A 72,089-nucleotide genomic window follows, 5' to 3' on the forward strand; every position below is an offset into this window, starting at 1 on the left:
TCTCTCTATTCTTTAATCTCTCTTATTTTTCATCCCTCCCCAGATATGGCTCATGGACAGGTTGAAAGTAGTGGACTCTTGCCCTGCATATTCAGCACGAGGCTATTTCTTTCGCCAACAGCTAATTGATTTCTCGAACGAGGAGTGGTGGCACCATTGGATGTGCAACAGGTCTACCATTGACATTGCTTGGCGTTGCCCCTGGTTTGATCTACCCGAGATAAGCTACAACATGTCTCGACAACCTGGCATTCAGTTGATTGGCTTGACACACTATGTCTTCTATTTCCCATTCCGGTTCAGGCGTCAGTTCGGGTACGACCAGACTTGTCCAGAAGAGGGGGTAGAGTACCCGGCTCCATGTCCAATCCGAGGTTCACAACTAGCTCGATATCCCACTACATGGAGGACAAGGGAACTTCTGGCTCCCGTTCCCACTTTCAGTTGCACTCTTTTTAGCGAATGTATAGCTTGGCTTGAAGATGAGGCACAAACCAGGCCTACCTTAGCATCTGAAGCTTCCACAAGCTCTGGGAGGGGACGCAGGAACACCTGACTCACCGATGCCCTAAGTTTATTGCTTTGATCTGTACTTTCAAGTTTTCTTTTTGAATGTAATAAAAGCAACTTTGATCTAAATCAAGAGTTAGAGAATTTTGTATTGAAATCAATGAAATTGAAGTTGTGGGCACTGAAAATTTTTCCTTTTGGTCTAAAAATGGTCTAAGTTGCAAAAAGATTAATTTGAACAAAATCAACTTTTATTAAAACTTTCTAAAATCATTTTCGATAAGGATCATAACTGGATACACTCGGAGTCTATCCTCGAGATGTACAACCCTGAATCCCGCAAATGAAAAGTTGCCCCTTGTCTGAATAGCACTGCACTGTACTGTAACCAGCTCTCATAGTGAAGATCACAACCGAACTCTTGGATACAGAGAAGACAAAGATGACCAGAACAATCTCATGAACACAGTTGATTTGGAAGTGTTTATAGCTGGACTTCAGAATGAAGTTGCCTACGTATCCTGAAGATGGGAATCAAGCCTTACATAGTTCAGTTCTGGTTCACTCGTGTATTAACACTCTCCTTTTGCGCTCTAACTTTTGCCAAGACCACCATTTCTGGGTTTTCAACCTTGCGAGCTCAGTTTTTCTTATTTCAAATTTTTTGTGCTCTAACTTTTGCCTAGGTTGCCCTTTCGGGTTTTCGGCCTAGCGAGCCACTCAAGGGTAATATTTTTTCAACTTGTCCATGTTGATTGGTTAGGAGAATTCAAGGCCATCTAGGTCCATAAGAATGATAGCTCCACCCGACCAAATTGACTTGATGATGTAAAGACCAGTCTAATTAGGTCTGAACTTGCCCCTAGGGTCATGGATGGGAGCTCGGTTGTCTTTGAAAACTAAATCCCCTTCTTTCAAATTCCTGGACTTAACTTTCTTGTTGAAAGCCCTAACAATCCTGTGTTGAGATCCTTGGACATAGTACAGTGCTTTCAGCCTTCTCTCGTCGAATAGCATTAGTTCCTCGAACCTGCTCTGCTGCTAATCTACTTCTGCTATCTGGCACTCAGTCATAACCCGTAGCGACGGAACCTCAACTTCAATCGGCAGAATAGCTTCCATCCCATAAACTAGAGAATGCGGAGTTGCCCCAGTAGATGTTCGAATTAATGTCCTGTAGCCCCAGAGAGCAAATGGAAACTTGTATGGCCAGTCCCTGTAGGTTTACACCATCTTCTGTAGAATGTGCTTGATGTTCTTGTTGGTGGCCTCAACAGCTCCATTAGTTTGTGGCCGATATGTAGATGACTTGTGAAAAGCCACGTTGTATTTCTCTAACAAGTCGATCACTTATTTCTTGAAGTGGAAACTATTGTCTGAAATGATCTCATTTGGGACACCCCATGACGACAAATGATGTTATTCCCGATGAACTTGGCTATGTGCGACACTTTCAACAGTGCATAGGATTGGGCCTCGACCCACTTTGTAAAGTAGTCTATTGCTACCAGGATATACTCATGTCCATTCGAGCCCTTCGGCGTAACTGCCCTAATAACATCAATTCCCCAAACTGATAATGGCCATGGTGAAGCTATGTTGTACCGCATTGACGGCAGGATGTTCATGCGATTTGCATGAATTTGGCATTTGTGGCATCACCGAACAAAACCAATACAATCCTCCTCCGTGCTTGACCAGTAATAACCCTGCTTGAGAATCTTCCGAGCTAGCATTACTTCGCTCGTGTGTGCTCCACACTCTCTCCCATGGATGGCCTCCATTAGGCGCTTCGACTCTTCTGCATCAACACACAGCTTGTGCATTCCTAGATAACCCCTTTTATACAATTTACCCCCACAAATGATAAACTGAGCAATCATTCGTCGTATCGCCCTTTTATCTTTAGCATTTGCCCCTAGTGGATAAGCCTCCTTTTCCAAGAAGTTCCGGATATCATGATACTAGGGGTTTTGATCTTGTACTTCTTCTATTGCGGCGATCAACTTGTAGGCCGGCACATACCTCTGTTCAATAATGATCAGACACATCCGAACTCCTAAAGGGATGTCTATCATGGAAGATAGAGTTGATAAAGCGTCAGCGAACCTGTTGTTCTCTCTTAACAAATGCGTGAAGGTTAGCTTCTTAAACCTGCGAATCAGAACGTCTAGGGTTTGGTGACAGATTTTCATCATTTCTTCCTTAACCTTCCAGTCTCCTTTTGCTTGAGACACAACCAGGTTCGAGTTCCCAATGACGTCTAACCGTTTTGCCTCTAGTTCCAGGGCAGCTTCCATTCCAGCGATACATGCCTCATATTCTGCTTCGTTGTTAGATACTTTGAATCGGAGTTTGAAAACTAAGGGTATGTGGGAATTGTTAGGTGCTATCAGCAACACCCCTATCCCATAACCATACTGATTAGACGCTTCGTCAAAATACATGGTCCAGATCTCTTCTTTGAATTGCAGAATAGCCTCATCTGGAAACAAATACTCTGCTACTTCGTCTCCTTCTACTGGGTGATCGACTAGGAACTCCGCTACTGCTCTCCCCTTCACAGACTTGCGAGTCATATACTTCAAATCAAATTCGGAGAGAAGAAGTAGCCAACAAGCTAACCTACCCATAAGCGCTAGTTTCTCAAAGAGATATTTGATGGGATCTAATCTTGAAACCAGAATTACAGAGTGAGCTAACAGGTAGTGCCTCAACTTCCTGGTAGCCCATACCAAAGCCAAGCAAGCCTTCTCCAGCAGAGTGTAACGGGTCTCATATTCCAGCATCTTCTTACTCAGGTAATAGATGGCTTTCTCCACTCTATCCTCAGATTCCTGCGTAAGCATACAGCCCATAGTCGTGTCGGTTACTAATAGGTACAAAATCAACGGCTTCCCCAGCTCTGGCGATGATAACACGGGCGAGTTCTAAAGGTACTGTTTGATCTGCTCAAAAGCAACCTGGCACCGGTCATCCTATTGGAATTTTTTTCCTTTCTTCAGGAGACCAAATAGTGATTCACAAGTCAAGGTTAATTTTGCAATAAACCGTCTTACAAATTGCACTTTACCCAGAAAGCCTCGCACCTCCTTTTCAGTCCTTGGTGGTGGCATTTCTAGGATGGCCTTGATTTTGGAAGGATCGACCTTAATGCCCCTCTGTGTGATCAAGAAACCCAACATTTTCCCTGCTGTGACACCAAAAGTGCATTTCTATGGGTTCAGCCTCAACCGATATTCCCTGATCCATTGGAAAAATTTCTTCAAGGCAGTGTAGTGGCCCTCTCTTTCCTTGGACTTGACAATCATGTCGTCCACATACACCTCAACCTCTTTGTGGATTATATCATACAAGATCGTGGTAGCAGCCTGTTGATAAGTAGCCCCAGCATTTTTCAAACTGAATGGCATCACCCTGTAGCAGTAGGTTCCCCACGGCGTGGTGAAGGCAGTCTTCTCCCTATCCTCGGGTGCCATCAAAATCTGGTTATACCCCGAAAACCCTTCCATAAAAGAGAACAACGCATGGCATGCGGTGAAGGCCACCAATTCATCGATGTGCGGTAGAGGAAAGTCATCCTTCGGACTACCTTTGTTCAAATCTCTGAAATCCACGCACACTCGAATTCTGCCATCTTTCTTCAACACCGGAACAATATTGGCCAACCAAGTAGGATACTCAGATACTAGCAAAAGCTCTGCGTCTATCTGCTTGGTGTCCTCTTCCTTGATTTTCAAAGCCCAATCCGGGCGTATTTTCTGAAGCTTCTACTTGACGAGTCGAGCCTCAAGGTCAAGAGGGATCTGGCGCTATACAATCTCAGGATCAATTCCAAGCATGTCTTCGTAGGACCACACGAAAACATCTTTGAAATCTTTTAATAAAGCAACTAAGCGCTCGCATTCCTCCGAAAACAACGTGGACCCGATCTGGACCAGACACGGATACTTCTCAGTACCAACATTAATTATAACGATTTCATCAACAAGGGGTTTTACAAACCTCTCATCCTCTCGATCAATCAAATGTTTCAAAACTAGAGGAATTCCTTCCTCATCGTTTTTATCAAAATTTTGAAAGTCATGATCAATGTAATATACAAGTGGCGCAGAAAAGTACTCCAAAACAGCAGTGGTACCATTCTCATTCAAAGCTTCCAGCTTGTCCAATTCCTCGGTTACAACCGACTCAAAAGAAAAGGAAAAAAATAACCTGGACAAAACAACAACATCTGGGTTATCAACCCCAGGAATACTGGACTCCAACTCAGTCACAGACTTTGTGGAATCAGAACTACTTGATTGAGAACCTGATTCAGAACTACTGGACAAAAAGCCCTCCTCGAACTGCCAAACGAGGGAGGGTGCGATAGATGCATCTAGAATACCACCGGAATGGTCCACAGCCGATTGATATCTGATCATGGAAACGATAAAGTCATCCCCCAAGCTCTCCGGTTTGATCTGAGGATTCGAAAGGAGACAAGCCTACGCTGCTCCTATTTCACATTCATTGCCCTTGGACTCATCCTCTGTACTCTGTTCAGCCTCAGCTGGTAATTCAGTCTGTTTCTCTTAGCTTCATCATCTTGCAGCTATAAGTCAAAAAAAATCTCAAAGTCGGGTAACTGCTGCTTCTCAGAATTCAACTATGGCTTAGGAAAGTCGCAAAATGGGAAATCTTCCTTCTCCCGGACAAAGCGGCCATTCAAGGTTCCTTGAATGGGTCTATGCACCAGCTCATAGTGCTTCCCACTTTTCTTCGCTTTGGCTCTTCCTACCATTTCCTTCCCTTTTCTCACCCAGTCCTCTTTGGTAGGCGTGTAACCTAGACCAAAGGTATAAAGGTTATGTGGCACTTTGGCCAATGCAGTAATGCCCTTCTAGCCGCTCCTTCCTAATCTCATCTTGGGTAGGTGTTGTAGCTTGTTCATGAGCTAAACTGATTGAGCATTAACGTACAACCCATCATCAATAGCCAAGATATCTTGCACTACCCAGGCCTCAGCCAAGGTGAACCCAGACAAGAAGACATCCTCATCGCCGTGTACAATTTCCAATGTCGGTGTAGTGACCTCCGGGGGGGATGTATAGAAGAATTCCCAAAAACAATAGCTATCCCCTTTCCATGGGGGTACTTCAACATCTGATGCAGAGAGGAAGAGACAACTTTCACTTGGTGCAGCTACGGTTGTCCAAGGAGTAAGTTAAAAGTGGCTGGAACATCCAGGACATGGAACTTAATATCCTGTTGTGCCGGGCCAACCTGCATTCTGATCCGAACTGTCCCCATCACCTCTCGACTTGTGTTGTCATAAGCCCGGATCACCTAGGTCGTTGGTACAAAGTCTGTTGGCTTCAGGCCAATAGCATAGGCCGTGTGCGATGGACACACATTAATTGTAGACCCAGTGTCAACCAGTACAAACGGCACCCACTTCTCTTTACATTCAATGGAGATGTATAGCTGTTATGCACAGAGCCCTTGGGCGGCAATTCCTTATCTGTGAAGGTCAAAGTCGACGGAGCACCTCCTGGGAAAACCAATCCCACTAATTGCTCGGGAGTTGTCTCGATAGAGAGCTTAGCCTTCTCCATTACTGATAGGACGACTTGCATGTGTACCCGTGAAGCCATGTGCAACCCCCAGATGGATATGTCCGCTTGAATCTTCTTTAGCTACTTCAGTACAGCTTCTTCTTCTAGCAGTTTCTCCTTCTGTTTTTCTGTCTCGTTATCCTTTCCAGATGCTTCTGGTTGGTCTAGGTGTGGGGGCTTGAAATACCATCCACTCTGAGTCATGTGATCGAGTTCCTCGAAATACCATGTATCATCTGGCAGATTTTGTCCCCAATCTTCATCCGTGTGGGCAAGATGTAAATCATCATCTTCTCACCACATTCCTCCGACAACAGATAAGCAACTGTCCGGTTCCATTGTAAGCACTCCTACATCCACAACACAGTCAGTCCCCGCAGGGCCTTTGGCCTTTCTAGCCTTCTGATCATTCTCATCACTTTCGTGGGCGAACCACTTCAGTGCAACCTCTTGCTCTGTATCGACTGTACTAACACCACTCAATTCCTGAGCAAAATTCTTAGTGCCGGTGCTCTCCGGCAACTTTCCCTTATCGTTGACCGTTCCGGCCATTGCAGCAATTCCTGTTTCCAACTGTTCCTGCTTTGGTTGAGCCCTCTCATCAACATCCGGTTCATCACTAAGCCACCAGTATTATCCGTTGATCCATTCATGTCAAACCAGTCGATCTGTAAACTCCCCAGATCTTGTTCATCGAAGAACTGCAGGTTACTGATGTCTTCCTCGAGATCGGCTAAGTCATCCAGTCCCTGGCTTGGTCCGTCCTCTCGAACTACATTAACCTCCATTCCCATCGACAATTCCAGCTCTAGTTTGGCCTGATTAGTTGGCACAATGTAGCGGCAAGGGTTGTATTCCTCTTCAGATGAGTCCACGGAGCCCTCAGGTTCTGAACTGACATTCCCATTCTCCACCAAGGTTACCCTGCATTCCTCTTCCACAGTTACCACCACAGTTTTGGGTCAGGATATGGACGTGCTCATCATGCACAAGTCTGTGTCTCTGGGATGAACAACGCCAGCTTAGGTAAATGGGAGGAGGTGATGTATATACTGGGGTCGTACGGGACGGCCAGTGTTTGGATAAGGTTTATTTACCGGGGTGGAGGGGCTTGGTTACGGGGTGGGAGAGGATTTGTAGTGACGTTAGGCTTTTGAGGAGGCGCTATCACTTTATTGTCAATGAGCTCTTAAATCTCATGACGCAAACTAAAGCATAAATCGGTGTCATGACCATGTTGTTGGTAGAAGGCGTAGTATTTGGCCGGATTGTGTGTAGGAGGGAGGGGATTAGGCAATGGGCGCGGTTCTAGTGGCTTCAGATGCCCTTTTTTGATCCAGACCCTCAAGGCCGCAGATAGAGACATGTAGAGTGGAGTGAAAACCCTCTGGCCTCAGGGTTGGTGCTTCACAGTTTGTGAGGTTAGGTCAGATGTACCGGCAAAGGGGTTGGCAGTTTTCGGTGTGGTGGTGACCATACCAACATCAGAAGGCCTTGCAGCTGCATTACTACTCGTAGCCGCATTGGAACTGCGTGTAAAAGCCCTCTTGGACTGCTCTTTCTTGTGGTCTATCAGACCCTACTTTATTGCATCCTCTATCTGCACCCCTATCTCATGAAGGTCAGCAAATGTAGGCAGAGGTAAGACTATTATCTTCTGTAGCAGCCTCGGTTGCAGATTACGGACGACCAAGGACGAAAACCATGTTGGCAGAGTTGAATTAAGTTTGCTTTAGTTAGATTACCAGAGAAACCAAGGACGAAAAGCTTGGCCAACTTTAATTGAATCCAACTTCAACAAAAATTGAAGTAGCCTGCTTAATGAGAACATAAGTGATACTTAGGTTCACATTAGGGGACAGGGGAGCAGGAATGATAAATAAGCTTAAGAGCTTAGCACTTGTTGAAATTTTTTAGAAAAATTTACAAGTTAGAATAGGCTTGACACTTGTTGAAATTTTAGAACAATTTACAAGTTAAAGTTAGCTAAGGTAATAAGGATAGGGGTATCTGTGGACCCGTCTTTTTTCGCACCCCCACCTTTCGAAAAGGGTTTGAAATAAGGCCTCACAGTTTGGACTCTACCTGCGGTTCTGAATCTAGTCTCACAAAGTGCAAGGTGATTGGTGGGGTTGCTAGGTCGTATGCCAATTCCTCGAAATCTTGTCATTTGCAACTTTGAGTTCTGCCAGCAGGAGCGTTTGGGGGAGCTCGACATCGGTGTCGACGCTGAGATGGTGGAATAAGTTAAGGGGCAAAAGTAGAGGGTAGCTCCATTGGATCAGAATATGAGGCCTGGTCAAGCCGGAGTGATAAAGTAGTTGGCAGACTCGAAGCAGATGGGGAAGTTTTGCTGCGTCTGAGGACGTCAGGGAGTGTAGACTTATAAGTGGGAACGTAGTTGAGTAAAAGTGGAGCTTTTCGCTTCTCAATTGACAAACCCAGCAGCCTTTTTAGATCTTTGCTGGAAAAGAAGGTCTAGTGAAAGTCCTTTGCTGGCTGAGGAAGAACTGCAAAAAGTAAGAAGAAAACATTAGCACAGATAACATAAATATAGCCACAAGTCTTGCGTGGAATTACAAGGTGACTAAGTCCTTACCCTCATCTTCCCTAAAAATTGCTCAGCGTAGTGGGAAAAGATGAAGATCGTCATCTGGTGCAAACTCCCAGTTTCCCGAGACGATCAAATAGTTATCTCCAACACCTTTCTTTGAATCTGGGAGATCGGCTATTAGTTTAAAGGCGGTGGATCTGGGCTTGAGGTAATATATGTGGCCTTTGTCAAATTTAAGGCAACACATGGTGTAATAGAACTGGATGTCGGCTAATGTGATCCTGGCTTCTTCTTGGCGCGACAATTCTATTATGCCATTAATGACTCTATATGAATTGATGGCCAGTTGCATAGGGTTGAGATTGCAGTAGTGAAAGGCCTCCCTAAACAGGATGTCAAGAGGGAATTGGAGTCCACACTCTATGAATGCAACTACAGGAAAGGGCATGGAATCCCCTACAAGCATGATAGAATCCTCCTCCCTAGCCAATTTGATCTAGATGTTAGCTGGGATGGAGAACTCTTGCCTGAGGTACTCTAGCTTGGCCGAGGTGTCGACCCTCCACCTAAACATACACATTATGTCAGCTAGATGAGATTAGTACTGGATTTCAAGTAAAGAAAATTGAGGTAAGCTTGAAGACCTCGACTAAACCCTAAAGAGCACTAAGATGATGATTTTTGAAGATCTAAGGGAAATTCATTTCAGTTTTCCTAAAAAACAGAGTTCTAGAGCAAAATCCCAAACCTAGAACTACAGAAACAAGAAAACAGGAGCAAGAATCTGAAAAAAGAAAACAAAAAATGAACAAAGTTCAGAACCAAGAAGGAATTCAATAATCACACAGATATGACAAGAACAGTGCCAGACATTCAAATAGAGTCAATACAATGTGCCAATGATGTGATTAGTAATATGAATGCCAATCCAAGAACTTACAAAAGTACAAAACACTAAGTGAGTATGTGGAAGGCAGTGTGCAAAAGTCACAACAAACAAACATGATTGGCATTCTAGTAATGAACTTCAAAGCACAACACAGATTTAGGAAACGAGGAATGATTTATGAAAATAGAGGCTGAGTATAGCTATGAGTACAGATGCAAAATGGCAATGAGTAGAATGTAAATAGGTGACAAATTCAAAATAAATCAAAAGAATAGTGAAATACTAAACTTAAAAAGGAAAGAAATTGTGAACTTACCAAGTGGAATGAACGTCGATATGAAGATCGCCGGGGTCAGACGACAAGAATGATCGAAAGCAGATGATGAAAAGTGCACCGAAGGTGGTGAATACGGTAGTTGCAGAGCTCGAAGGAACGACAATGAAAGTTTTGAAGAAAAATGTTAGAGAGAGAAAATCTAAGGTGAGGCAAATTGAATTCATAAAAGTGAAAAGACGGGAAGAGAGATAGGAGTTTTTGTCAAAAATACGAAAAGGCGACAAAACATAATGAGATGCCTTAGACGACGTGCTTTTCAAGTGGCGTGTGCAGAAACGACGCAACCTGATAGCGCGTGTCAGGTACAAACTAATGAGAAAGGGACACATGGAGGAAACGGTTGAAAAGATCGTGCATGACAGCTCATGCGCAGTTAAAGCTCTTGAAATTCTTAAAAGAATGTGGCAAACACGTCGGCTAAAGGAGCGATCTCGGTTGAGATGCTTAAAGAACTGGGTTCTTAGTTCTTTATCCTTGATAAAGGTGGACAGTTAAGTCCTGGGTACATGAAGTCGACAAGTAATGATCTCGATCGTGGAGAAGGAATGAAATTTTAGCCAACATACTACATGGACAAACGATGTAGGTTCCATCACCTCAGGTTGCCGAGGTAATAGAACCTATGGGGGCAGTTGTGGGAGAGTATTTTGTGAATGACAACACGTGGCTAAGGTGACACCGGAGTGTCAGCTAAGGTGTCGCGTAGCCTGGTCACACTGCTGAGGTGATCTCGGCTAAGTCGGGTTATCTGCAGAGATATCAGAATCTGAGATAAACAGATAAGGAATAAGAGTCCTAGCACAGGAGAAGGTCTCAGTCTGGATAGAGATAAGGCTCAAGAAGACTTTATCTCTATTTAGATGAGTGTCCAAGATGAGCATGAAGCCTGAGTCCTATGGAGCGAGGCTTCTAGGGGAACCAGGTCACTGCTGGTTATAAAAGCAGGGCACCCTCGTGGGTCTAAAGTAAGTTCTTTCTTGTGAGATTAAGCACAATTTGTTATTTTTGAGAGATGTTTGATTACTGACTTGATCGTCGGAGTGCTCCCGGGTGGATGAACCACCGCCGGATTCTTATCTTTCTGTGACAAGTTGTTCGAGGTTAATCTATTCTGTCAGTACTCTCCAGCTAAGTTCCTCGTTTGGTTGTGTGGTCGAAAATCAACACCCACACCTATAAACAATATGTTTTTTAACATTTTTCAAAGAGTTCACCTTCCTTCCATTTATTTCCACTTTGTCCTTACTTTAGTTTACAGAAAAGTGCAATATTTTTATTGAAATGGAAGCCTCGAAACATCGTAGAAATATTTGGAAAAACGTTTTGAAAAGAGGGTTTTAAGGTCTAAAATAGTTTAGCCAAAAATGTGTGAAGGTTAGGATTAAAGCTCAAATTTCATCTCTCTTTTGAGGATTCTGTGATAAACACATTCTGATTGTCATCATCGGGTAATAAACAGAAACCGCCCAAGTCTTAAGGCCGATCAAAATAGGGTGTCTACACCTTCAAATATCGAACACCTTCAAACATCATAATATGATTTTTTTTTATATATATATAATTTTACTGCTGTGGCTTGTTCAATATTTGTTTTCTCCATTACCTTCTCGTGAACAGTGAGTGAGAAATTTTGTGAGATTCAAATCAAGAAAAATCATGAAAATATATAAAGAAAATAAATATTTTTGCAATTGATCTACTTTAAATGAGTGGTGATGATTCAAAGCGATCTTGCTAGTAAACTGATAGCCCTTGGATTGTTTTTTCATTTGGGTTTTGTGTATTAACAATAGACTTTGTTTCGAAGGACTCGAAACAACAGCCAGTCACAATTCACTGCAACACCTTCACAAATAATAATCGACTCTACTCCGAAGAGTTTGGAACAACTCTATTTCGCAATCTAAAATAGATTCTACAATCAGTATTACCCACCATAAAGCGCTAAAACTTGTTTCTGAACATACATGCATAGTTTTCATAAGGTTAGACAAGATGAATGACAATGATCACACATCTAGGAAGATCATAGCAAAAGAATTACAAAATGGAGAAGATCAATATGGAATGAAAAATAGCAATATAACAAATTCCCAAAGTATAACTACAAAGAGGATCAAACTAGAGAATAAATGAATTTTATAGAAATATTATAATTTTCAATTTCCTTTACTTATTTTATTTCAAATAATAATGATATTGCAATATTGGTTGGATGTTTTATTTCTTCACCTTTGATAATAATGATATTACTATGTTAATTGGATGCTTTATTTCTTCATCTTTTAATTACCAAGTGATTTCTACATACATACATATAACAAAAGTAAAACAATCTGGTGAATTATATATTTTAATAGTGATAAGTCTAATAATGTGATATGAACTATAATTATTTTATGTGATTGGTTTTGATCTACTTTTAAAATTTTAATACTTAAACACTAATATAAAAATATAGGATACTATGTAAAATGTTTATGCTAATTTTTATTCTTTTATCATACATTTAATATCTACCCATGCAGTCTGACCAATACAATTATTATAAAAAGGTAAAACACAAAAAACTAAAAATTATTATAAAACTAATAACTAAAAAAAATAATAAGAAGAAAATTTATTGTGTGCAATGCACGTGCTACTCTACTAGTTATGTCAAAAATATGAAGTTAATTATATTTTTTTTCAAATCTTAAGAGAGTTGAGTATAATTTACCCTTTTTTTATTGGTTTATTTTTAACCAATAAGTTAACATTTTAGCTACCCCCCTCCCCCCAAAAAAAAATTGTATCATAAATTACAAGTAATTTTTATCTATTATGTACTTTTTTTAAGATAACAATAATAACAATGCATTATAACAAAATGCATTACATAATTCATTCAAAGGGTGAGATTCTCTTCTTTTAATGTGTCTGTTGCACTTTAAATTGATCCATATCACTAATTTATTTTTGAAGAGGAAAAATATAGTATATATATCCAATCTATTTACAAGGGAGATGATAAAGGGGAGTCGCTAAAAGCTATTATACAATTCACAATGATTGACAAATGTTACAATTATGAACTAATAAAGTATAACTATTCAACCTCATTAGAGGGGGATTTTAACCCCCAATCTCTTGTATAAGTGTTGGCATCTCAGGAAAGTGAGCTTAAGTCTTTCGGTAGGATTTGATTGATTTTTTGAATTCGTGGTTTGGTTTTGGATTAGAAATTTAAAAATCCGTAGGCCACCTCACAATTCCGAATTGAACCTCACAGTTCCGGATTGAAACCGATCTGGACCATATACATTTAGTCTATATTTATACCATATACCCTCCCACATAATATCATTTCTTGTTTCATATAAAATCTAAACACTAACCCTAATTCACCTCACACCCCACTCATCTCACTCACTCACTGTTGCCTCTTACACTCTCTTCTCTCTCTCTCTCTCTCGGTACTCTTTCTCTCTCTTTTCTCTTTCTCAAATACTCTTCGATCATCTATCTCCGATCATCCATCTTAGATCTTCAACCTCACACATCGCTCACTCACTCATTGCCTCTCATACTCTTATCTCTCTGTTTTTGTACTCTCTATCTCTCTCCTCTTTCTCAGACATTCTCAGATCTTCCATCTCCGATCATCATCCATCTTAGATCTCCAATCTCACACGCCACTCACTCACTAACTCTCACACTCTCATCTCTCTCTCTCTCTCTCTCTCTCTCTCTCAATACTCTCTCTTTTTTTTCTCAGACACTCTCAGATCCTCTATCTCAGATCATCATCCATCTCAGATCGGTAGTTGTAGCTCTCTCTCTCTCTCTCTATTTTTCTCTCACTCGGTGAGCTCCTTCTTATATTATATTTTGTTTTTGTGGGAATCATGTTCTGTTTGCTGATTTTTCCAGCCCTGGATTTGTCACATTTGATGAATAAATCTTTTTAGCTCTCTCTCTCTCTCTCTCTCTCTCTCAGCTGATCTGTAAAAAATCTTTGTTGATTGTTGATCATTGTGTGTGTATCTTAGATTATTGTTTATCTCTGTTGATCATTATTCATCTCGGATTATTTTTCTATTTTTATATGGATGTGTGTATAGTTCTGTCTTTAAAAATCTTTGTTGATATGGGTGTCTGTGTAGATCTGTAAAAAAATCTCTGTTGATTGTTGATCATTGTGTGTGTATCTCAGATTATTGTTCATTTTTGTTGATCATTGTTTATCTCAGATTTTTTTTTTTTGTTTTTATATGAGTGTGTGTATAGATCTGTTTTTATCTTTCGATTTTTTTTTTTAATCTATTTTTAAGTAAGAGATATATGTATCATTGTCAATCAATCTATTTGTAAGTAAAAAAATTATCAATCTATCTGTAAGTAATCAATCTGCCATACTTGTATCATTGTTAATCAATCTATCTGTAAGTAAAAAAAAATCTATATGGGACACATCTGTTTTGTTATTTAATTATGGGAATCCGTGGTCCTAATCCGATTCAATCCGTGTTTAAACGGATTGGTTCGGATTGGTTTCACGATTTAAACGGATTGGATTGGTTCTAATTTTTCAGGAACTGTAGATAACGGATTGATCCTGATTTTACCCCAATCCAGACCATGCTCACCCCTATAAATAAATTCTTAAAATGAGAGAAAAAAACCCCAATAAATATGCTGAGACTAATTAGGAACGACAATGGTTTGATTTTTTTTGAGTTTTGTATGTGATTTTTTAATTTAAAACTCAACTAGTTAAGTAATATAATTTTTGTACTTTATCTTAATTTTAACAGTTTTAACTTAACCATCTCTATACTTGGTCATAATTTATCAAAAATTTAATTTTTTTTATGAGAATCGAATTGAACAAAATGCAATTGGATAAAAAATTTGCCAATACTCAAGTGACTTTTTTGTGGTCTTGGAGTATTACTCTACACCATTTATTATTTGACACTTGACAATTTGTTCCCCAATAATCCAACAAAAAAAAAAAATACTAGATATCACTATTTTAACCAATCAATATCAAGTTAGAGCACCACATCACATTACCCTAGAAACAAAAAAATAATTTCACCCAATATCTATATCTATACTATTATATTAAGTATATTAAGTGATGCCCTTTTTTAGTGTCACGAACCTTTTGTCATATGGCATTTAGATAATAAATAAATAAATAAAATACTCTACAATAATTTCCCACTCAACCACATTCTCTAAATAACTACTTTACAATAATTTCTTCTCTTCTCCAATAACTTACTTTTATCATTTTTCTTTTTTATTGTTTTCTTTATTCCTCTCTTTCTACAACAGTTTTCTCTTTTAAAGAAAATACAAAACCGTTTGATTTAATTATGGCAAAGCAAGTACAAATCAATAGAAAACTATTTTTTGTTTCTTTTTTGATGGTAAGTGATCTGAGAGTTTTCAATTTTTATATTATCAACTATTGAAATTTTTGTTTATTTGTTCTGTTTTATTTTTATTTTTATTTTTTTGTTTTTGGTATAAATTTTGTTTATTAGTTTTTTCTTCCTCTCCTTTTACAATGATTCTGTTACATACAAGAGTTGGCCATTTGGTGAGTCATGCAGAATTTACATTCATAGAATTTGTATTCCTATTTTTTTTCCAAGTTATTTTACATAAATTTATACAATTTTTTTTTTTATATTTATTTTCCAAAAGTTGTCTTACAACTTATATACATAATTTATTTATTTTTCTAGATTATTTTACAACTTTGTGTTGACTTTTCAAGTGGTTACCTATCAATATTTATCTTCTTTTTTTTTCTTTGATTGAGTAAAAGAAATAGGTGTTCTGGATTTTCATAGTAGTATAGATAATATATATATATATATATATATAATTTTATTATCCACCAATAGTTCGTATAAGAAACTGAGTTATAATCAACCAAATTATCGTGAAATAATGAATCAGTTCTATCATTACAACAACTGCATCAAACCATCGGACAATTAACTCAACATCCATGAAAAATAGATAAATAGTGACCCATATTTATGGGACAAAGAAATTCAAGAAATAAATATATAATATCTATTTTATTTGTTTGTATGATAGTTTTTATTTCTTCATTATGTTGCAAAAATAAAATAAAAACTCCATTTTCATTTTCTTCATTACATTGATTAAAAAAATATAAAAAAACAAAATTAATTGTATAGATTTTGTGCATAGATTATCTTTGTGAGTATATTTTTATTTTCTTTGTTTGCAGATTTTGTGTACATATATATTAGATGCTTTATACATAGTATAGATAGATGCGAATTTTACAATACAAACTTGAATTTAAATTATATAGGTTATCATTATGAGTATAAATTTATTTTTTTATATAAATTTTATTGTGTAAATTTTAAATATATAAAAAAAAATTATGACTTTGTGTTTTTCAGAAAAAAGCTCTTTGTTTCTTTTTGTACATTGATTTAACAGGTTAATAAAGAAGTCAAAAAAAGAAAACAAAAAATAAGAAAATAAGGTTTTACCCATTGTGTGTTCAATTTTTTTCTTTCTATTTTTTTTAAAAAAAAAACTTAGGCAAACTGTTTTTCAATTTCTAACTGTTTCTAAAAACGTAGTATTCCAAACTTTAAAAAAAAAAAAAATTGCACACAAAAAAAATGAAGATGTTCTTAAACATTTTTTGAAACACAAATAAAAATAAAAATAAATAATAAAACAAAAAATTCTCTTAATTCTTGGATGTCTAAGAATAGTAAGTTAAAAACATGTTCTAAAAGTTTACTTATTTTAGAAAAAAAAAGAATGAGAAAAAATAGATATTTAGAATTTTTTTAAATTTCAATGTTTGATAGGATATTGGAAAAATTAGTCCAAGGTCCCTCTCCCACTTTTAATAGTGGAAGAGATCCACAATGTTATTTTATGATGTCTAAGGTCCTTCAACCCCAAACTCATATGTCACAGAGAAATTTAAGAAGAAACAAAAGAGCTTCAAAAACTGAGTTTGGTCACTCTCTTCTCACTCACTCTCTCTCTCTCTCTCTCTCTCTCCTACATCAAACCAGTGCTTCGTCTATCTCCCACCCTTGCTGAGGATCACCATCGTTTGCACACCGCCCATCGCAACAACTTCGAACACACCGACACCGTGACCCAAGTCACTATTGGCTCACACCGATACCATACCAGCTTGCCAATCAGCACCGTCTTCGCCGACCTACTCACCGACATTGTGACAACTCAGCGGCGCATCCTTCCAACCTCATCAATTCGCTCATGACCGTCAGTGCATTGCGCCGTTGACCTACTCCAGCTGCTGCTGTGCTGCGATTTAGCTAACGTGCGCCTCCTAGTTTGCATTGCTTCGCCGATTTCAGCTTGGTTGCGGTCATTCGCGTCGACCTCAAACCATACCAGTGCTCATCGGTGCTGGTTTTAACTAGCAAACCCTTCCTAGATTAGCTCTGTTTTTCCTTTGCTTATGTAAGTCTGTGGGTAAATGCTTAAAACCTTCTTTTCTTTTCTTGTATTATTTATCTTTCTTTATGCTTTGAGCTTTTGATTCGTTGGTCTTGACATTTGTGACTTTCGAGCTGGAGCCCGGAATGTTTAATTTGTATAAAACTCAATGTTTGTGAAATCAAATTTTGAAACCCTCTTGTTGAGAAGGAGAGCAATATTGATGTTGTTCGATTTCATCTCTCATTCCCATAATTTGCTTGACACCAAGAGTGAAGGCAAGCAAAACAGTAAATAATAGAGTTATTTGTGAGCAAATTAGAGAAAATTCAACCCTAGAGAAATTTCAAAACATAGAAAATCAAAAAAATTGAACAAACCAGAGAAATTTAATTTCTCCGGTTTGAAATTTCTCCGGTTTGAAATTTCTTTGGATGGAAATTTCTCTGGATCGATTTGAGGGACCTTAGACATTATGAAAATATTAAATATCCTTTATGCTATAAAATCTTAATATCAGGGACCCTAAAAAAAAATCCCCTAGGATATATACACACTTGTGTATATTTTGAAAATTACTTATTTTAGAAACAAACAAGAAAAAGAAGAAAGAAAGAAAGAAAGAAATATGCAGGAAAAAAAAAAAAAACCAGTTTCTATGTTTGATAATATATATACATATACACACACTCTCATATATTTTTGCATTATCTTTGAGTTTTTTTTTTTTTTTGAGTTTTTAATTTATTTATTTTTCATGTTTATTAAATCTATTTGATTGCAAATGTTTGGTCTTTGAATTTGTGTTTAATTATTTTTATATTCAATTTTTTAAAATTTATATTCAGTTAAGAATATTGAGTTTGGCCAAAATTATTTTTATATTCAATTTATTTATTTATTTTAATTTATACATTCAATTTTTTTAATACACTATTTCAAACTTATATTTATTTTACGAGTTTACACACGTATCGCGTGTGTCTGACCATTAGTCAACAGCTAAGCGGAGAGATTCAAACTCTCGTCGCTCTTTAGTTTCTTTCTTGAACACTCCATTAGAATCGAGAGATGAATTAAGAAAAGAAATAATTAGAGTTTTTCATCTAGATGAGAAAAAAAAAATCATTTATCATCTTTTTATTTGGATAGATTACAATTAAAAGAGAATATATGTCTCTTTTTATTTTATTTACATTTGTATTTAAGATGGTAGTTTAGATATTATAAATTTTTTTGTAAAGAATAATCTTAATTTTTTACCAAATCCCATCCTTTTCCTTTATTTCTTATTCATTAATCCCGCCAGGAACATGTCACTATAAACATTTTTTGAAAGGATGTATCATATAGGCCATTAATTATATCATTTTATTATTTAATTATAATTAAATTTTTTATTTAATTATGACATTCTTTTAATTATAACTCATGAGATGGTTTAGTTATGTCTTACATAGTGTTTAATTATGTTTTTTTTATAGTTATAACTCAGAAAGTATAAAATTATATCATTTTACAAGGAGAGTTGGGTGACTGATGCGCAACAAAATAGGTCCATTTTAATGATCAAAATTGTTCATATTTTAAAATATATCGGGTAAAATATACTTGTAACAAATCAAATTAATCGAATATCGTTAACCCTTTCATTCGCTCATATTTATATCTACAAAAATAAATAATAGTTGAGATTTAAAATATTAAAATAAATACAAAAATGAGTAAATAAAAAAAATTAACATTATTTGATTAATTTAATTTGTTAATATATTTTACTCAATATGATTAATTTAATTTGTTAATATATTTTACTCAATATAATTTAAAATATAAATTATTTAAATTATCAAAACAGATTCAAAATGTGTCCATTGGCTTGGCTGCATAGCACCGGAGCCACTTCCAAACTTTTTAGAGCTCGTTTAGAACATAAGTTGATTTTTTAATTTTTTAGTTATTTTAAGTTGGGATTAAAAAATCTCGTTTGAGATAAGTTTTTTAATTTTTTATACTTTTATGAAAGAAAAAATAATAATTATGAATTAAATTTAATATTTTATTCTATTTAATTAAAATAATTAATTTTATCCTATAACTATTTAACCCATGTATCTCAAACGGAGCCCCATATGCCACCCACCCCAAACCACTCAATCCAAACGGAGCGTAAACCACTGCGCTTCGTAAAGGTTTCGGGCGACAGAAGCTTCTTGACTCGCTGGGGGAGGTTTCTCTGTGTCAGCTACTTCTCTCTCTCTCTCTCTCTCTCTCTCTCTCTCTCTCTTTCTGGAATTCTTGAAGATGAGGCGTTCTTCGACCCGGAAAGGGCAAACCAATTCTGCGGCATCGAACAATTCTTCAGCTGTGGATCTTTTCCGCTCCGGTAATCGATCATTTCTCTGTATCTAAATTCGATTTTGGTCTCGTCATTTTTAAAAAGTCTGTTTCTTTTTCGGTTGTTTGTTCATAATGATCTTTCTTCAATGCATAATGATTTCACCATTGCCTGATTGAAACAACGGTTTTTCATATAATTTGAACTGCCAAGTTCAGATTTTTTTTCTACTCTTCTTGCTCTGCGGAGATTATTTTTTATTGGGTCCTACTAATCCGTGATATTTATTGTGTGAGTTCAAAGTAAAGAAGATGATGGAATTAGGAAAAGAATTATGAATTGAACATGGGTCAGTGTACAATTAACTAAATTCGCTGTCCAAGAATTTATAAAATTTCGCCACCATCCATTCTTGCTTGATTTGTGATCATTGTGCGGGGTGATTTCTGCCCAAAAAAAAAAGAAAAAGAAAAAGGAAAAGAAAAAGAAAAAGAAAAAAAATTGGAATCGGAGCTCCATGATCTCACAAATCTATCCACAAACTGTAACCTACACACTGGAGTGCAACATTAATGCTGCCCGGCTGAGTGTTTGGCCAGAAAACTCCTCTGATAGCAATGATTGGAAAAGAGAAGGTAAAGAGTAAGGAAATGCAGAGAATTAGGGTTTTTAAAGGAGGATGAGGTCTACGTTTTGTATGGTCTCCTACCGCACTCCAAGAACCACCTAAAGGATAATGACCTCATGTGCCTCCCTAGTTGGGTCATGATACCATTTTGTTATGTGGAATATCCACTAGGCAATTTGTTATCTAATGTTATAGAACCTTCTCATAGTGATCTCATGAAATCCATGAAGCTTTGTATGACGTGTAAGTCTAGATCGGCAAGCCCTATCCAGCTCGGCCAAGAACCATGGCTGGTTTATCTAGGCTCTTCCCGGTTTACTACTGGTCTATCTAGGTAATGAGCTTGGCCCAGTCCTGGCAAGCTCATGTCAACATTATTCGTCCGGCCCGCAATCCAAGGTTTGTTCGCTTGCACTCTCAAGGCCCTGTGCATTCTCAGCCCAATCCAGCCTTGCTAGCTTAATTTGACCCTTTTCAATCACATATATATTTGTTATTAAAATAAACAGATATTATAAAGGGATTGATAGAAATTAAAAAGCTATGTTAGTCATCCTTCTTAAAGACTTAACCTAGCCCAGTCTAACTTGAAGCTGTCCAACCAGAGGTTAGGTTGACTTTATACTTGTGGAAGCCTCCTTAAACCTTTGGATTGGTTTTGGTCTGGTGTTGTAACCCTAATTGAGAGGGGTAGTGAATGGGGAACTGAGCTTCTATCTAAGATATAGACTGACGGATAGAATGCATAACAGGCAAGTGCCTGTTTTGGATATAACATTTCATTAGGAGGATATCTAGAGTGGATACATATAAAACATGGTAAAAATGTGACTTATGTTAAGTTGGATTAGTCTACAACTTAGTGAGTTTAGCTTATGTACAGGGTTTACATAGCTTGATTCACTACTAGCTGACTTCAATTCAAGTAATCAGCATGCTTGCTTGTGGATTAGTAATAACTATAAACTTCTCTAAGCTATAGTAACGACTATAGCTTTGTATTTTGTGTTTTGTCCACCATGTTTGTTATTTTTTGAACCATGTAATTATTTGTCCCTCTGTTGCATGGGCACACAACCAACATGGAATTCTCGAAATACAAGATAATTACTCCCAAACTTTAGGAATATATGATTAGCCCCTTAGTATTTTGAGTATTTATAAAAGAAATTAACATCTATGTAACTTAACTTTAGCCCCTCCAAAATCTAAATAATTTTTCCTTGACCCTCCTTTGCAAAATTTATAGGTCCACCACTAGTAGCAATCAACAAAAAATTGAACTTCTCTCTTTCTCTTCTGTTAGAGAAAGATCCCTAATACGTGACCATTAATTCCTGTAGATCTTCTAACTAAGGAGGCTCTCCCATGGAAGTTATAGTCAGTTGGTAACTAGGCAATTAATATGGCAGTTGTTTGTGACAAGCTCTCAAATTTATCAGTATTGTATGTAAAGGTAATACCAGTGCATTAGGCTCTCTCTTTCAACAATCTCTGCGACAGGTAATAGGTAATCTTCCCCTCTTTCAACAATGGGGCATAACACTAGAGTTGGGTTGCATGCATTGGGGTATTCTTAATTTGGTTGCAGGAAACAAGTATCTTTCTTGGAAATTTTAATTATGAAGTTGGGAAAAAATTTGTTTGAAGAAATGAAAAAATTGGAATTTGTTGAAATGTTTAATTAAAAAAAAAAAATGAACAATGCTAGTAAATGGAACTATTATTGTAAAACTTGGGTAACAGTGTGACAAACTGTTCTTTTGTTTTATATCTTCTCTGTCCACCTGAATTTATTTCATCTATTAACTTAATGCTTTTTGTTGCTTTTTTTGCCTTTCTTTTTTCTTCTCTCTCTCTCTCTCTCTCTCTCTCTCTCTGTGGTTTTGTTTGGTCTGTTTCACATTATGAGTAAGAAAACATCAGGCAGAAGTTATAGCCTCTAATAGGTTATGGCTTGCTAACTCCTTGTATGTGCAATAATTTTTTAATGGGTCTTTTCCATTTAAAAATAAGCCAAACTTCTATTCCAATTGGTCACAAATAGTACTGGATTTTTGACTCGCACCATATATACTATAAAAAATGAATCTGGTTTACAGCTAGTTGGTTTTCGTATTCTAGTGTAAGTGAGGCCCTATTGAATGTAATTGTTGTGGTTTATAATTTCGTTCACAGCCAATCACTCTTTAAATGGCATCCAGTATGTTGTTCTTGAATTAGCTTTACGTTTCCTTACTGGCTACTATATTTAAATCTCATTTGTTCAGCTTCGGGTAAAGCCGCTACCAAAGAGTTGGAACGAATCGACAACCTATTCTACGCATATGCAAATAATTCATCTGTTATGATTGAGTAAGTGTTATCCATTAAAATTTGATCCTTTTGTGACATTGGTGCTTGCATTTATAAATTTTAGCTAGTTCTTAATCTATGCTCAAAATTCAAATGCATGATACTCTATCGTATATGGACTTGGGTGCGGGTGTAAGGGAGAGTATGTATCTATGTGTTAGATTCATCTCATTCTCATGCCTAGGAACACTCAAACATGGCTAAATTTCACATTTCTTAAATAATACTACTTTCATTTATTAAGGGTAAAATGGTATTTGTAAACTAACGTGGAGATTTTTATGAACATGATGGAAGTCTTATGCTTAATTTGCTAGTAAACTCCACTACCTAGACATATTTATATACATGTCTAACTAACCATGTCTAAGCATGTCAAACACGTTCTCATATCCTCGCTCCTCGCTCAAGTGTCAAGTGTCCAACATAAGTACTTCACATATTAAAAGAGTCCATGACCGTGACTTACCTGTATATCACTTATATGTTAAATGGCCTAAGATTTCCTCTTGTGTGCCCTAAAACTTATTTTGATGTTTAGAACTCTGCTTGAATATTGTTATACTTCATTGTGGTCATTTTTATGGGAATTCCATCCATGTTTCTAAGTTGGCATTTGGAAATTTAGCAAAGAAAAACAGAATACACCTGTGTGAGATCTGGGATCCCATGTATAAAGGCCCAGAGGGAAAAACTGTTGTCATGGTTCTGTGTGAGTTTTGCTGCTTGCGTATTTAAGTTTCTTCATGGCGTTTGGTGAGGTGTGTTGCTTTTTGTGTTTCATCTTCCAGCCCCACTCCCTCTCTCTAATGGTATTTGCAATGGAGTTCATTGTTGGATGTTTGGGATGTGAGATCCACCACTAAATTGATTTAATTTTACTATGCTGGAATGGAATTGGAGAGGTCCTGGGTTGTTCAACTTTAATGTATGCATAAAATTTTGTTTTACCATGTTTTTGGAGTGGAAACTGATCATTGGCTGAAGATAGCCTTTTTGAAGTGACATTTCCAGTTCCCTTGGTTGTGTAGGTGAGGTCTGTGAGGTTATCTTTAAAATTGGGTGGCATAAAACCATGGAAAGTTGTGGAACTAGAATTTTCGTGAACTATTTTGTTAAAACATGTTTTGAATAGGCTCATGACACCTTTATGATCCTTCCTTGTGGTTTTCCAACTATGAAGCATGGGTACTTCGAAAAACATGCCATACTTGTACCGGGTACTTACTGGCGTATGGTATGTCATATGGCATGTGGTATTATACTTCTACATACGTACCAAGTACACGAAACACATACTCAAATTTTTTCCTCGTAATTTTTTGCGTACCCAGATATACCTACTATATACCCAAGCTGTATCGTATTTTCTTCTACTACAGAGATAAAACTCCTTTCACTAGACTTCTTTTTTATTTTTAGTTTTATACTTAGCATGTTTTTAAAATTAAACTATGGTTTGTAAGTTATTTAATATATTGACATTTAATTTTGATTCATACCTTTACTTTTGGCATTAAATGTTAATTGTAGGTTGGATCTTAACAAATTAAACCATTTAATTAATTTTTGTATTACTCTAAATTAAAAATAAATATTTTTTTACAAGCGTATCAAGCCATACTTGTACGCCGTACCTTACTTTTTTTAGATTTTACCGTATCGACATGCCCATATCATACTAGTACTTGTACCCGTACCCCGTGCTTCATAGTTTTCCAATCTTGGATTTGGTTTGTGTTGTTTCAACACTTGTACTGCATGACCATCAGTTTTTTTTTTTTTTTTTTGTAATTTTTTTTAAGAATAACTTCCCATGGTTTTCTTTAACACAACTGAAGCAGCATAGTTCTAAGGTGATAATGTATATGTTGCTTCTGGTTACTGGTAAGGAGGTTAGATATTAACTAGATTTGAAAGAAGCTAATTTGTTCTAAATTTAGGCCTCATTTTGTTGGACTTAAAAGTCAGTTTATTAACTTCTTCTTCTTCTTTTTTTTTGTGTGTGTGTGTGTGTGTGTGTGTGGTTGTTTTATCATTTTCTTTTCAATTAACATTCTTTCATTATTTTAGTTTTAGGGCCTTCTTAGAGTGGGTTTCTTGACCTCTTCACCAAAAGCTGAAACTAAAACCTAGTAAAAAAAGGAAGAAAGGAAATCATAAAGCTACAAAAAGATGGTTCCAAGCCAGGCTTTAATCACAAGTATAATGAAATTAGCTGCTTATTTTTTAGTCTAATGATGTGAGGTTTTTGGCTATTCCTTCTTTTTTTTTTTTTTTTTTTTTTTTTTTTGCTAAAACTTTTCTCGTTAGTGATTGATACTTGATACTTGCTGTGTTACATGGACTCTTCAAAATAAATTAAATATCCGTGTCGGACACCCAACACTTGGACAAGAGTATGGGATATGTGTCCGATACTTTCCATTGGAAACTTCTCATATATTTGTATTTGACACTATCTTACATTACATGTATCATTTGTTGTGTAATTACTATAAAACACCTTTTTGATGTTGTATGTTACGTATAATACCATTTTATCTCACATAATAGATTAAAAATATAAAAATATGACTCTTTTTTGCCGAGTCCATGTACCGTTAATTTGAGTTTTGATGAGCCCAACTTCTAGATATGCACCCGCACCGGAGTACATGTAACATAGGATAGCGATAAATCTGTATCCTGTAACTTTGAAATCTAATTTTGAAGATGCATTTATTTTTTATGTGTGGTTGAAGGGGAGGGGGAAATTATTTTCTGCGTTTATTCACTGGTTAACTTGCCAATATATCGTCAAGGAAAAGAAATAGCATACTAGACATTTCTGTTATGCCACTCAATTATTTGGCAATATGAGAAGTTTGTAAGAGGCAGTTCCAGAAATATCAGAGGGGTAAAAGTTTTAGTCCAAAGAATAGGCAATCGTATAAGCTGAACTGTGTACCACTAGGTTCAGTACCTCTGAATTTGAGTTAGTACTTTATATTCTTTTTTCTGCTAGTACTCCTAAATTTTAAGAATTTTTTCCCACCTTCTCTGACATTGTTGATTGTTTTATCATTTGTAGTTTTCTAACATTTTCTTGAACAGGCCTGAAGGAATTGAGGCTCTTTGTTCAGATCTAGAAGTTGACCATACTGATGTCAGGATATTGATGCTTGCCTGGTAACTTTCATTATGTAGTCAATGTCACTTCCTAAGTTCTAGATTATGGAATAGCATGACTAATGGACACATTTCAGGAAGATGCAAGCTGAAAAACAAGGATACTTTACCCTGGTAAGCAGAATGATTATGATTTACCTATCAAAATTTAATAAATCTTATTTGTTGAATCTACTTTCTAGTGCTTTTGTCATATGCCGTAATCTGTATGAAACTGCAACTCCTGCCGTCCGTTCTTCATCTAAATCTAATATGTAATACTTAAACTAAAAATAAAAAAAATTAAAAAATGACTTCAAAAAGCATCATCTTGATTTTCAATGAAAGATTTTTTTTTTTTTTTTGTAAATATATTTGGCATAACATATTAATGTTCTGGATGGATGTTAGTTTTTACTGTTGTATGCAAGCACTACTTGCAGATGTCAACCACACTTGGGTTGACTTAAAAAAAAATTTCCCCCTTGTTAAGATGAAATAACTACACAACAGAAGCATTTTTAATATTATCATTTTAAAATGAAAATGGGCATGAGTTCCTAAGAATGAATTACACAGATCTAATTCAGCTCAAATAAATAATAAATAAATTGTAACTTAGTGAAATTTGCATTAGACTCCTTAAGAAGGATGCTGGAAACTTGAGCTAGCCTAAAGATACTCCTTCCAGTAGAATCATCAGTCACATGATGCAAATGGTCAACCTTTTGTTGCTGATTCATGCTGAATGTCTAATGGGCCAACTTTATCTACATATTACTTATTTTTTTGTTATATCCTATGATGTGATCTACCACTTTAATTATTCACCTTGGACAACACAATTGGATGTGGCTTACCCAATCGTGAAATGTCAAAAGCCATATTCTTTTTAAGCGTGTGCTAGTTTTTTTGGTAAATTGCACTGTTGGCCCCTGAACCATGTTACTAGTTTCAATTTATCCTCTTAACTACATTTTGTCTCAATTTACACCCACACTATGAAAAGTGCTTCAGTGTCAACCATCCATCCATGTACTTTAGGTTTTCTAACAGAACTGTACATCTAAAAGGGCATTTAAGAGATAATATAATTTCTTAGCTGTCCACTTTTATTATTTTAGCCGTTTTCCCATGAATCTACAACAAATGCATCAAGTGGTTCTAAAATGCCAAAAAAGTGTGGTGCCTGATGAAATTCTGGGGCCAAACGGCTAAAATGAATCAATGATAAAAAAATAAAAAAGGGTTAGAGGTTGGTTAAGAAATTGTTTTATATATTAAATGCCCTTTTCATGTGTAGGTTTCCATTAAAAAATCTAATGGATATGGACAAAGGATTGACATTGAAGCACTTACATACTTAAGGGGGTTAATTGAGACAAAATGTACTTGAGGAGCTGAATCAAAACTAGTAACATAGTTCAGGTTCCAACAGTGTAATTCACCCCTTTTTTCATGGTGCAGAGGGGGGGGGGGGGGGGGGGGTTGACAACTCAAATGCAATAAGAGGAACACGGCATTTCTAAGTTAAGTGAAGATTCAGAGTATCAATGTACAGCTCACAGCATGTCTGTTAGTTGCTTTGATTTCCATGGTTGCTTTACGAGTTTGGTTCCATGAACATGCATTGTGATGAAGCTTGGTTAGTTATTGGTCATAAACCTTTAGTGTAATCTCATAAAGCATTTAATAAGGAAAATGAAACTATGAATACAAAAGTTATAAGCTGGTCATATTGGTACTCCATGTGTCAAATTCGTGTTTCAAGTTAGCTTTGTCGTCACTGAGAGCTTCCAAGCTCTGTTATTGGTGACCATACAAGATGAATAATGTATCTTTGCTCCTCCTATGGAAATATTTGGACGATACCTGGCTAAGTATAATTTAGATTGGTGAGATAATTCTTCTGCTGAAGGATAGTTTTGTTCTTGCAAATTAACTTTATAATCACAAGCCCTTTTCTTCCCCCATTTTTTATTTTTCATCATCCTCATGCTTAATGAATCTGAAATTTAGTCATTTTATCGTACAATTTCTACCGATATCCTGAATATTTTTTCTAAATTCATAATTCTTTGAGATGACTCCACTAATTGTATGATTAATAGGAAGAGTGGCGAAGAGCCCTCAAAGCACTTCGGGCTGACACTGTAACCAAATTAAAGAAGGCACTACCAGAGTTGGAGAAAGAGGTAGTGTGTTTATTTACGTTTGGGCACCTTCCTGGAATCATGATAAATTCTGTGGGGGGTTTGACATTCTGTGGTGATGGAAAATGCATTTACTAATTCTGATTTCTCTCTTTTTTCTTCCTTCCGTTAAAGGTCAAAAGGCCATCAAATTTTGTGGATTTCTATTCTTATGCATTTCGATACTGCTTAACAGGTATGGTGATCCATGGAAGCCTGTAGTTAATCTCGGAGAGCCTTATTTATTTCTTTTATCCTGCTTACCAGATTTTTTCTTTTTTCATTTTTTTTTTTTTTGTTATATGGTTTTCAGAGGAAAAACAGAAGAGTATTGACATTGAGAGCATCTGCCAATTACTTGATCTTGTTCTAGGGTCCCAATTCCGTGCCCAAGTCGACTACTTTGTTGAGTACCTGAGGGTGAGTAGTAGTTTTCTCATGATCCTCATAATGCAAAAGGTTTTTATGTATCTGCTTCCTTGATTGTCCAATGCATACACCCTCATTTCTTTTTGTGTATTGGTGAGAGTTTCCTTAATTTTGGACTTGTGATTCTAAATTTGTCATATTAGTGAATATCATATGGGGCTAGCTCCTGTTTGCTAGTTTTTTAGTTAAAATCAGAAATTTAGCCCCCAACTGTTTCATTTAGCAGCCTCACATACAATGATGCAGCATAGTTTGAGTGGTGACGTGAAAAGGACCTTATAGGCATGCACAAGATAGGAGCCAGTCCCATTTATTTATCTCATTTGAGTGTTTTTGCTCTGAATGCAGACACAAATTGATTACAAGGTCATAAACATGGACCAATGGATGGGTTTCTATCGGTTTTGCAATGAGGTAATCCAACGATTAGTTGCTAATCAATATATAGGTATCTTTTTTTTTTCAATTGATCCTCTAGTGTAAGTTGACTGGTTGATGTGTGTGATACATTTAAAAATCCATAAAGATGTTGTATATTTGATATAACCTTTTTCTTTTTAAGTCATGCAGACACATGCACATTATTTAGTATACTTCAATACGTTACTTTGTTTTGCACGACGTGAAGTTTTATCTGTAGGTATATTTCCCATGTAACTTGGCAGCAACTGTTTTTTTTTCCCTTTCCCTTTTGGGGGTCAATTGGTAGTTATTGACCCCTTTCTTTGACTACTAATTTATTTTTATTTTGTTTAAACATTATTGAAATAGATATTGGCTTAAGTGTTTATGTTGGGACCAACCTTGTACTTATCTGCGGATGTGTGTGCCGCTAGGAAGCATGGATACGGATACGGATACGGATACGGATACGGATACGATACAATACGGATACGGCAATACGACAAAATTTGAAAAACTAGGATACGGGTACGGCGGGGATACGTTCGTAAAAAGTATTATTTTAACAATTTTTAGTAATGCAGTATGCATAAAAATAAAACCTAAAGCAAAAGACAACTTGATAAAGAAGAAAGATTCTTATAAAACTAAGAGTCTTCAAGGTTAATAGCTTCAACTTGTTTCCCTTCATCATTGAATATCACAAGACCTTAGCTAAAGCCAAAAAACCATTCTTAAATAAAAATTTCAGTAAATATACTTTTTTAAGTCATCAATGATAGCCTAGGAAGTACGGATACGAATATGGTGATATAGGAATGTGGATATGGCAATATGTCAAAATTTGAAAAAGTACGATACGGGTACAGCGGGGATACATTCATAATTTTATTTTTTTATATAATTTTAATAATGTAATATGCATAAAAATAAAACTTAAAGTAAATTAATAAATAAGGAGAGGGATTCCTATTAACCTAAAAGTGCTCAAACATTCATAAAACATCCAAAACTAAAAGCAAATGCAAATGCAAATTAAACATCATCCTTACATGTCAACACCAAAAAAAGAATGAGAGCAGAGAGAAGAAACGTGAGAGAGTGAAAAAGCGAGAGAGAAGTGAGAGAGACAACAAGAATACATCAATTTGACAAATTCTATTACTTTAACTCTCACTATATTCCTCTTATCAAAGAACTAAACAAAATATTATAAGTAATATATAACTTCGAGTATCCGATACTTCAAAATTAAGTATCCGATACTTCAAAATTAATAAAAAATTAATTAAGAAGTATCTGATACTTTTAAGAAGTATCCGATACGTATCCGCGAGTATCCGAGGAGTATCGGTATCCGATAAGTATCCGATACGGATACGTCACCCTTTTTGAAGTATCCGTGCTTCATAGGTGTGCCGTGACTAATTTTTGACTTCAAACTTTTTGTAATTTTATGATTTCTGACAGCAATCTAAGCTTGTGGAGCATGCTAATTTTCACAAACTAAGAACATTCATGTGGTACCTTTAACGCCCAGCGACATTTTTAAGAATGTAGGATACATTATACATGCATGAATGTTGGTCTTATTCTATGTAGGTATGCTGGCTGACTTGTCTTTGTACTAATTTTTAGAAATTGATAGAAATTGACAGTGTTGTGTGTTCATGTCGTGTCATGTCCATGCCAGTGCAACATATTTCATAATTATTTGTTAACACCCTATATATATGTGGCTGAATTCTGTCATTTAAGAAAAAAAGTAAGTTTTCAAAAAGTGAAAGGAGTGATTCAATCATTGTGCTATGAAGATTTTTCTTCCATTAAATGTTTTATGAAATTTTAATTATTTTCCAAGCTTCTTGGTTACTTGAAAATTTGAGATAATAAGACTTTTCTAACTTCAAATATCTATTTTTTTTTAAACAGATAAGTTTTCCGGACCATAGTAATTATGATGCTGAACTTGCATGGCCCTTAATTCTGGACAACTTTGTTGAATGGATGAGAGCAAAGCAGAGATAAACCAAGAACCGATTGGTGGATCGGTTCTCTGTCATAATCCAAGCTTAAAGTACGTCACCATTTGAATACCATATTCAAATTTTTTCGCTCCACTCTCTTCGAATTAAATCATATTGTTTGAATATCAATTTGTTTGCAGGATTGTCTCAAACAACACACATCAAAAGTGAAGCAATCAATTTTCTTTTGTTTTTTTTTTTTTTTCCCTTGATTTTTGATTGAAGGGAGGAGCTTTTCTTCTTTTCTGAATATACTATTGTTAGAACCCACCCCCCTCACTGTTAGAAGTTAGTGATGTGTTATTGATCTCTGTTTTGGTAATGTCTCAGTTCATTTTATTTGTCATTATTTATGCAACTTTGTTTCAGTTTTATTGTTATGTTGTCTACTTTTATTTTAGGAAAAATTATACTTTAGCCCCCCTTAACTATGCTTCTTGTCACTTTACCCCTCTCAACTAAAATTGCTGCATTCCGCCCCTTTGATGTTCTGATTTGTTTCTATCCCAGCCTTCTATCTTTGTTCTGAAAAGAGGACGAAAAATGGCATGTGAGCCGCACGTGTCAATTTTATAACCAAAATATTCATTCAAGAATTGGTTTATATACAGAAATGTGAGATACTATAAAGAAATAAGTGAAAATATATCCACATGTCAATTTTATTACCACAGGGGAAGATATATACATAAATAGCTCTTGAATTGTCATCGTTATAAAATTAGTATGTACAGTTCACATGTTCCCTTTTTTATCCTCCTTTATAATGGATGTTAATTAAGGTTGAGATTAGAATGAATTAGACAATTTTGAAGAAAAATGTAGCAATTTTTTAATTTAGGGATGTAAAATGACAACAATCTATAATTGGGGGAATTATTGCTCAGTGATGTTAGCAAAAAGACAATACAAATTTATGATTTTAATTATTAATATTTATAATATTTACCATCTATATGTAATCATTTTTTAATCACTGTGGTGCGATTTGTTCAAATATAATTGAGGGGATGATATGTAATTTTTTTTTTTTAATTAGAAAAAAAATAAAGATATTTTGAGATGTCGCATCTGTGGGTTTAGTTTTCGGAGTAACGGGTTACTAGTTTAATTTGATCTAATTTATAGGAAATGATCTACTATCGAGACACGAGTTCAACCGCACGCTACCGACGAACTCAAGTTTCGATTAGAATGTAAAGCGAGATTTCCATAAAGAGTCAGCCGCAATGTAGCAAATTTACCCCTTCAAAATTCAAACTTAGATCATGCTTATGAAGAAGAATGCTTTCTCTATTACGTCACCACCCCGGTGGTGGGATGATGTGTAATTTGTCCCTTATTTTTATCCAAGGAATCTTACCTTTTTTTCTAGTAATTGTTGTTGAATTATGCTATACTATTTTGATTGATTAGAATGTGGGTCCATTATGGGCATTGTTTGGACTTCCCAAGTCCAAAAGAAAAAGCAGAAGACAGCCAAGTCAGTGGTTTGGTAGCACAATAAAAAGCTCTGTGATGTGGAAAAAAACAGTTGGAAGAAAGATTAATTACTATTTCAAAAAGCAGATACTCTTAGGAGCACTATCATGTTCAAGAAGATTTGCCCCACCCCACCCAATTGTTCTGACATTATTTTGCAGCTGGTATAAGAACTTGTCATATCAGATTAGTTGATTATTATTTTTTATTTTTATTTTTAATGCCTTAGGGTCCAACTTTGGTGACCAACAGCATTTTTGGGGTACCATGCCCTAAAAAAATTGGTTAGTAAGATCACGATATGCAAAATTAATTCTAATGATAAGTAATTCTCATTTTAAAATGGTAAATAGTAGGATCAGTTCTAATGATAAGTAATTTTCATTTTAAAATGGTAAGTAAGATAAGTAGATCCTATTTTTTTCCTCAAGAAAAGCTCAAAATCACCTCATTTATTTTGCATCCAGTTCTACTTATTATTAATCAATGGTTGACTCTTCCTATCCAGATCGAATGGATGGGATTATTAGGGCATAGTGCCCCAAAACTACCACTAGCACACCATAGAAAAATCAAATGTGACACCAACCATTGTATGTGCCAAGTAAGATCAAATTTTGTGGCAAGTAGAATCAGTTTGAATCCATTTTTTAGAGGTAAATAGGATCAGTTCCAGATTGCCAATTGGAGGAGAGAACATAAACATCCAAAGATTGGCATTAAGTTTATCTTTTTGCACTGTTTTGGAGCATTGTTTGAGAACAACAATAATTTTGCAAGAATGAAAGCATGTACATGTGAAAATACTGCAGAGGCTTCTCAAGAAGCTGTTAGCATTACAAGAAGATCACAGGAATTAAGGAAAGAAAAATAAAAAATTTAGGTTTTGAAGAACAAGAATTCCTAGGATGAAGGAGGACCAACAATCAAAGGTGACGATGGAAGAACAGAATGCTTCTTTCTACTACTACTTCTGGTTGCTTTGGGGGGAGAAGATGACGAAGAAGATGAAGAATTAGACGATGAAGCGAACCTTTTCGAACCGCTTCTTAGTTTTTTCTTGTCTCCTTCGCAGACCTTATCTTCGATTCTATGGTGACGAACTTTAGTTGAATTTAAACTCACTGGGATAATACAATTGCAGAACATACCTACACAAAATGGGTATCCAACAATTATATTGCAAAAAAACCCAAAACAAAAACAAAATGGGTATGGACAATGCATTTGGACTATCTGCAATATGACATGTCAACTATGTACTTCAAATTTTATATTTTCAGAGTATTCCTCTTTTTATCTACTAATTTCATTGTCATCAAGCAAATAACAAACATGAGGGTACATTCATATAGATGCTAGCAACTTGATGCATGAAAAAAATAAGAAGTCCAAAAAAGGTCTTACCGATTCTAGCGAGCCGGTTAACCCAACTGGGGATGGCATTGCTAGTGAGTCTGATACAAGCATCATTGCAGAAATGGTTGCAGTTCTGAGTGATCAGATTGTATGCATTCCCTTTGTACACTTTTGATAGTTCTTCCATCACTCCCCTCACCTCTGCCAGACCCATCTCTGTCCATCCAATCAAGATCGCCTTCCTAAAAGTAAACCCATCACACTGTTTTGGTTCTCCTTCAAAAATCCCTGTCGTCGGATACTCATGAGCTCCAAATGCATACTCAATTCCATGAACTGCCACCACACCACCACCACCCATTAACATTAAAAAAACCACCGAATCAACTTTAACAAATTGAACATGTTAGTACTCTTCTTTCCAAATTGACTCATCAAGTAAAATATATGATTGATTTTGTTAGTATAGACTCTTTTGGATGAACAAAATTTCTTGAGTTTGTACTTTTGGAGTTTTGAGTTAGTAGAATTTTTTAGATAAGCTAGTGAGATTGAGTTCTTAGTCCTATAAAAGATCTTTCTTGGATAAGTGATATCATAAAAGATACAAGTGAAAGTACTCCCTAGTGAGATTGAAAGATTTTCTTTAACAAGTGATATTGGAGTCAAATTGTTGGGTACACAATACCTCTCTCTATAACCGCTCTAAAAAAAGATATTGAATTCCGATATCGAATTCCATAAAAGAAAAAAAAGTAAAGTAGTCTTAGTAAATAGTCATATTCATCAAGTAGATGAGTCAATTGCAAGTTGATAAACCAGAAATGCTTAAATTGATATGAAACGAAGAGCAAAATTGAATCGATTTTCAACTACAGATCTGATTCGACAGTACTGTGAGAAGATCATAAAAACAAAAAATTCAAAAAAAAAATGAAAAAGATTTTGAGTGGGTGAGTGAGCACTGACCTTGAACACCAGAATGGTAGACTCCGAGACCAAGCCAGTAAGCGTAGCCATTAATGGAGGTTAGATCGTAAACATTAAGGTGGACTGGTACCGATCCACTACCACTCTTAATCGAATTCTTTCTGCACAACATCATGACGAAAAGATTGAACAAAACACAACACTTTGGATGCAATGGCTCTGCAACAAGAAGAAGAATTAACTGAGTTGATTGAGAGAGATGAGACTGAGATTTTTGTGGGTTTTGGTTGTAATCAGAATTTTGAATTTGTATCATCGAAATGGGGTGGTGCCACTCCCGCGGCACTTGGTGCCGCTGCCTCTGCTGTTTGGCGCACCACTCACTGTGCTCATATGCCACACTACGTTCATCTATGATAATTTTATTTTAGATGGTTGAAATTAAAATTTAAAGATTTGAAAAAAAGGAAAAAAAACAATTTCTGGTACAACTATCCACCTAATTCTTATACTAGTAATACTATAATATCAGATTTAACTACTTAGAATTGTCATCTTATAGTTCAGATTTATTTTATTCATAAACCTCACATTACATAAATTCAATCTTAATCATACATTTCTATTTCAAGTAAATTTAGGGTCTTCCATATCTGGATAGATAGACTTATTCATTGCTATAAGGATAGTTTGCCTAACCAAAAAAAATGAGACATAAAAACCAAGTTAGGCATTCTCTTCTCTAACTAGCCTTGTTTGGCATTACTTATTTTAGTCTATTTTTTTATCTTTTTATCTTTTTTAGATCACATCAATCAACATTTCCTTTCTATTTTTTTACACAATTTTTTTATAAAAAGTAAAAAAATGCACTTATTTAAGACATTTCAAACCACCTGATTGTGAATAGTTAGTCTCAAGTCCTGCCCTTTTTCCTAATTTTTTTTTTTATAAGGGAAAATTTCACTTGGCACAGAGAAGTCAAAGCTTCAGGACACCAACATGGGATGTTCATTTTGTTCATTTTATATATAAATAACAACAATGATAGGTGACTTGAAAAATCATGATTCGAATGGCTCGAAACACCTAAAACGATGTCGTTTTGAGTGTAAAACGACGTCGTTTTGACACATTCAAGCCATTCGAACCACAAAAATTCGGGTCACCAAACATTTTCCATACACAGACATGTAAACACTAAAAGTGGTGGTGTGCATAAGATCATTTTCTTTCAAGAAAATTTAAATTTAAATTCAAAATAGAAACATTTTATAAATTTGAAAAAAATTAAGATTTAAATAAAAAAAAATTAAATTTAGAGTATAATTAAATAATAACACAATTGTTATTATAAAATATTTCGTGAACATTTTTGAAAAAAAAATATATATATATATATATATAGGGAAATTTATTAGAAAATCTTTTTTTAAGTGTTATCTCAATTAGTCCGTAAGGTATTCTTGTATTCCAATAAGTCATATTATTTGAACATTTTTTTTTTTTTTTGAACAAGTAGGAAACTACAAGCAGAGAATTAAAGAAGAGCAGGAACATCATGGGAAAGAACATAAGCAAAGTCCTGTGGCACACATGTGACCCAACTAGCAGGAAGTGCTGATCTATAATGAGCATTAGCCACCCAGTGAGCAGCAGAATTGTTTGTCCTTCGGGTCCACATGAAATTCCAAGCTCTGTCCCTTGCAAGACTTCGAATATCAGCCACAACTGCCATGATCTCCCATGGAGGGACTGTTTCGGACACACACAGGTGGATGAGTTCTTGGTTGTCATTCTCGATATCGGCCAAGGAAAGCCCATGCATCTGGGCCAAACGGCATGCAAGACGCACCGCAACAGCTTCAGCTTGCAGGGCTGATGCTGAAAAGAAGGAGGTGACAATCCCATCAATAAACTGGCCCTTCGAATCCCTCATGATAGCTGCTGCAGAAGCTTTGGCCGAAGACCGATGGAAGGAGGCATCACAATTTACTTTAACAGTCCCCAGCCGAGGGGGAGTCCATCCAGAGGCAGGGCCGACGGCCATGGGGTTAGCAACCAGTGGTACTATGGTCTCTTCCCCACCCTGTAGAAAATATTCATTCCAACCATGGTGTATTCTTTGGATTGTGTCAGATGGGTTAACAGGCACTGAGTTGAAGATGAAGTCATTGCGAGCCTTCTATATATACCAGCCAATCAAAGCAATTCGGCTTAGAGTTTCCTTTCCAGAATCTGTAAACACCCCGTTTGCCCCCCATGAAGCTGTCCATTGCGCCACATTTGTAATAGAGCCAGGTTCTAGCCGAAAATTCAACATACTACCAAACCAGATTGCCTTGGTCCATGCACAATCAAAAAGCAGATGTTCTACTGTTTCCACATCTTTCTGGCAGATTGGACAAAGATTGGAGGTTGCACACCGACGTCTTGCCAAATTTGCCTTAGTTGCCAAAATATTTTTACAGGATCGCCACCAAAAGTGTCGGATTTTTGGGGGAATTTGCAGGTTCCAAATTTGTTTCCAAAAACCTCGAGGGAGAAGGAAGGAGGATGAAGGTTGCCTTGAGAGATGATTATCCGAAAACTTGCGAGCCAAGTGATACCCAGACTTAACAGAGTAAGTTCCCGACTTGGTGTGATGCCAAATGAGAGTATCTGCCTTATCGATAAGAGGCACTGGAATGGACCGAATGGCTTGCAATTCCTCACAGGAAACAAGTGTGCGTAGGACCGCAACTTTCCATAATTTAGATGCAGGGTCTATGGCATCCGAAACCGTCACAATACCACTTCCTGGGGGTTGAAGGGATGAGACCTTAAAATTGGGGAGAGTTGGTATCCAGCGATCATCCCAGAAACGCACGGACTGCCCATTGTGAATCTGCCACCGACACCCTTTTAAAAGTAACTCCCGGCCTTTCAACAAACTGGACCAAGCCCAAGAAGCTCTAGCCCCTCGAACTGCTTGTAAAAATTCCGAATGAGGGTAATAAAGCCCTTTGAACATCCTAGCCCAGAAAGAGTTGGGAGAATTTATTAGTCGCCAGCCTTGTCGCGCAAGAAGGGCTTGATTGAAATGAGAAAAGTTTCGGAATCCCATGCCACCTTCGTGTTTGGATATGCACATAGCTGTCCACTTTTCCCAATGGATGCCTCGCTCACCTGGGTCTCCTTTCCACCAGTAATTACGAATAAACGCGTCCATCTTCTGACAAAAATTCTGAGGGAAGAAAAAGCACGCCATTGCATAAGAAGGGATAGCTTGCACAATTGCTTTAATGAGGACCTCCCTCCCGGCATGTGATAAAAGATGATTCTTCCACCCTTGCATCTTAGCAGCCATTTTTTCAAGCAAATAACCATAAGCCGCAGCCTTAGATCGACCCCACACTGAAGGCAGACCCAAATATTTAACATTTGGCCGCGCGCGATTGATACCCATAGTTCTACAAACACGCTCTCTTGCAGCTTCATCCGCATTGGCAGAGAAAATCAGCTCAGATTTTTCAAAGTTGAGGAGTTGACCCGAGGCCTTGCTTATTATTTGAACATTTGATCTACCACATTTTAATTATCATATTTAATGTATTTTATAGACATTTCTACCCTTATAAATATTTTTTGAACGATTAGTAATTTGGTGATGTGAATATTTATATTTTACAATGTGAATATTCACATTGACGTATGAATGTTCACATTAATAGTGTGAACATCCACATTGACGATATGAATATTCATACTAACATGTTAACATTCACATTGACGGTGTAAACATTCACATCACGGAACATTCGCACTGTAAATGTGAATATTATTAGGAATATTTTGATAATTATCCCATAGGACTCATTAGAATATAAAAAAATAATATGAATTAAATGAAACATAAATACGTAAAAAGAGATTTATAAAAAAGTGTCACATATATATAAGGCATTCACATACTAGGCATTTGAATCAATTAGAGTTGATAATTGTCCATTAAAATACTTAGATAGGGTTTGCAATTGTTTCAAGCAATTTACATTGTTACTATTCCAGACAATTTCAGCCTGATCTGGCTTCGATTTACAACAATTTAAGACTAATAATATAGATACAAATATAGATATAGACCGATAATAGTATAGATTGATATGGGTATACACATTATATAAATAAGTTCAAAATATATGTAATTTAACAATGATGAAAATTAATAGAATTCATTTGTGAAAATTTGAATATATAAATTAATTTTATCATAACAATATCCTTATCAGCATTATCAAACTTTTAGGGGTATTATAAAATAATTAATAAAAAAAAATTAGAAAAAAAAAATCTATATCAATTCAAGCTTTTGAGAAATATATATATACATTAGTAATATATATTGAGACTGAATGAGTTAAAATTATAAAAAAAATTTTGATATTGATATGCATAATTATATGACATAAGAAATCACAAGTAATTATGTGAGTATATTATTAAAAAAAAAAAAAAAAAAAAAAAAACCTCTCTATCGATATCAAATATATTATGACTATAATTTGTTGGAATTGCAGGGAGAAGGGGGGTGTGATTGGTTGGAATATGAGCTGTGTTAATCCTATTTGATTTTAAAACAATTTGAAAATTTTTCTTTTGGGAGAAAGTAACGTACAGTCATTATAGCTTGTAGTGGATGAGTATGATATTATATTAGGAAAATGATTGGTGGCCCTAAAAAATTTGCCCCTAATATCCCTAATTTCCAATTTTGGAAACTGTTTTTTTTTTTCTTTCTTTTTTTCTTTTTTTTTTTTTTTTTTTTTACTTAAAATGGAATTTCGGGGCATTCGAACCCCGAAGTCTCGGGCCCTCAAGCAGCGCCGATTATATTATGATTGCGTGGGACAACCACCAGGATTCAATATACATTAAAGATTGAGGCCTCGAATGTGTGGAGCGCGAATGGCGCGAATAGTACGGAAAATATTATCTTACCGGTAAGAGAATAAAAAAAACCCTTAAAACGACGTCGTTTTGAGATTTCGAGCCATTCGCGCCTTTAATATTTCGAGGTACGTAGCATTCTTCTTCAATATATTATGGTATGATGATCTGTGATAACAGTATTAATTTATAAAAATAAAGTAAAGGAAGCACATTAATTAGTTGGGTAGGGCCCAAGGGTCCCATGTCTCAAATATCAGATGGTGGAGATTGACGTGACCTTAGTAACCATTCAGGCGTGAGCTGCTGATGTCAACACTATCACATGTTTGGTACCATATAATAGATATATACGAGATTTAGGCCCTGTTTGGGGACTTACTTTTTTAGTCAATTAGCCAAAAAATTATTAAATTAGTCAAAAAGCCAACAACTCATACCAAAAAGTCAAAAATTCTCTTTTCTCTCTACTTTTTGCACATCTTTTCGTAATTAGCTAAAAAGTCATCACAAACATACAAGTTTTTTTTACCTACCTTTTTAGCCAAATAGCCAAAAAATTACTAAATTAGCCTGTTCCCAAACGAGGCCTTAATTAAATTATAAATATTTTTAAGATTTTAAAAATTATATTTTACCTCTTGAAATTTATATTTGCATAACAGTTTGAGCCCTATAGTAAACTAAACCGTTATAGAAGTGTGCTGACATCCCCAAAATATATGTTGATGAACCATATTATCCCCTGGAACCTTTTAAAGTTCCAAACAACCCCTCTTTTTCTTTTCTTTGAAAAATGTTTGGGAGCACTAATTAGTGCTCCCACTAATTAGGTGACAGTAAGTCCCGCCATTAATGATGTGATATTTTGGTCTTGGAGTTGTATTTTTTTTTTTTTTTACTTTTTTAATGCATTAGTGCTATTGGTGGTGATATTTTTAGTGAGATAAATCATTGTTGTTTTTCTTTTTTAACACAACCAAACAATCTGATTTAATCTACAATTCTTTTGGTTTGTTGTTTGAAAAAAATTTCAAACTTTTAAAAAAAATAAAATAAAAACTAATTTAATAAAAATAAATATAAAGAAATATATTTAATTTATAAAAAAATTATTTCTAACCACTAGAAAGATAAAATTATATAAAAATGATAATTATTTTTTATTTTTTTTATTTCTTAACCAAATTAATTTTTAATTTTTAAAAAAAAAATTAAAACAAATTTCTAAAAATCAAACCATGCAGAGCTTAAGAATTTTTTAATAAATCATTTCTTACGTTGGTAATTTATTTAATTATTTGTTTATTTTACGATATTTTTATCATCTAATAAGTGTTTTTCCATTTTAATTTTACATTGCATAAATTATTAAATTAATTAATTTTGTATTCACAACTTATTCAGTTAATTTGTTATTTTTTGAGTTTTTTTTGGGTGAATAGTTATTTTTTAGGTAATAAATAAGTACCATGGAATCCTCTTCAACATGGAAGGAATGAAGAAAGAGCACTCAAGTAGCTTGAAATTGAAATATTAGCTTAGAAATTCAAAAACACAAGTCTGAAATATTAACTTAATTATATATTCATGTCCACCAAAATAAACCTTACGATACCATATCTTAGTTACAAATTCTTGTCCAACAAAAACTTTGCAAGTCAATAAAAGAGTAGTAGCCCACCCAATTCAAAAACCTATGGTGAGTAAGGATGCATGCCTTCCGATATGTACTAATATGAAGACATTGTTAGAAAAGTATACCCACTAATTACACAAAAAAGTATACCCTAGTCTTTAATTCCTTCCAGTATCCCCCATACAAAAAGCATCTCTTGAAAAATAAAAAAACAAAAAACAACAAATTAATAAACACAAATGAATATATTTTAAGTGTTATGCATGATGCAATTACATGCATACATATGGTTCAAGTCATGCTCCACTGAGTTGGAAGCACCCAATCTTGCCGTTGATCCTAAAAAATGAATCGGATTAGTTGGCCTCAAATTCCATGTGGAAAAATAAAATAAAATAAAATAACACAATCAATTGTCATTTACACTTACATCAACAGTGCTCCTTTCAGTAGCTGTGGACCTTCCAATAGGTCCCCTTTCAACAATAGTACCAATTCCTCTCTGAGCAGACTCATTTGTGCCCATTTCCCTACCCCTAATAGGTGTCCTCTGGCATGTCCTCTTATTGTGCCCAATCCTCTTGCAAATGATGCACCTCACAGTGCATGATCTTTTTGATGGTGCAGCCTCATCAACTTCTCTTCTCCTACTTTTTCTAGGTCTTCCAGACATCCTCTTAAGAGGTGGAGCCTTCAACTCATCTCTAAGAACTGGATCCCATAAACTCTTATCATGTATTGGATGTATAATTTCCCCACATGCCTTCAAATAAATGTGTTTGTAGTACATTGTGTCACAATAAGTCTCCAAGTTCATCATCTTATGAGTAATGCAAGTTGTTGCATGCTTGCAAGGGACTCCACTAATGTCCCATATCCTACAATAACATGACCTTCTTTGTAGGTTCACTAGACTGAAGAACCACTTTATCCAATTGCTTCTTAATGTTAGGGTTTACCAAAGATTGCCATGAAGTTGCCTCTTCAAACCTCTTATGTAAGTTGTTCATCAGTTTTAATCTGATATTTTCCAACAATGTCAAGATAGGTTTACCCCTAACATTACTGATCCAATTATTAAATGACTCCACTATGTTGCTAGTAACATGTTCACTCTTCACCCTGTGATCAAATATATGTCTTGCCCATATTTGAACTGAAAATTTAGAAAGCCAGCCATGTGCTTCGGAAGATAACTCCAACATTTGTCCCATTGCAATGTTAAAATCCTTGACAATGTAAGCTTTAGCTACAGCCCAAAAGGCCCTTTTCATCTTTAAACCAGGGAATTTTCCCTTCAAGTTGCTAAAAATATGTCTACAGCACCTCCAATGAGTTGTTTGGGGTATTACTTGTCTCATGGCTAGCTCAATGCCCTTTTGACCATCAGATATGATTGTCAATGGCATGTTTTGGGGGCCATTACCAAAAATGGTGTTCAAGTGGTAAAGGAAAAAGCCCCAACTATCCTTACATTCACTCTCCACAACAGTAATTGCAATAAGATAAAGACCATTATTTCTATCACCAACTGCAACTAACAATATGCCCCCAAATGGTCCTTTCAAATGACACCCATCCACAGCTATGAAAGGTCTGCAACCTTCTCTAAAGCCATGTTGTATGGGTGAAAATAAAAGAAAAATTATTTTGAATGTTGGTAAGGAAGGAGGTAAGTTTGGCTTAGATGGTGGCTTTCTTTCTCTTTCAATTTTGACCAAATTACCAGCATTGGTCCTCAACACTTCTACAACATACATTGGAAGTTTGGTGTAAGCCTTTGCATGATTACCCTCAATTGCCTCCATGGATTTCCTCTTTCCTCTGTACAGTTGCATGCTTGTAGTCTCCAATCCATAATTTTTAGCTATTTCACATGCATTGCCTCTAAAGTGATCCCAAGATTCCCTTTAAGAGTTTAGTATTCCTTTCTACTCTAATGCATGTATGGTCAGGGCCTAATGTCTTAATCTTATATGTCACCCCATCAGGTAATGGAAAAGTATGAATTCTCCATTCATACATCGAGGAAGCACATATGCAAGTCACTCTTTTCTTGTCATTTTTTTTTTATTTTAATCAATTTAAAACCTCTTTCAATTGCAAATTCCTAGAACACAGTCCTGAAGTGATACACATCATCAAATAACATTCCCTTCTCCAATGTTATTTTCTCTTCTTTTTTTATTTCAAACATTTTCCCCATCATAAATCTGTTAACATTAACACCTTGCACATTTTTTTCATCAGTAGAACATTTTCCTCATATATCATCTAATTCATAGTCTGATATCCCTCCATCATTAGCCTCAATTGGTTCATCTGACCCATTACTACCCTCATCATTATCTGAAGTGTCCTCATCATCCTCATCACTAATGATATAAGCATTTTCTTCATCAGCACCTGCTTTACTAAATTCAAAATCCCCTAACTCAGTCCAATCAACATCATTGTAGTCATCCACATTGCTAAATAAATCATCAAATACTACCGATCTATTTCCAATGTTACTACCCACACCACCTCTCGTACTTGTGCCATTACTACTCACGTGTCCCTTTTCCAGTAGTAGGAGTATCAATTACGACAAATGAAGGTAAAAGTTGATCAAGTTCCAGAAAAATATTAATCACCTTAGTACCAGAATTTGAACTAAACATTTCAATGACATCCTGATCAAATTTAACCTCCATCTTACTCTTAGTGTGTGTATTTGTAAAGTACAAATTTAACCCCACACCAAAATTCCTAGGTACATAAGTGAGTGCAGCTTCACAAGCATCAACCAACAATTGCATGTAGTTATACTTGTAGGAATTAACATTCAAAATGTGACTCACATAACCATTAAAGTGTACTAATATGTCATGAAGCATAGGATCAACCATTGTCCGAAATACAAAAAATTCATCACAAAATTCATGAATATCATAAGGTAAAAGAAAGAGTAGAAAACAAACCAAATAAATTCCCAAAAATACTAATTGAAATAGACCCAAAATTTTAGTAAAAGAAAGAGTAGAAAACAAATATAAAAAAAAATTCCCTAAAATACTAATTGAAAACAAACCTTATAACCCCAAAATTTTAATTAAAAAAAAGGTAGAAAGAAACCCCAAAAAAACCCTAAAATAGATTGAAAACAAACCTTTAAACCCTAAATTTTTTTTAACAAGGTAAAATACAGACCCAAAAAAATTGATTAAAGACAAACTCACAAAATTTCGTAAGCAATAATCCTAAAACAAATTTTATAAAAATAAAAAAAATCATAAACAAAGAATTCTAAACCCCCAAATTCCACTGCTTAGTATGAAAGAGTCAAAATAGATCACTTACAATGTTTCAAAGCAATATAGACATACAAATTTCAATTTTTTCTTCAATCAACGATCTAAACTTCTTTACATTGTCTCTTCTTCTTTTATAAACAACGATACCCCTCACTTTCCCCTTTGCATTGCCTCTTCCATCTCTCTCTCAGATGAAGAAATGGAAAAAGTGAAGCTTATGAAATTGTTAAACCTATATAAAATGCACATACTGACTTGACATGATGTACCAGTCAAAGGGCATTTTAGTCAATTTACCGTCTTGGTTAACGGAGTTAATTGTCAAGAGAAGGGATGTAATTTTCGAAACCTCAGGGGGATATCTGTAATTTAGCTAAACCTCAATGGGGGTATATGTAATTTTTCCAATAAAATAAACTGAAATGAAAATAGAGTGAAAGTGAGAATAGAATATAAGGTTGAATGAAATAGAATGTTCATTTTCATTCTATTATTCGGCTGTTAATATGGAATGACATAGGAATATAATGATAATTTTTATTTTCTTATTTAATTATGCCTGTTAAACTCATGGAATGAAATAAATTTTTATTATTTATTTATTTTTTTAACAAGTTAGTAACAAACAAATTAAAATTTTATATAGATCATGATAATGTTGATAGTTGTGGAAGTGATAGTATGAGTCGTAGTGGTAGTTGTGGCGATGGCAGCATTAGTAGTGGTGATACCAGTGATAGTAGAATGGTGGTAGTAGGTTGTTGTGGTCTTAGTGGTGGTGGTAAAGTAGTATTTTGGTTGCAATGGTGGTGGTGGTGGTGGTGGTGGTGGTGGTGGTGGCTGCGGTAGTGATGATGACGACGGTCAACGGTAGTAGAGTGATAGTTCTCGCAATGGTGATGGTGGTGGTTATTGGGTATACCTCCTCATTGGAGTATGAAACCCAATTAGTTTATTAAAAATATTTAATTTGGTTCGGTGTTAGTTATAATATATTTTATATATTATATCTGACTTTTGGAGGCGCAATAGGTATTTAATAATCTATATGGTAACAGCTAGGGCTTTGATAAGAAGGCCAAGAATCAAAAGTATTTTTTTGATATTGTTTAGTTTTCTAAAGGAGGAGTATAGCGGCTACCGATTCATATTTTCGATGAGACTATGTTGGGAGTTTTTCAATTGGGGACTAAGATTAATCAATGCTTGGTGCTTGATTTGTTGATGCTGCTACTGTCTCTTATTTGATACTGATTTGGTTTAGATTTGTAGTCTTCTTCAACTTTGTTTCGAAGACAATTTATTTATCTATTTTAGTGAGGCCTTTCCTCTATTTATTTGTGAATATTTGGAATTCACCTAAGGGTGGTTTGTGAGACCATTCATGTCTCGTTTGTAATCGTTTGAAAACTTTTGATTGATAGTGGAATTGGATTTCGATCCCATAGACGTACGTCACATTGAGGGAACAACATAAAATTCTTGTGTCTTTGTCGATTTAATTTTTCCGCATTAGTTTTAATTTTCATTAATTGATTTACCTGTGGAAAATTATCTAGGTATTAGAGCTTTATTTTGGTTTATTTATTTTTGTAAATCAAAGGAGGGGAATATGGGTTGTATGTCTAGCTTCAATTGAAGTAATTGGGTAACTTGGAAAACCAAAATGGAGGATCTATTATTTTGTAAAGATTTGTATGGACCATTGAGGGTGATAATGGCAAACCTGAGGGTATGAAAGATGATGAATGGAAGAGACTTAATTGAAAAGTCGTTGGTGTTATCCGTCAACGGATTGATAACAGTTGTAGACACCCCATTTTTGACCGACCTTAAGTCTCAGACGTCATCGATTGAGTGCTCGGTGATAGTGCATGTTGTGCTCGTTTCAAGTTTCCGGAGTTTCGGCTGAGTGCTTTGCCTCCGGGCCTCTGAACTCTTTGTGCTTTGGCTCGGTTTGTGGACCAAGCCTTGTTTCTCTTCCCTGGAGGGAGGGAGAGGTCTTGTAGACCACCTCTTTGTGGTCGTAGACCACTTTTCTCGCTTGGAGAGTAGTTTCGAATTTTCGGAGCCTTCGGCCGTGCGCCTTGTCTCGGGACCGCTTAACGTTCTCCGTTTGGCATGATTTTTGAACCACACCTTGTTGCCTCTTTCTAGAGGGACACTGTGGTCTGGGAGACCACTTTTGTGGTCGTAGACCAGTTTTGATGCCCGTAAACTAGTTTTTGAGGCTTCCGGCCGTGCGCTTTGCCTTCCGAACTTTCGTCTTCCATCCGTTTTGGTTTGTTTTTGGTACAAACCATGTTTTCCTTGTTTGGAAGGTGGTACAAGGGTGGGAGACCAGTTCTTCCCCTTGGAGACCACGTTTCTTCCCGCTAGCCAGTTTTCTGGTCTGCCAACTGGTTTCCTTAGTCTTTGGGCCATCTTTTCTGGTCGGCCACCACACCACTGCATTGTTTTCATGCTGCTGACCTTCTCCCACCATGGCCAACCACTTTTTGTCTTGGAAGACCACTTGTGGTGGTCGGCCGACCACTTCAAGTGGTCGGCTACTTTTCTTCACCTTTTTGGAGATATTTTCAATCTAGCTGTCACAGTTGGAAGGCACCAGAACCATCCTCCATACACGTGTATGGAGGGATGGCCTTAGACCCCAAGCTTGAGCTTTGTTCTCTATAAAGGAGAACCTCTTCCCTCATGCTTTAGGTTTAGATTTTTGGCATTGAGCTATACATATACACATTTGTATCTATCTTGCACCTTTGCTTCATTTTTGTGCCTTAAAGTGTAATTTCTTCATACTTTAACACACAAACACACACTCAAACACCATGCTCTTGGAGCTGAAGTCCCTTGAAGTTGTTTTTGAAGTTTTTGGACTGGTTTTGGTTCAAAAAGTGTGCTGGAGTTGCAGCCTTGAAGGTGTTCATCAAGGGTGAGTTTCTAGCCCTTTAACCCCTTGTTTTGCTTAAGCTTTTAGACCCATTTTCATGCTGATTTAAGCTTGACTCTTAACTGAAAAAAGTTCTGTTTTCCATCCCTTAACATGTTTGTTTAAGGTCACTTTTGTGTTGGGGGTGGTCTACCCCCTCTTAGGCCTTGTTAGGCCTTGTTTTAAGCCATCCCTTTTGGCTCTTGTTCTAGCCTTTGCATGACCTTTCTATCACTGAAATCCAAAGGATTTTCAGTGGTGGAAAGGTGATTTTGGGGTCCTAAATAGGAGAGGGTCATCCCCTCTCCTTGTGTTTTACATACTTGCTTCATATGCCTCATGTTTGAGCATGTTTATTAAGCTTATGTTGGACATATCTTAGCATGTATTTGGGATTATTTTGGGATGGCATGCCACGGTTTTTGGTTTCCTTGATCACCTCATGCATGCTTCATACACTTGTAGTGTAAATTTCATAAACTAGTCTTGTATGCTTCATGGAGTAGCATGTCTTTCTAGCTTATGTTGACTCCATTTCAGTATATTTTTGATGTTGTTTTAGTATGGTATGACTCTGTTTTGGGTGGGTTTGATGGCCCCTTGCATGCTCCATGCACTTGTAGTACAATTCCATGAAGCAGCCTCATATGTACCATGCTTTAGACTATCATTCTAGCATGATTTTGGCTTAACTTCAAGAAGCTTTTGTCCATATTTTAGCATACTCTAGCTTTGATTTATGTTATTTTGGTCATGCATGCCTTGCTTTGTATAGCTATAGTGCATTCTAGCTTGTTAGCTTTGTGTATCAAGTCTAATAGCATGCATTGCTTGGCCTATTTGAATGATTTGGCATCATTTTTTATGAGATTTTAGTGCATGTTTCATGGTCATACACTCTCATCTTTCACTTATTCAATGCGTTGGAGGGTTGGTCCTTTATGCCTTTAACATGAATCATTGCGTGTGCCTTCATGCCTAAGCTTGCGAGCTATCATTTCAATGTGTTTTGGGGGTTATTTTTCCATGATATAACTCTAATTTTTGTTGGCAAAGCCATCCCATGCTTGGTCTTGGTAGGTGTAGTATAATCCTTCCATATTGCCCTTGCATGATCCATGTTTTGGCCCTTCATGTTAGCTTGTTTTGGCTTCCTTCCATAAATGTTTTAGTATCATTTTGACATTTTCTAGGAGTGTTTTGGGTTGCCTTGACCATATGCTTCATGTTTTGCATAGCTATAGTTTAAATGCCTATGCTAGTTTCAAGCTTTGAGCACCATAGCATGCTTCATTTGTGTTGTGTACATGATTTGACATCATTTCATATGTTATTTCAGAGCTTATAGCATTGCCATATTCCCACTTCATTCACTCTTTAAGTGCCTTTGAGTGTTATGCATTGTTGCCTCTCTTATGGACCAATGTGTATGCCATCTTGCCTAGGTCTTTGAGCCTCTATCTTAGCATGTTTTGGTCTTTGTTTAGACCTAATTAAGCTCTGTCCATGGTTGGTTCAATCATTTGTGCCATGTATTGCATGCCCCTTGTGTAGTCCCTTTAATGGCTTTGTGCCTTAGGTCCTCTCGCATGCTTTACTTGTGTTGTTTGAATGATATGGCATCATTTCACACTTGATTTCAGAGCCTTTAGTGTTGTCACACTTCCATGTTTATCGCTTCTTCATCATGCTTGAGAGTTGTGTTCTTAAGCCTAGTTGATGGGCCATTGCATGTGCATGCTTGTATATGCTCTTCATGCCTTCATTTGAGCATTATGGCCACTGTTTTTGGGCATGGCTGAGGTTTACTCACATTCGGTTTAAGTCCATTGAGCATTGTGTATGCCATGTTACATCACATTGTGTATGCCATATACTTTGCATTATGTATGCTTAGGTTACATTGCATTGTGTATGCCATGTTGTCCATTGCATTGAGTATGCCATGTTCTTAGCATTTAGCATTGTGTATGCTATGTTGTCTACATGCTTAGGCCACATTGCATTGAGTATGCCATGTTGTCCATTGAATTGAGTATGTCATGTAGTTGCATTACATTTGTTTGGATTAGGTGTTAGTCCAAACACGAGAAACGAGGGACATTTCATACTTGAAGTGATGAAACATGCCTTAATTCCCGGTTGCCGATGCTCTTGATCATACATGATAGAGTTCTAGGCATTTATGTGTTTATGTGTGCATTCATTTAATATTGATTATGCAACTTCGCCTCTCGGCTATCATGCATTGAAATGCGTGATTGGTGGCCCGAGGGTCGAGAACCGCACTCCTTTGAGCTTATGAAATGATAAGGAGGGCGGTTGTGCACACATATCTTGCAAATACATTGCCATGCCCTTTCTTGCTCTCTGTTGCAGCAAACTAGAGAAATGCAGCAAAGACTGGCCGGCTAGCCAGAAAAACTAGCTGGCTGACCACTTTTTCTGGTTTGTAGCAACAAAAAGTGGTCGGCATGTGGTCTCCCACATCAACAACTGGTCGGCCACCCTTCCATAGGTCCCCAAGGTGAGTTGGAAGCTTTCTAGAGCTTGGTGCAAAGTTCTGAGGACAGTTGCAAACAGAGGCAAGTTGGAGCATCGCGACGGATTTCCGAACAAGGCGACCGAGCATGCATACACTCTTCTCCCTTTGAGGCACCTGTTTTACTGCTTTACTTAGCTAATTTGCTTAACTAGTTTATGCTTTGGTTTGTACTTAATTAGTTAATGCGCTTAGCTATTCAATTTGTGTTGTAATAATTAGTTGTAGCTAGTTATTCAATTCTGTGATGTAATAAGTAGTTTAATTAGCTTAGATTAGCTAGTTTAGCTTCTTATTTGGACCCTCCGTCGAGAGAGCCAACTGTTGTAATAAGCGTGCGTGTGTGTGATGCATGTCTTCCAACCCCCATTTCTTTCTCCTTTTTACTTAACCGCTTACGATGGTTAGTTTTAGGGCATATTTCGATTAGCATACCTTATGCTTGCATGTGTGCATCTATTCATCTGTTTTGCATGCACCGGGCCCGACGCATCATACTAACTGCATTGTACTTCAATTCCAATTTGAATACATGTACCAAGTTGCATTTCATATGACATGATTAGAATAGCCGAGCCTATTGTAGACACCCCATTTTTGACCGTCCTCAAGACTTGGACGTCACTGTTTGAACACACGGTGATCTTCCATGTTTGTGCTCGTTTGGAGTTCCCGGAGGCCTCGGCTCGCGTGCCTTACCTCAGGATCTCCGAACTCGACCGTTTAGTGTCTGGTTTTGCACCAAACACTTGTATCTTGCCCTTGAGAGGCAAGGTGGGGCTTGTAGACCATCCTCACCCATCACCGGCAGTGGCTAGATGCCACCGGCTGGTTTTTGCTGCCACCGGCAATATAGTTTGCCGGCCGGCACTCTTTGTTGCCGGTCCGCACTATTTTGTGCCAGTCGGCACTTTGTTTGGCCAAGATGGCATTTTTTGCCGGCCGATTGCTGTTCATCTGCTTTTGCAGATATTTTTGGACAGCTGTATAGCTTTTGCTCCCCTCCATACACGTGTATGGAGGGATCTCCCTCTTGCAAGGCTTGTCTTGTAAGCTTTACAAGAGGGATATAGAGGGAAGCTCTCTCTAAGGAAAAAGGAGGGAGCCTTTAGACATTTTTGAGGAGAGAAGACAGAGGAGAGCTCTGGTTTTCTAGGGTTAGGGTTAGATATACACAACCTATCTCTCTTTTCCTCTCATTTTGCATACTAGGTGTTTTGTGTCTTATTATTGCACACAAACACCTAGTGTTTCACCTTCCTCTTGGAGCTGAGGTTCTAAAGAGTGTGTTTTGAAGTTTTGGTCTTGGATTCAAGCTCAAGGAGGCCATTGGAGCATCTTTGTTGAAGAAGGCATCAAGGGTGAGATCCTAGTCCTTTTTTTTCCCCATTTTTGCATCAATTTTCTACTAGTCTTAGAGCTGTTTTTGTGATTATTGTATAACATAAAAAAGTTCTATTTTTAAGCCCTCTTTATTGTTTATTAAGAGTGTTTTGTTGTTTGAGGGTTGTTGACCACCCTTAGGCCTCAAAAGGCCTCATTTTGAGCCATTTTGTGTTAGCTCCGGGATTTTGGTGTTGAGGTCTCTTCACCACTAAAATCTTGAGGGATTTCAGTGGTGAAGATGATACTTTGAAGTCCCAAGAAGGAGAGGGCCACCCCCTCTCCTTGTTGTCCTTGAAAAGGACACATTTTGGCCTCTTAAGGAAGCCTATGCTTGAGTGTGTGTTGAGCATGTTTGGTTTGTTTTTCATGCTTATATATCCATGATATAACATGATTTAAAGTTGGTTTTGGAACTTCATGCATGTTTAGCATAGTTGCCATGTAATGCCTTATTTGTGCCTTAACATGTTCTAGGTTGTTAGCCTTTGTTGGAGCATGTTTTAGGCTTGCATTTGTGAAGATTATGTGCTTATTTTGCCATGTTTTAGCTCTGTCCATAATCGTTTGGGTCGATCTTTGCATGCATTATATAGCTCCTTTGTATTTGGGCTTGTTGGCCTTGAGTATGTGCATGTGTAGCTTGCCATCTTTGCATTGTTTTGATGATTTGGAATCATCCTATATGCTATTTCAGTCCCATTTCCATGCTTGTTGGATTGCCTTGCATGTCTGTTTAATGCTTTGAAAGCATGTGTTGCAATGCTCCATGTTTTGGCCATGGTGTATGCCTTTGTATTTGGGCCATTTAGATGCCATCTAAGTAGTCCTTTAGCTTTGTTTTAACATGCTAAACCTCTGATTTTGGTCCTTCTTTGCATGCCATGTTTGGTCATGTTAAGTGTAGTTCATTGCCTCATTGATTTGCTTTGAACACTTAGGCCATTTCGTGCATGCTTGACTTGATTTATAACTTGATTTGGCATCATTTTATAACATGATTTTAGGGCTCATGTCGCATGCTAATTGTCCATGTTTCCTCCTTTCAAGTGTGCTTGAATGTTGTTTGATTTGTGCTTAAGTGTTGGTCCTTATGTGCATGTGTGTGTGTATGCCATTTAGCCCTCACTCTTTAGCACTTATGGCTACTGTTTTAGGCCTTTTTAGAGTTGCTTAATTCATGTATAAGTCCATCTTGCCATCCATTTGCATTGCCATATGTATGCTTGCATGATTGCATAAGTGCCTTGCCATGTCATGTTGCATTCCTAGCTTGTATGCCTAGGTTGCATTGCATTTTGCATGCATGCCTTGTTCCTTGAATTGGTGATAGGGATTGGGCCTAAGTTGTTTGATTGGTTTGCATTGCATTTGAAATCAAAGTTGCATACTTGGTTCCTTGGGCCATCATGCATGGAAATGCGTGATTGGTGGTCCGAGAACCAAGGCACATGTCCCTTTGAGTCATTACAATGATAAGAGACATGGTTGGTGCATACATGCTTTGAATTGTGCTGACATGCCTTGTTTTGCCCTCTGTTGCTGTGAGTTGCAGGTTCTGCAGGAATACTCTGCCGACCGGCAGTGTAATGTGCCGACCGGCACAATTTTCTCTGCCGACAGACCCTATTTTGTGCCGATGGCCATACTACACTGCCGGTGGAAATTTCAATCAGCCGGTGATGACCCCCTCTGTCCAAGGATGCAGTCCTGAGGCTTTGACAGCCTCCAGAGGAAGAAAGGAAGGAAAACAGAGGCAGCTTGCGCATGGTGGCGCGCTTCTCGAGGCGTTTTCCTGCTTTAATTAATTTATTTAATTTGTTAATTAAATTAATTAATTTGTAATATTTAATTAGCTTGCGTAGTTAATTAATTTGTAATATTTATTCAGTTCCTCCGAGTGAGGGCAAATCTGTAATAAGTGTGCGTGAGTGTGTGTATGTCTTCCAACCTCACGTCTTTCTTCCCTTTTATTTACCTGCTTACGATGGTAGATTAAGGCACGTTTAATTTAGCATACCTTATGCTATGCATGCGTGCATCCATGCATTCGTATTACATGCATTAGGCTCGGTACATCACGCTAACTGCATCAGTACTTCAATTCCAAATTGAATATGTGATAATTGTGCATTTTCACATGACATGTTTAAGATAGCCGAGCCTATTCTAGCGACATTTTGTATGCGATGCATTAGGCACTTCACATGGACTTGGATCATGCATGTTTGCTAACAAGTTCTTTGTTTTGGCACGGAGTACTAGGTAAGTATTTCCGCTTTAGCATATCGCATGAGTGTGAATGTTACCATGACAGCATGCTTAACATGTGGCTAGATGCTTATGTGTTAAACTGTTTTGGATGCCTGTGGGTGAAGGTTGGATTGTTTGAGTTGGAAGAACTCGTTGAAATCCGTATTTTAGCCTACTTGCGAGTAGCAAATTCCAAAGCATTTTCAAACCAAACGGATATGCAATGTTTATTTCCAAATTAGGCAATCTAGTTTATACTTGTTTGCTGTGCGCATAACATAGTAATTCTAGGCTAATAAATGGAATAAGAACACGTAAAGTTTTCAAAAACGGATATCACGGTTAGTAGAGGCCGGTCTTCGGACCGGGCGAAAGGGGGTGCTCATAGCTGACCTTCCCCGATCGTACCCAAGCTCCCGAGCCGAGACAACTCCGGTGATGACGGACGTGTGGCCTTCAGCACCGAGTCAGGGTTTCCTAAATTTCCCCATTTTAAAATATTTAGGTGGCGACTCTGTATCTGGCAAAGCAGTCCATGTTTGGCACTACTTTTTCAAAAATCTGTTTCTCAAAACGATTTGCCAGATTTGGACTCTTTGGTTCAGATTAAGAACCGTGACACAAATCGAGTCCGAACTGTAGCACGAGGTCCCACGCGGGCGCTGTTACACCTATTTTAGTTGCATTCTCGCATGTGCTGCATTAGCCATCTTAACATGAACTAGGATCATGCATGATTCCTAATTAGTTCTCTGTTTTGGCTCGGAGTACACTGTGAGTGTTTATGCTTTAGCATACTGCATGTGTGTTAATGTTGCCATGTTTAGCATGCTTGCCATGGGGCTAACTACTTATTTGATATAACTGCCTGAATGCCTGTGGGTGAAGGTTGGATTGCTTGAATTGGAATAATTCATCAAAATCTATGACTTAGCCTACTTGCGAGTAGCAAACTTTCAAATCATTTTCACAAACGAACATGCAATGTTTTGTTCCAACTCAAGCGATCTAGTCTATACTTGTATGCTGTGTGCATCACATAGTAATTCTAGGTTAATAACCAGAATAAGAACACATATGTTTTCAAAAACAAAATATCATGCTTAGTACAGGCCGATCTTTTGATCGGGCAAGCGGGGGTGCTCATTGCATGACCTTCCCCTCTCGTACCTAAGTTCCCAAGCCGAGGCAACTTTGGTAATGACGGACACGTGGCCTTAGGCACGAGTCAGGATGTCACAACCCAAACCCGCCCCTATAGGTTTAGCATCGTAACCGGCTAGTAATCCTAGGATTACCGAAGGCCTCTGAGACAGATTAACATAATATTAGGGGCTAGCGAAAGCAAATAACAAATATACAACGTCCAATGAGATGTGCAAACTTATATGAGACAGAATTTTTTTTTTTAAACTTACTATGTGCATATATACACATCATTCTCACGTCATAATATATATACAGATTAGGCAGAAAGGGACTTAGCCCCATTTATAAAATACACAAGACTTGTTTAACCAAACAAGAAAGCAAAACTTAAACTTTAAATCGCATAGCCAAAGTCACTTGACACATCCGGAACCTCCACGGGAGGCACATAGGTTGGCTGACAAAAACAGATTCTAGGCAGATGCCTCTAGGCCTGGTCACGCGCCTAATCACCAGTGAATAATAACAAAGTAAAGGGTTTTAATGAATGAGTCCATACAGATTCAAAATTCATAATTCAGTTTCGCATCAAATTCATAATTTGTCCAGATCATATACAGAAATCATAAGTCATGCGTAAGTATGCGTGATACATCCATTAGCATTAACAAAACAGAACATAACAGAACTTATACACGTGAGGTTACGAATAACCAGCTTCATAAAGGAACCTTCGAATCCGGGTAACAGAACAGAAGCTGAGCCCCTATGACGGGGCCTCCGGTACGGGTAACAGAGTGCTGACAGATTAAGTTCCATAAAGGAACCTCAGATATCGGGTAACAGCTAACAGATATCGCATGATGCTAAGGATGTCACGAATAGATATCAGAAATTGGACAATCATTCATTGTACATAACATATTATTTCAGAAAACAGATCTCATTTTATCACACAGAAAATAAATACAGTTGAACATAACTTTACTAAGTTATTACTCACAGATAGCCGTAGAGGCAAATCAGACGGACTGGACATGCCAGATAAATCAGGCAGACAATGGCGTGTGACCTACACAAGCACATACCATATACACATTGAAATACAATATTACTTCTTTGATCAAACTTGACTTTCCTAGTCTTTTTCTGTCTAAATTGTCCGAAGTTCTACTATGCTTATTCTTTCTCATTCAAATAAACCGGGTTCTTATTTCACATATTCTTCCGTTACTAAGCCCTTCTTTTTCAAATAGACTAATCTTTTACTTGGCTTCTTAAATAATTACCACTAGATCAATGATTCATTCTTTAACTAACTAATTTATGTTGATTGGTAGCTTATTAATCTTTATTGAGTCATAAATCATGTCTAGAATGCTTTGGAAAGAGATGAGAATAAAAATGTGAACTAAATGCAACTTTCCAAAATATGCTGAAAATAGGGTCTTCGCTCGAGCACCACTTTGGTCGCTCGAGCGAACTGTAAAATTTGAAAACTTCTCGGAGCTCGATTTTTACGCTCGAGCGAGACTTTCCTCGCTTGAGCGGACAACATAAATTCTGAAATTTCCAAAATTGTAATTGAAGTTCATATTTGATATTCAAAGCCTCAAAACATGTATTTTTGGTACACAAAAATGGAGAACCATTGTATAATTTAGTAACCACTCTCAATTAGAAATCATTTATTCAAAATCATGCTCCAGTTGACCAAATTTAGGTTTAACTCATCTTCTCCATATCAAACCCAATTTCAAGCCCACAAATTTTAAAACACAAATTAAACTTTCAAAACTCTTGAAAAATTCATAATGTACATACAATTGGAACTCAATCTCATGTTTGGACAAATAAATTCAACCCAAAGTAATTATTTTCTAAGTTAATTTTCATACATTTGATCATAGTTTCAATTTCTCATTTTCTCTTTAATTACATAAAATTGGCGTCAAGTTCTTTCTATTTTCCTTGAAATTATGAAATTGGAGTCATGAAACTTCTTATAAATTTTCCAACTGATTTCCATAATCTTAAACTCAACTTAATTTGTAACCTCAACTTAATTCATAATCAAAATATGTTTAATTTAAATAAAATCTTAAATTACATTACATGCATGGATTAAAAATCTAATTATAAAATCAAAACTTTATCTAGCATTAGGATTAATTCTAATTTTCCATAAACTGGATGTTCATAAAACATTTCCTTTTTCTCTTCAAAATATGAGATTGAATTAATCCAAATCCTTCAAAATCCATGATGCATGTATAATTAGAGTATTAGACTTGTAAAATTTATTCATGCATGTAACAATGAAGCTTAATCCCATACATGAGTACAAAATCACACTTAAATTATTAATTTCCAAATTTATTAGCCAAGCTCATGAACCTAACCCAATTTCTTACAAAATCCATGAGATTGATTCATAACTTTCTTAATTTCAAGTGTGATATGAAGATTCTACAATGCATGTTTAATTGAAGTATTGATCTTGAGGAGTTTGTCCATGCATGCAACAATGAGGCTTAATTCATTCAAGACTACATCAATAAATCCAAAATAATTAATTTTCCAAATTAATTTCCATAATCATAAACCTAACTCATTTTCTTGCTAATTTATTTTCCATTGCATGAAATTGAATCTAATTACCTCTTAATTTCAACTTCTAGATAAATTAACTACAAGATTTGAGCTTGAATTTCTTATCCAAAACCTTCAATTGATGAGTTTCTTCACAATTCCTTGAGTCTCTCTTCAACTCTCTACTTTTCCAAGCTTCCCCTTGCTTTCCTTCACCCTTCCAGCACAAAGAGTTGGTCCCCCTCTCTCTCTCTTTACCTTTCGGTTTGCTCTTTCCAGCACAAACACATGAATGCATTCATTTTCCTTTTCTTTCACTCTTATTATGTGTTTTCTACTCATGGTTGAGTACAAGTTTGAACCCACCAGATTATACACTCACACACACACCTCACTTCTTGCCTAAGAACATGACACGTGCGCACACACACACACACTTGATTTCCAACACATCATGTCACGACCCAAACCCACCCCTAAGAGTTTGGCATCGCAACCGGCCAGTAATCCAAGATTACCAAAGGCCTTCCTGTACAAAACATAAATAATCGGGGCTAGCGGAAGCAAAGACAAAATACCATAAGTCCAAAGAGCTGTGCATTTATATGAACAAATATTTACATGCCAAAAATGTTAATTTACCCACTTACATTACATAACATATAACGAAATAACAAACACAAAACATAGGCACGTGCCACAAGTGTACAACAAAAACAAAGCTTGCAGACGGCCTTCCAGGCCTAGCCCCAGCTCGAAGGCACACAAAACATCTGGTAGGCTTCCAAACGACGGCTCGGTTCAAGACTCCGCCTAGGCTTGACTCCCAGAACGCTCACCTATAAATACATATATAAAAACAGTAAGCTAAAGCCCAGTGAATAACATTAAAGTAAAGGGGTAGTGAACGAATTCCACGTATAACGTATTCGTAATACAAATCATTCATATCAGAACATAACATAATGGTACATCTCACAGGATACAACATATATCGTCTTCCGACTAGAGAATCGGTTCCGGTTACCGATTAACACATATCACCACAATGAAGTGGCTAACGAGATCTCGTATCACGTGTATGTCATGGACCCGCACTAATGTGCCGCCCCCCATGACTTGGGACTATCCGTAGATGCCATACTAGTTTCGCAAATAGGACATTCGTTCACAGAATCAAAATCACATTTCAAAAACATAACTTAACATATCACATTTGGAACATAGTTCATATTAACATATCTTTACAGAAATGTTACTCACCGTGGGTTTCCAAAACCAGTTGCGCTGTCTTCGAGGTTTGACCTACTAATACCGACATTATAACACACTTCCTTAACACATATTGCCATCGAATCTGTTAGTTAATGCCATTCTATTCTTTCTTTACTTTATTTCATGCAAATGAGATGCTAAATGATGCAAATGACATGTGAAAATCAAGTAAATGAAGGCCCGGAAGTCAGAAAATGTCAAAAGAGCAAAATTGGAAAAAACACTGTTTGGTCGCACGTGCGGTGGCCCAGGCCGCACGAGCGGTGGAACTGCAGTAGCCAAAACACTGTTTGGCCGCTCGAGCGGTGGCCCAGGTCGCTCGAGCGGTCTGGGTGAAAAACCAGTCCGAAATTTTGCTAAACCGTGGGTCTCCCTCTTTTACAAAAACAACTTCACAATCATGAAATCAAGGCCCAAAACACTTGAAAATAACTTGAATTTCTAGCTTCAAATAGAAATCATACTTTCCAAACAAAAATCCAAATGCATCATGTAAAGATTTAAACCTTGAATTAAGATGAAAAATCATAAAACATGCACATAAAAGCTTCATTTCTCAAATCCATGGAGTTTCCTCCCCAATATGCCAATCATGCAAGGAAAACATGATTATCAACATGAACTTCATAATCTTATGCCATGTATGCTCATATATGCTTCCTAGGTTAAAATGCATCACAATATTCTCAATTAGACATAATTTCCCCTTAATTCACTTGACTTACCATTAGGTCATGGGTGTATCAACCCTATTTCAAGAAATTAGAAGAATATTCTTACCTTAGGTAGCTAATTGGAGAAGATTTGGCCCAAACCCTTTCTTTCTCTTGATCTCTTCTTTTCTCTAGAACTCTCTCTCTCTTTCCCAGATTTTTCTTCTTTTGTTGAGTCAAACAAGGGTCCTTATCTTTATCTATACATCATATATATAATTATGCCAAAAACTTGAGCCAAACATGGCTTAGCGAATCAGGCGAAAATCAGTTCTCAATTAAATTTCTCAAATGGCTCTAAAAATTCCCGGTAACACATAGGCATGTTCAATTTCGCTTTTCGAACCCATTATGGTCGTCAATTTCTGTCCCGAAGTTGTAGTCCCAACAGATATTTTTCCAATTCAAACAAATATTCTCCAATTAATTCATATTATCGCATAATTAATTACGGATAATTGTGACATGCGTTTTGGGCCGTTACACATCACATACACACACATACACAGATTTCTCAATACACCCACACCCATTTACACCCCCAAAACTAATTTAGTCCATAATTCAATTTGTGTCGAGGAATGATTTAATTAAGCATCACTTAATCTTAATTGACACAAAATTAGTTAATTATAACTAATCTCAAATCCCACATAATTTAATTAGTCTAATTGACTTCCATTAGAACCTAATTAAATATAATTAAATTTAACAATCCAAATCAGATTTTTAATCAAACTCCCAAAAGGCTCCAAATATTAAATTAAACTCATTTCCATTCTCAATTTTGATTTCTTAGATCATTTAATCCTTCAATTTCCAATCAGACTCAAAATTTCGTCAATAAATTACATATTCGAATTGGACACATCATAATTAAATTTAATTTATAATGACCACAATTCTCAATCCTCATGACTTAATCAACTCTAATTAGGGCCTAATTAATCGAATCTCAATTTTACTAAACTGAATCGAATATTTAATTAAACTCCCAAATGGGTCCGTAATTAAAATTAAATTGATTCAACTTCTCAATTTTACTTCCTTAAGCCATTTGGACCCTTAATTCCTAATTTCAAAATAACTCTTTAATAGAATCATATATGAATCAGATCCCACAATTCTCATAAATCGCAAATTAAATTATAATACTCGGCAATTAAATTCCAAATCTCCTTAATTAATCGAGTACTAATCATTATACGTGATGGGGTCGTTACAGCCTTCCCCCCTTAGGAAGTTTGGTCCTCCAAACTTAAGATACTTATACAGAAAATCAATCATATAACTTGGTCTCACTTCATTTCCTCCCCTAGGTAACTTCTCTTCCATTGAACTTTCTCCACACAAGTTGAACTTATTCTCAATCACTTAATGGTTAACAACCCAAATTGGCGATTCATTATCGTTTCTATTGGCATCAATCACATAACTTATATACTTAACTCATTAATCTATAATTTATATACTTCCAATAGTAGGAGATTTCTTTTAAAGAATGTTCATGATTCTCCTTATTTTTCAAATAGATTGAAATATTTTGCTATTGACATGTTAAATCCTTCAAATAAGGTTTCACTTGCTGATCTATAACAGAAATTTCTGAACTATATAGAATTGTAATCACATATTAATGGTCTCAGTTTCAAACAAACATCTTGGGTATCAATTATGATGGTAATTTCAAAACAGAGGAGCACATTGGATTTCAAACAAAAGAATATTTCACAGAAATTCATTGAGCCTATTGAGTAACAGATGTTGGCTTGCTCTCATATAGTAGCAAACAATCATACAGATTAGAGCAGAACTTTACATACTTATGTGAAATTAAAATTACCGTTTTGACAATCTAACTCACACTATCATTTCAAAATGGTGATTCGATTCACAACAGGTTTACATTTTACGCGGTCGTTTGCTTCCTTATTAGCTTTCTTATCTACTTAAGGTTACATTTACATAAGTAATTCAAATTACATTGTCTTCATACTTATTCTAAATATTAGACCTGCATATACATATATAGGTATTGATTTTGTTAACTTGACACATGGTATCTTAGGGCTAAATTTTACGCTTTCTCAAACCATAACAATTAGCAGACCGAAATTTTTATGTTCCCAAATGTTCTTTAAGAAATATATGTTTGTCATTCTAACGAAATTTAGTCTCTTATTTCCCATTACGTCTCTCATTTTTTTTTTCAGCTTCGTAATTCAATATATCATAATCAGTCACTTTCAATGTTTTTAAAGGTTCCAAACAATACGATTCCGGTAAATTAAGTGTTACTTATTCGGTCATCAAGTAGGAAAATTTTCATTGGCTTAACTCGTTTAGTCTTTTATTCTGCTCAAGTCTTAGCGATGTTTCAATCATTTTAGCAATTTCAGGTTGAGTTCTAAATGGCCCAACAAATGGGTTCCATCTTTATCAAACAATACATAACATAGTTTACAACGAAACATGTGATGAATCGAGTTCATCAATCGAAATCTTTCAAAGCTTCTTGGGATGTTTACTAACACCTACCTAATACAAAGATGACATTCCTAACAAAACAAAGGAATAACCGCCCCAGAATCGAAGCACACCCATTCATGGCCGTCGGTGCTCGACTCGAAATCGATTAGACAACCCACCCGAAAAACCGTCGGTGGCAAAGAGATATCTCAACAAGGGTGCTACATAAGCTTAACGTCCCCTAGCACGAAAGGACCTTTCAAGAATGTCATCAAAAGAAAGCTAATACTTGACACAGAACTAATGGATCATCATTCATGCTTGATCAAATACTTTTCCAAAACAAAGCAAAGCAAAGCAAAGCAAAGTTTTATCAAAACATTATAACATAGCTTTATTAAAATACCACTCACACATAAACTGTTAACTTCAAGCAGTCCTACTTGTACTTAAGTACTATCCTTAACCAATTAAATTATTTGAGCTTTCTCTTAGGTTTGGGATAGTCTTTTATTTGATGCCCCAACTTCTCACATTCCAGTAATTCGATGACACAGTCCCCGATGAATCTTGTGACATATTGACATACTAGAAGGACTTACTTCTCTTACAACCTTGCCTAGAATTACTCGTCTTTCTTACCACAAAAGTCTTAGTTTTCTTCTTTGATTTACTTTTCACTTCCGCACTTAACTCTTCCTTTTGATCTTGCCATGTATGGTAGGATTCACAGCTTTCGCCACGTTCTCTAGTACTTCTTCTACTTTACCCAATCACTCTAATGAAGATTCAATTCCCACTCCGTTCACACTTTTCACTAACTTTTCCTAATGACAGAAGGGAAGGGTCAAACATAAGAAAATGGTTGATAACACTTGGGTTAATTAACTGACTTAAATTATAACACAAAGCACATATCATATACAAGTAGACATACACATATAGGCATATAAGGACACTAGTAGGGTAACCTATTCATTCCCAAGGAATTTACCAAGAATTTCCGATTCGAAGCAACGCTGGCCAAACGTGATTCCAATCAGACTTTCAAGGTCATTCTACAAAAGCATGAGACTCTACGGTTTAACATTCTACATAATAGGTTTCCACCAAAATGTACTGTCTTACATATCAAATGACTTTTCTCGTCCTCAATTACCATAGTTCCCCATATTTCATTGATCATCAAATTCCTCAATTTCCAAACATTCTCATAGTCCAATTTAACATATAACCCATATAGCTTTCATGACTTTCATTAAAGATCCTAATTCTGCATAACACTATGTTTCCACAAATCAACATACTTATTCTCACCAATGTACTAGTCAAATATTCTGATTTCCTTATAACATTTGTAATTTCTCAATATCTCAATAATTCTTAGCTTTTAGCCTCATCGCTACACTGATTCAACCCATTCCAGTTTCCTCATAATCGTTGAAATTTCAAAGTAACCTTTTATAACACTATATTCTCACATATCTTTACATATGCGCTCACTAATATTCCAACCAACAATTCAAATTTCCTTATAATGTGAAAAATTTCTCATAACATCTTGCTTCCACAAATCAACATTCCGGTACTCTCTAATGCTTAAGTCAAAAGTTCAATTGCCTCATAAGTTTAAAAATTCCACATTAATTCTTAACTTTTAGCCTCGTTACATAACTTTATCAAACACATTTCGATCTCCTTATAATCATTGAAATTCCATAGTAGCTCATAACACTTAGTTTCAATACTTAAACATATTACACAAACGTATATACATATTCTTGAATGCACAACTTCTTACTTACCCACTAGATGCATGAAACTTAAATCCATTGTAGACATTCTAATGCTCAATGAACACGTGTGTGAGATATTAACTCGTGCTTTGATACCACTCTGTCACGACCCAAACCCCTGCCCCTATACGTTTAGCATCGTAACCGGCCAGTAATCCTAGGATTACCGAAGGCCTCTAAGACAGATTAGCATAATATTAGGGGCAAGCGGAAGCAAATAACAAATATACAACGTCCATTGAGCTGTGCAGACTTATATGAGACAGAATTTTTTTTTTTTAAACTTATTATGTGCATATATACACATCATCCTCACATCATAATATATATACAGATTAGGCAGAAAGGGACTTAGCCCCATTTACAAAATACACAAGACTTGTTTAACCAAACAAAAAAGCAAAACTTAAACTTTAAATCGCATAGCCAAAGTCGCTTGACACATCCGGAACCTCCACGGGAGGCACATAGGTTGGCTGACAAAAACAAATTCTAGGCAGATGCCTCTAGGCCTGGTCACGCGCCTGATCACCTATATACATAAATAATACAGTGAGCTAGAGCCCAGTGAATAATAACAAAGTAAAGGGTTTTAATGAATGAGTCCATACAGATTCAAAATTCATAATTCAGTTTCGTATCAAATTCATAATTTGTCCAGATCATATACAGAAATCATAAGTCATGCGTAAGTATACGTGATACATCCATTAGCATTAACAGAACAGAACAGAACGTATACACGTGAGGTTACGAATAACCAGTTCCATAAAGGAACCTTCGAATCCGGGTAACAGAACAGAAGCTGAGCCCCTATGACGGGGCCTCCGGTACGGGTAACAGAGTGCTGACAGATTAAGTTCCATAAAGGAACCTCCGATACCGGGTAACAGCTAACAGATATCACATGATCCTAAGATGTCACGAATAGATATCAGAAATTGGACAATCATTCGTTGTACAGAACATATCATTTCAGAAAACAGATCTCATTTTATCACACAGAAAATAAATACAGTTGAACATAACTTTACTAAGTTATTACTCACAGATAGCCGCGAAAGCAAATCAGACGGACTGGACATATCAGATAAATTAGGCAGACAATGGCGCGTGACCTACACAAGTACATAGCATATACACATTGAAATACAATATTACTTCTTTGAACAAACTTGACTTTCCTAGTCTTTTTCTGTCTAAACAGTCCGAAGTTCTACTATTCTTATTCTTTCTCATTCAAATAAACCGGGTTCTTATTTCACATATTCTTTCGTTACTAAGCCCTTCTTTTCCAAATAGACTAATCTTTTACTTGGCTTCTTAAATAATTACCACTAGATCAATGATTCATTCTTTAACTAACTAATTTATGTTGATTGGTAGCTTATTAATCTTTATTGAGTCATAAATCATGTCTAGAATGCTTTGGAAAGAGATGAGAATAAAAATATGAACTAAATACAACTTTCCAAAATATGCTGAAAATAGGATTTTTGCTCGAGCACCACTTTGGTCGCTCGAGCGGACTGTAAAATTTGAAAATTTCTGGGAGCTCGATTTTCACGCTCAAGCGAGACTTTCCTCGCTCGAGCGGACAACATAAATTCTGAAATTTCCAAAATTGTAATTGAAGTTCATATTTGATATTCAAAGCCTCAAAACATGTATTTTTGGTACACAAAAATGGAGAACCATTGTATAATTTAGTAACCACTCTTAATTAGAAATCATTTATTCAAAATCATGCTTCAGTTGACCAAATTTAGGTTTAACTCATCTTCGTCATATCAAGCCCAATTTCAAGCCCACAAATTTTAAAACACGAATTAAACGTTCAAAACTCTTGAAAAATTCATAATGTACATACAATTGGAACTCAATCTCATGTTAGGACAAATAAATTCAACCCAAAGTAATTATTTTCTAAGTTAATTTTCATACATTTGATCATAGCTTCAATTTCTCATTTTCTCTTTAATTACATAAAATTGGCGTCAAGTTCTTTCTATTTTCCTTGAAATTATGAAATTGGAGTCATGAAACTTCTTATAAATTTTCCAACTGATTTCCATAATCTTAAACTCAACTTAATTTGTAACCTCAACTTAATTCATAATCAAAATATGTTTAATTTAAATAAAATCTTAAATTACGTTACATGGATGGATTAAAAATCTAATTATAAAATCAAAGCTTTATCTTGCATTAGGATTAATTCTAATTTTTCATAAACTGGATGTTCATAAAACATTTCCTTTTTCTCTTCAAAATATGAAATTGAATTAATCCAAATCCTTCAAAATCTATGATGCATGTATAATTAGAGTATTAGACTTGTAAAATTTATTCATGCATGTAACAATGAAGCTTAATCCCATACATGAGTACAAAATCACACTTAAATTATTAATTTCCAAATTTATTATCCAAGCTCATGAACCTAACCCAATTTCTTACAAAATCCATGAAATTGATTCATAACTTTCTTAATTTCAAGTGTGATATGAAGATTCTACAATGCATGTTTAATTAAAGTATTGATCTTGAAGAGTTTGTCCATGCATGCAACAATGAGGCTTAATTCATTCAAGACTACATCAATAAATCCAAAATAATTAATTTTCCAAATTAATTTCCATAATTATAAACCTAACTCATTTTCTTGCTAATTTATTTTCCATTGCATGAAATTGAATCTAATTACCTCTTAATTTCAACTTCTAGATAAATTAACTACAAGATTTGAGCTTTAATTTCTTACCCAAAACCTTCAATTGATGAGTTTCTTCACAATTCCTTGAGTCTCTCTTCAACTCTCTACTTTTCCAAGCTTCCCCTTACTTTCCTTCACCCTTCTACCACAAAGAGTTGGTCTCCCTCTCTCTCTCTTTACCTCTCGGTTTGCTCTTTCCAGCACAAACACATGAATGCATTCATTTTCCTTTTCTTTCACTCTTATTATGTGTTTTCTACTCATGGTTGAGTACAAGTTTGAACCCACCAGATTATACACTCACACACACACCTCACTTCTTGCCCAAGAACATGACACGTGCGCACACACACACACACATTTGATTTCCAACACATCACATACACACACATACACAGATTTCTCAATACACCCACACCCAATTACACCCCCAAAACTAATTTAGTCCATAATTCAATTTGTGTCAAGGAATGATTTAATTAAGCATCACTTAATCTTAATTGACACAAAATTAGTTAATTATAACTAATCTCAAATCCCGCATAATTTAATTAGTCTAATTGACTTCCATTATAACCTAATTAAATATAATTAAATTTAACAATCCGTATCAAATTTTTAATCAAACTCCCAAAAGGCTCCAAATATTAAATTAAACTCATTTTCATCCTCAATTTTGATTTCTTAGATCATTTAATCCTTCAATTTCTGATTAGACTCAAAATTTCGTCAATAAATTACATATTCGAATTAGACACATCATAATTAAATTTAATTTATAATAACCACAATTCTCAATCCTCATGACTTAATCAACTCCAATTAGGGCCTAATCAATCGAATCTCAATTTTACTAAACTGAATCGAACCTTTAATTAAACTCCCAAATGGGTCCGTAATTAAAATTAAATTGATTCAACTTCTCAATTTTACTTAAGCCATTTGGACCTTAATTCCTAATTTCGAAATAACTCTTTAATAGAATCATATATGAATCAGATTCTACAATTCTCATAAATCCCAAATTAAATTATAATACTCGGCAATTAAATTCCAAATCTCCTTAATTAATCAAGTACTAATCATTATACGTGATGGGGTCGTTACACAGGGTTTCCTATATTTTCAAAAAATAAAATATTTAGGTGGCGACTCTATATCTAGCAAAGCAGTCCATGTTTGGCACTTCCTTATAAAAATCAGTTTTTCAAAACGATTTGTCAGATTTGGACTCTTTGGTGATTTATCGGTCTCACATTGCACTTTGTGAGATTAGATTTAGAACCGTGACATTGAGTCCGAACTGTAATAACCTAGAACAAAACGGATTTCGCGCTCTCGCAGCGCGGAGCCCGGAGAGTTCCCGGGGCACTTCTACGTGTGTTTTCTTATGTTGCTACAGAAATTTCGGCACATGATTTATGAAAAAAATTAGAAGGTATTTATGATAGAAAATTAGTCACAAATAAATCTTTTTTATTTCGAAAGTTGGTTAATTTAAAATATAAAGATGGCAATCCCATTTCGGAACATTTGAATGAAATAGAGAGTATTGTTAACCAACTTGCTTCTATGAAAATTGTTTTTTTATGATAAGTTACCGGCTTTGATGCTACTTAGTTCTTTGCCCAAAAGTTGAGAGACTTTGGTTGTGATGGTTAGTAATTCAGCACCTGATGGAGTTGTCACAATGAGCCAAGTCACTAATAGCTTGTTGAATAAAAAAACTAGAAGAAAATCATCGGGTTCTTCTTATTTAGAGACATTTGTTGTGAGAGGTCGAAACAAAACAAGGAAAATGAGTAAGACTCCTCATAGTCGTGATCAAAGCCGTAACAAATCAAGAGATGGTTCTTTTTCAAAGAAAGACATTGAGTGCTATTATTGCCATGAGAAATGGCACATGAAGCGAGAATGCCGAAAGCTCAAGAACAAGGAGAAAATGCGTGACAAAAGTATGGATAAAAAGAAAAAAGATATAATGGCGATTACAGATGGTGATCTCATGGTTGTTTGTGAAGATAATTGTGTCAATTTTATGGACCAAGACAGCAATTGGGTGATTGATTCTAGTGCCTCTTTTCATGTGGCTTCTCGAGTTGATTTCTTCACTATCTATACCAAATGAGATTATGGGTGTGTTCGAATGGGTAATGAAGGTTTGTCCAAGATTATTAGCATGAGTGATATTTGCTTGGAAACAAATTTGGGCTGTAAGTTGTTGTTTAAAGATGTGAGGCATATTTCAGACATTCGCCTCAATTTGATCTCTACCGGAAAGCTAGATGATGAAGGCTACAACAACAAATTTGGTGATGAAAAATGGAAGCTCATAAAGAGTTCTTTGGTAGTGGCTAAGTGAAAGAAGACTTATACACTTTATTCGATGCAAGGAAAAATTGGTAAAGGTATTATCAATGCACTCGAGGATGATACTTCTACCAAATTGTGGCACAAGCGGCTTGGGCACATGAGTGAAAAAGGGCGGTAAGTTTTCAAAAAAGAACTTCCGCCTGGTTTGAAAGGTACGCATCTTAAAACTTGTGTTCATTGTTTGGTGGGCAAACAACATAGAGTTTCTTTTCATAAAAATATTGCTTCTAGAAAAGAAAATATTTTAGAGTTGATTCATTTGGATATTTGTGGTCCTTTGAAAGTTAGAACACATAGTGGTGCACTTTATTTTATTACTTTCACTGATGATTATTCAAGGAAAGTTTGGGCTTTTGCACTAAAAACTAAAAATCAAGTTCTAGATGTATTTAAGCATTTTCAAGCCATGGTTGAAAGAAAAAACGAGGCAAAAATTGAAGTGCATTCGAACAGACAATGGTGGTGAATACATTGAGTCATTTGATAAGTATTGTCGTAGCCAAGGTATTTGGTATCAAAAGACAGTTAAGAAGACTCCTCAACAAAATGGTGTTGCCGAAAGGATGAACTGTACCATTGTGGAAAGAAAAAGGTGTCAACTTTCACACACTAAATTGCCAAGATCCTTTTGAGGTGAGGCAATGAGGACAATGGTTGACATGATCAATTTGTCTCCTTCCTATTCTTTGAATGGTGATATTCTGAAAAAAGTTTAGATCGGCAAAGATGTGTCTTATGAGCACTTGAGAGTGTTTGGTTGCCGAGCTTTTGTTTACGTTCCAAAGGATGAGAGGTCCAAGCTTGATAGTAAGTCAAGACAATGCATTTTTCTTGATTATGGGCGTGATGAATTTGGTTATAGATTGTGGGATTCGGTCGACAAGAAAGTTATTCGAAGCCGTGAAGTTGTATTTCTTGAAGACCAAGCAATTAAAGACTTTGGCAAAGGTGATCAACCGGAGCCAAAAACTATTGATTTCATTGACATAGATCCATCTCCTTTATCTTTGGTGGATAATGAAAATGGGGGAGACGTGCAGCCACCTATTGAAGATGTGGAGGATGATACTAATCCTAATGAAGTTGAGCCAGAAATTGAGGAAGAGTATCTAACTCAAAAACCGTCACCACAACTTGGGTTGAGGGAATCTACAAGGGACCAGCAATCTTCGAGAAAGTATCCTCCCAATGAATTTGTGTTGATTTCCGATCAAGGGGAGCCTGAGAGCTACCAAGAAGTAATTGAGCATGCAAAGAAAAATGATTAGAAAAAGGCCATGGAAGAGGAAATGAATTCCTTACTTGAAAACCACACTTATGATTTGGTGAAGCTGAACAACTTGAAGTTGAACAACTTGATGTAAAGATCGCATTTCTTCATGGTGATCTTGAAGAAGAAATATACATGGAGCAACCAAAGAGTTTTGTTGAAAAAATGAAAGAGAAATTTATTTGCAAATTGAAGAAAAGTTTGTACGGTCTCAAGCAAGTGTCGCGGCAATAGTACAAAAAAATTTGACTCTTTTATGATGAATAATGATTTTTCTAAAACCACTTTGGACCATTTTGTGTTTATGAAAAAATTTCCATATGGCAAATTTGTTACTCTTTTGTTTTATGTTGATGACATGTTAATTGTGAGTCAAGATTCTACCATGATTAACAAGTTGAAGTTAAAGTCGGGTAAGTTTTTTGCTATGAAAGATTTGGGGCTGACAAAACAAATACTTGGTATGAAAATTGTTCGTAATCGCAAAGAGGGGCTGATTTGATTGTCTCAAAAAAATTACATTGAGAAAGTGCTTGAGAGGTTCGACATGAATAAAACAAAGCTGGTTGGTTGTCCACTTGTGGGTCACTTTAAGCTTAGTTTGAATCAATGTCATACAAGTGACAAAGACAATGAAAAGATACTGAAAATTTCTTATGCATCAGCGGTTGGTTCTTTGCTGTATGCCATGGTTTGTACAAGGCCGGATATTACTCACGTTGTTGGTGTGGTGAGTCGGTTTCTCTCTAATCCTAGTAAAGAATATTGGGCAGTGGTGAAATGGATTCTAAGGTATCTTTGAGAGACTTCGAAGGTGTGTTTGTGTTTTGGGGATGGTAAGTCGATAAGATGGGTTTACTGATTCTGACATGGCTTATCGACTTCGGGGTATTTGATGACATTTGTAGAAGGAGCTGTGGCATGGCAATGTAAATTACAAATATGTGTTGCTCTCTCAACTACCGAAGCTGAATTTATTGACATTACGGAAGCTTGCAAAGAAGAGTTATGGTTGAAGCAATTTTTACAAGAGTTAGGTTTGAAGCAAGAAAGGTATGTGCTTTATTATGATAGTCAAAGTGCTATTCATTTGAGTAAAAATTTCACTTTTCATTCAAGATCAAAACACATTGATGTAAGATACCACTAGATTCGTGATGTGTTAGATCTGAAATGTTACAACTCGAAAAGGTTCACACAGATGATAATATTTCTGATATGTTGACTAAGACTCTGTCAAGGGACAATCATTTGAAGTGTCGAACTTTGGCGAGTATGGTCAATGTCTCCACCTAAGTTGGCAGGGGGAGAATTGTTGAATATACCTCCTCATTGGAGTATGGACCCAATTGATTTATTAAAAATATTTAATTTTTTGGTGTTGTTATAATATATTTTATATATTATATCTAACTTTTGGAGGCCCAATGGGTATTTAATAATCTGTTTGGTAACAGCTAGGGTTTGGATAGAAAGACCAAGAATCAACAATATTTTTTTGATATTGTTTAGTTTTCCAAAGGAACAGTGTAGCGGCTGCCGATTCATATTTTCGGTGAGACTATGCTAGGAGTTTTTCAATTGGGGACTAAGATTAATCAATGCTTGGTGCTTGATTTGTTGATGTTGCTACTGGCTGTGATTTGATACTGATTTGGTTCAGATTTGTGATCTTCTTCAACTCTGTTTCGAAAACCATTTATTTATCTATTTTGGTGAAGTCTTTCCTCTATTTATTTGTGATTATTTGGAATTCACCTAAGGGTGGTTTGTGAGACCATTCATGTCTCGTTTGTAATCGTTTGAAAATTTTTGGTTGATAATGGAATTAGATTTCGATTCCATGGACATACCTCACATTGAGGGAACCACGTAAAATTCTAGTGTCATTGTTTATTTAACTTTTTCGCATTAGTTTTTATGTCCATTAATTGATTTACCTATGGAAAATCATCTATTTTCCCTAACAGTGGTGTAATGTTTATGAAGGTGGTAGCAGTAGTGATAAGGTAGTGATTATGATCGTAGAGGCAGTGATGGTAGTGAAAGCGATGGTAATAGGTTAGTGGTTCTAACAATGGCGATGGTGGTGATTTTATGGTTGTGGATG

At 36.0% G+C, this 72,089-nt stretch overlaps 3 protein-coding genes across 3 annotated transcripts; 1 reads left to right on the top strand and 2 right to left on the bottom strand.

Annotated features, from left to right (window-relative positions):
* The first annotated feature begins 19,482 nt into the window (after positions 1 to 19,482).
* On the top strand, positions 19,483 to 31,255 carry LOC114284658 (uncharacterized). Its single transcript, XM_028227597.2, has 10 exons — positions 19,483 to 19,746; positions 22,597 to 22,681; positions 25,778 to 25,852; positions 25,930 to 25,966; positions 27,943 to 28,026; positions 28,159 to 28,219; positions 28,337 to 28,443; positions 28,801 to 28,866; positions 30,787 to 30,931; positions 31,022 to 31,255. The coding sequence occupies exons 1-9, from the start codon at positions 19,665 to 19,667 to the stop codon at positions 30,880 to 30,882; spliced, it is 693 nt and encodes a 230-aa protein (XP_028083398.2). The 5' UTR covers positions 19,483 to 19,664; the 3' UTR covers positions 30,883 to 30,931; positions 31,022 to 31,255.
* Positions 31,256 to 33,057: 1,802 nt separating this feature from the next.
* On the bottom strand, positions 33,058 to 35,125 carry LOC114284640 (deSI-like protein At4g17486). Its single transcript, XM_028227586.2, has 3 exons — positions 34,692 to 35,125; positions 33,771 to 34,058; positions 33,058 to 33,514 (listed from the first exon to the last, which is right to left on the bottom strand). Exons 1-3 carry the CDS (start codon positions 34,966 to 34,968, stop codon positions 33,267 to 33,269), a joined length of 813 nt encoding a protein of 270 aa, XP_028083387.2. The 5' UTR covers positions 34,969 to 35,125; the 3' UTR covers positions 33,058 to 33,266.
* A 6,973-nt stretch (positions 35,126 to 42,098) lies between these two features.
* On the bottom strand, positions 42,099 to 43,028 carry LOC145812944 (uncharacterized). Its single transcript, XM_082908190.1, has one exon. It carries the CDS (start codon positions 43,026 to 43,028, stop codon positions 42,099 to 42,101), a length of 930 nt encoding a protein of 309 aa, XP_082764316.1.
* Between the last annotated feature and the right edge of the window lie 29,061 nt (positions 43,029 to 72,089).

Source organism: Camellia sinensis, chromosome 15 (assembly GCF_055761805.1).
Source record: "Camellia sinensis isolate YWXY chromosome 15, ASM5576180v1, whole genome shotgun sequence".
Classification (NCBI taxonomy): Eukaryota; Viridiplantae; Streptophyta; class Magnoliopsida; order Ericales; family Theaceae; genus Camellia; species Camellia sinensis.

Bases quoted from the DNA above. Each gene is read 5' to 3' on its own strand.
- LOC145812944 (XM_082908190.1), bottom strand. From the start codon at position 43,028: ATGGAGGCAATTGAGGGTAATCATGCAAAGGCTTACACCAAACTTCCA.
- LOC114284640 (XM_028227586.2), bottom strand. From the start codon at position 34,968: ATGATACAAATTCAAAATTCTGATTACAACCAAAACCCACAAAAATCT. The intron at 34,059-34,691 runs GTCAGTGCTCAC...GTGTGGTGGCAG, and splicing joins CTACCATTCTGGTGTTCAAG to TTCATGGAATTGAGTATGCA. The intron at 33,515-33,770 runs GTAAGACCTTTT...CATTTTGTGTAG, and splicing joins TAACCGGCTCGCTAGAATCG to GTATGTTCTGCAATTGTATT.
- LOC114284658 (XM_028227597.2), top strand. From the start codon at position 19,665: ATGAGGCGTTCTTCGACCCGGAAAGGGCAAACCAATTCTGCGGCATCG. The intron at 28,027-28,158 runs GTAGTGTGTTTA...CTTCCGTTAAAG, and splicing joins TACCAGAGTTGGAGAAAGAG to GTCAAAAGGCCATCAAATTT. The intron at 28,867-30,786 runs GTAATCCAACGA...TTTTTTAAACAG, and splicing joins TCTATCGGTTTTGCAATGAG to ATAAGTTTTCCGGACCATAG.